At 37.4% G+C, this 72,089-nt stretch overlaps 2 protein-coding genes and 1 pseudogene across 2 annotated transcripts; 1 reads left to right on the plus strand and 2 right to left on the minus strand.

Moving 5' to 3' along the window:
• Positions 1-9,783: 9,783 nt before the first annotated feature.
• Positions 9,784-15,309, minus strand: LOC115967030 (annotated as a pseudogene).
• Positions 15,310-40,637: 25,328 nt separating this feature from the next.
• On the plus strand, positions 40,638-41,798 carry LOC115967031. The gene is made up of 4 exons (XM_031086135.1): positions 40,638-40,721; positions 40,803-40,871; positions 40,983-41,272; positions 41,504-41,798. The coding sequence occupies exons 1-4, from the start codon at positions 40,638-40,640 to the stop codon at positions 41,796-41,798; spliced, it is 738 nt and encodes a 245-aa protein (XP_030941995.1).
• An 18,057-nt stretch (positions 41,799-59,855) lies between these two features.
• LOC115967718 (wall-associated receptor kinase-like 1) lies at positions 59,856-64,656 on the minus strand. The gene is made up of 3 exons (XM_031086851.1): positions 63,749-64,656; positions 62,143-62,298; positions 59,856-61,303 (listed from the first exon to the last, which is right to left on the minus strand). Exons 1-3 carry the CDS (start codon positions 64,635-64,637, stop codon positions 60,102-60,104), a joined length of 2,247 nt encoding a protein of 748 aa, XP_030942711.1. The 5' UTR covers positions 64,638-64,656; the 3' UTR covers positions 59,856-60,101.
• Between the last annotated feature and the right edge of the window lie 7,433 nt (positions 64,657-72,089).

The following is a 72,089-nucleotide window of genomic DNA, read 5'->3' on the forward strand; positions in this document are numbered from 1 at the left end:
ATTCTTATTCCTTCTACCTGGCCCCGATTCTACACCTATGACTGCTTTGACTACCACCTGCGCATCACTCTCCAATTCCACTTACCACAATCCCAGGTCCCGAGCTTTGGGCCCCTCTGGGTTCAAAAGATTTACTTGAATATGGGCAAAACCTCAATCCTTAACCCTTCCACCGTAGTTTATTTTTGAACTTCAAGCTGATTTAGCCGGCATTTCTTAATTTTATGAAGTTCTGTCTTGTTTTTTTTTCATAAAAAAATAGCCCAAACAAAAGTTAGTTTGGCTATAAGTCCAAATGTTCTGTTCCATCTTTCCTGATCCACCTCACGTTCCACCCATAAAAATTTGCCATATGTAAACCTATATAATTTAAATCTAATTTTCAGCCTTTTATTATTTAGTTTCCTAAAATAAAACAAAAAACAAAAAGTTTCCTAACTGTACTGGATAGAGTATAATCTTGAGGCATTGGTGACTCCATATTTAGGACCTTCAAGTGTTAGTGTTACTTCTACCCTTGCAATTGGGGGCTTCCCTGGAATTAGTGTCCCTGCAGAATATGATAGTAAAAGGGTTCCAATTGATATTTGTTTTGGGAGACTAAAAGGTTCAGAGCCAAAGTTGATTGAAATTGCATATGGCTTCGAGCAAGCCACTAAGATTAGGAAGCCTCCTTCATTTGAACCCAGTGATGAAGCCAAAAACGGCCGTTAGTCGATGACCTTGCCTAACCTTGGATGAGGTAATGTTCCCTGCAAAGATGAAAGAAAAAGACACCGGAGTGACGTAAGCCAACGGTTCTCCAATGATTAAGTCAATAGGATTAATATCTCTCAGAGAATCATAATGTAATTCTGTCTATTTGAATTTGTGTACCTTTCTCCTGGTACTTGGTGGCTTATTTATAGCCCTAGTACAACTATTAGGGGGCTTATTATGAGTGTAATTGATAGCAGCCTCTTAATGTCTCTCCTAGCTATTTTGAGTAACATCTGTCTAAGCTTAAATGGAGGCTTAACTGGTTCATGATTGGCCTTTTTGACCATAGGAGCTTGTTGGTTACAAAACTATTTATAATTATGCCATTAATGCTGTGTAGTCATCTTCTCATGGACGGTCCTGTGGAAGGGAAATTATTGTGTACTCCTGGAGTACCATAAATGCGTACTCTCTCCTCTCACATAAATGGTGGGTCATATTAATTAAATTTATAGTGGGACCTACCATTCATGTGTAGGGGCGGCTCTAGGATTTTTGTCTAGGGAGGTCAATAAGAAACTTGAGTAGAAGATAAATCTTGAGTAAGAGATGAATCTTGTAGCCTACGGAGTTTACTTATTACAAATTTGTCCAGAGTTTTAGCAATAGAATAAAAATAAACTATAAGATCATTTGGTATATTTTTTTTTTCTAATGTAATAAACATATTAATTATTGTTGTTAATTGATTTTTTTACAATTTTTTAATTTATAAGTTTACAATTCTTTACATATTTTATATTTTTATTGTCCTTTGGTGCTAATGTATTAACCCACCCACATAGCCAACAACTACTCATAAGTCACAAATTCAGTCAAATAGTCAAAGTGCAAAAGACAAACTCAATTATGACTACACATAGATTCATAGAAACTACAGTAACAATGACTACACAATTAGACACATATATGGCTCAAAACTCAATTAAAAAATACAAAACACTATAACCCATATACACCATATGGCAAGACATCAAACATGTGAGTAAGAGGTGGAGCTTCGAAGAAGACACATGATCAGAGATAAAGACAAAGCAAAAACACACTCACAGTGAGAGAGAGAGATATGGAGGCGGTGATTAAGAACATAGATTGTCAAAACCAGATCCAGGCAGCATATCAAGTGGCAATTAAGTGGCAGTGGCGACAGATCGTGGGGCTAAGTAGTGGCAGATTTTGTGTGTGAAGCATAGACAACCTTTTTCCTTTGGGTTTGGAGAGTGAAGAAGGATAGTGGGAGTTTTTGAGGCTACGCAGCGGCAACTACTAGGTTTTATTTGGCCTTATTTTTATGATTTTTCAAAATTTTATTTATGGGCTTTGTATTTCGGAAATTAAAGACCGAAATTTTCTATTGGACTCTTTATTTTTTTTATTTTTATTTTTCTAGAGTTTAAGCTGGGCTTTAAATAAAAGGGTCAGGTTTGAAGGTGAGGGGGTGCAAATTTGTATTGTCAGGGGTTCAAATTTTTTTTTAATAAAAATATTATATATATATATATATATCTATATATAAATTCGGGTCAGGGGGTTCATTTGAACCTCCTGACTACAACGTAAAGCCACCCTTGTTCATGTGAGAGGGGAGACTACGCATTTATGGTACTCTAAGAATACCTAGAGCATGTTTGATACACTGTAATGATTATTACATGGGAATAGAAATAAGTATTACAAGGAATATATTAAGTTGGAATGTAATAAGTATTACTGTTCATTAGTTTGGTGACCATTTAAGAATAGAATCCTGAATATGCATCCACAATTTAGTAGAGTATAAAAAGAATTTGTCATTAAATCATTTTTAAGTTAAATTTTCTAAAATACACTTATTTTAGGGTGTTCAAAATAGAGCTAATAATTAACAACAAGGAAAATTTATTTTCTTTTCTTTTGAAGATGTGGTAACTAATGGCTTTTTAGGAAATTTTTTTTTAAATGTTATTACATAAGATGAAGGAATAGATATTCAGTACTTTTGATAAAGAATAGCTATTCCTCATTTTGAAGAATAACTATTCATAAGGAATAATTATTCATTGTAATAAAAACATAACCAAACAACTGAATAGCTTTTCCATAAGAATATCTATTACATTACAGTATTTATTACAGTCTACCAAACGTGCCCCTAATAATTTTCCTTGTGGATTGGGTGCTCGTCATCTGTATGGATGTGCATGTAGATTTTTTTTTTTTTTTTTTTGTTTGGGATGAAAGCATGTAGATTTAATATTTGTCTATTGCATTGACAAGCATGTAATTTTAGTATTGTCACCTGGTATAGTTGGTAACTTGTAGACTTGTTTTTGTTTGAGCTGTTTTTTTTTTTTTTTTGGATAGTTTTTAGGTTGGTAACTTGGTTTTTTGTTTGAGCTGTTTCTTGATGACACAGTACAATTAGCCACGCATATTCCTCAAAAAATTATTGATGGTAGACCGAAGCATTATTGCACTCTGCACATTTGTCTAACTCTTTTGCATTTTTTAAACCCGCCAAAAGTTTGTCCCGCTATATAGCTGGAAAGTTTGTCCGGCTCTATAGCTGGAAAATAAAAATAGTGACTTTTTTGGTCATACCATGAGGATGCATGTGAAGAAAAAAAAAAGTGTTTATATTTGGGAAAACAAAAGGAAATATATATTCTAAATTTTTTTTTTTTTGAGAATGAATATATATTGTAATTTGATTTGATTCTGAGATTGAAGAATAAACTGATATCATCAGCATGTCGGATTTGATTTTTGACACCAATAATTATAGCGGAGCACAACTCTTTTGACATCTTGATTCATACTAAAGATATTTAGTAACAAAGTAAAAATATTATCATTCCAATTACAATATGTAATATAAAACTATTGTGTGCTAAACGTTAATTTTTTTTAATACCAATTATTATGCTTCTGCTATCTGACACGTTTCAATCAATATTCTTGGGTCCAGATTCTTGTGCAATGTGTTCATAAAAGTTAAAATAGAGAAAATGTTTCTGATTCTCCAAAAAAATAATATATATAATCTTCCACTATAAAGAGCCGCCCTACCCTCTAACTTTTATTGTGAGTGAAAGAGGAAAAGAGAATGACAAAGCTAGCTCTAGTTCTATTGCTTTTTCTCAATAGGCATTGCCATACCATTGTTGCACAGCACCAAAGAAGTAGATGAATGGATCCAAAAGCTGCATCATGCCAAAGAGAAAGTCTCTAGCCCATATTTTGGATTTTTTTTTTTTTTTTGAGAAACATATTTTGGATTTTTCGAAAACCGTTATTACGAGATACATTTAAAATCATTAGAGATTTTGCAAGGAATTGGATTTTAACTAAAGGGGCTTAGCTGCTTAGGCCTAAAGATTCTTTTTGATAAGCCTTTAAGATTTTTTCTTTGTTGTAAACCAATCAATCCGAATCCTCAAATCTAGAAGATCGCCAATCGTGGGAATCCAAAACACTCAGAATCAAGATATAGATCATTGGGTTCTAATCGTCACAACCAATTTATATAATAAGGAGGTGATGTACAATAGGAGAGATGAACAAGTGAAATCAAAGCTTGGTCAGGCATTTTGATAATGAAAGTAGACTAATTTGAAGCAAGGGGCCCAACTCTTTTTTGTCTTGGGTCTAAACTAATTTTAAGCTATATTATATATGAAAAAAAAAAAAATTATGGAATGCCAGGAGAGCCTGGCCCATATGTGGGTCTGGCTCCCTTTGTTATTGGTTGGTAAATAAAAAAGTAACTGGGTAAACTATGTATTTGGTTTCTATCTTATACTTTATATATCAATTTGATCCATAATTTTTCAATTGTGTCGATTTGGTCCTTAACCTTTCAGTACTGTATTAATTTAGTTTTTACCGTTATCTTTTAGATAAAAATTGATGACATATTTGATGGTCAAAATAAAAAATTAGTTTCTGTTGATGTGACAATAAACTAAAATTTTCTTTTGGCCGTTTACCATATTAGCAATTTTCATCTAAAATATAACGGTATGGACTAAATTGACACGACACTGAAAGGTTAGAGACCAAATTGACACAATATGATGTAAAGAATAGAGAACAAATATGTAGTTTACCCAAAGTAATTTCAATTGTGGGTTCACCTAGGTTTATTGTGAAAATGTTGTCAATGTAGCACTTCCTTTCATTAAAACCCTAGACTAAATTTTACTAGACAAGTCATTAGCCTCAATTTGTCCAAGTTTAATCTATCCTGTTCAGTCCAGTCCAACTTTTAATCTTCGGCCTATATTGTTGGGCTTCCAATTATAATTGCTGTGCTATTTTTCCATTCAATTTGGGCTTTATTTTTAAATTATCATATATATATATATATATAGATAATTTTTTTTAAGGTTTTCTTAAATATAAAAAAAATTATATGTATACAAAATCAGTTCGGTCTGATCCGGTCTGACCAATCATTCCAGTTTAAATGATTTTTTTAACACCCCTGGAGCATACCTTGGCTAATGCTACAACGTTCAGCAAGAGGTTCTCAGATTTGGTTAGTATAATCATTTAAATATATACAATATGTTTAGAGTATAGTGTATTTCACAATTGTATCAAGGTAGCTAGTTATTAATAATAGACGATTTAGTGTTGTCAATGGTAAACCTACAAGAGTATTAAGTATTAATAACACTTTCTTAATGGAAAAAGTTTACCTCTAATCCACTGCATAGCTATTAAAGGAAGAGTAATGCTAATGAATATCTTTAAGGCATTGGTTAACAATCCATTTAAAAAAAGTTTTTATGCGAAAAGAGAAAAAAGTAATTAATATTTTGACAGTTTTTTTTTTTTTTCATTTCTTATAAAAGTGGTGTCAAAACTTTTCTAAAATAGATTGTTAACCAATGCCCTAAGAGCACTCGTTAGAATGACCTTTAAAGAAATTAGGATAATAACACTCATCTCCCTTTAGAATTACACTCCACCCAAACTTGAAGGGAAAAACACTTTCTCCCTTGACATTCAATTGACCAAACTTTGTTAAATTAATATTAAAAATGTTATGTATCAACCTATCCTTTATTTAAGGGCAAGTTTCAAGAATTATCCTCCCTTTCAAAATTAAAATTCATTGTATTAAAATTTTAATTTAAGTGTATCTTAAAATATTAAGTATGAGTTTTTCTTTTCATTATTATTTTTTTTCTTTTTTTAACGGACTATGGAAATATTTGCCGTTGCAAGTGTTTTGGTACTTAATAAATTTTGCGTTTTTATTCTAAATTTATCAGTTATTCTTTTTTAATAACCATGGTTAAATTTGTAAAAGATTCATATAGAAATTTAGAACATTTCATTAGTAATATAAACAAAAGGAGAGGAGTATTAATTTTTTCAAACCTCAAGGGAGGAGAGCGTTTTTTCCATTCAGATTTGGGGTTGAGTGTCATTCCCTCAAATCTCAAGGAAGCTAGGGGAGTGTAATTACCCCAAAAAATTGTTCATGTATATTTTTAGTCATAAGACTTATTTAAATAATATGTGTGGATAGTCTAATAAATTGTCACATAATAAGTTGAAGGAGATTATATTGGGAGGCTTGTTACTTCAACTAGTCTTCATGTTCCTCAGATAGATCTCTTAATTGTTGAGAGGGTTGCCCTAAAGCCATGTGTAAGGCATACCTAATAAAACTTATAAGTAAGCTAGATATAGAGATGGCAACTAGTTGGAGGAAAACCTTGTCCCTTGCCAATATAGCATTACTTAATAAGGAAACACTTAGATATAGATTTTTAGGAATTTTACCTTGGGTTCCTCAATTGAACTCAATTACACGGTTTAACTGACCAATGTTGTAAAGATGGTGCTATCTTTTTCAAAGACAATTAATTTTAACTATGTACTTCATTGGGCAATGCACTTCAATAGGGTAGAACTTAGATATAATTATTAGGTTCTTAAATTGCCCAATTGAATTCAACCGTGTGGATGAATTGACTAAAACAATACAAAAAGTGTTTTTTATTTTTAGCTAAACATATTATCTACAAATCTTAGTGTATGTAGAATTACAACCTACAAATCTTTTATTTAGTTGTAATACATGTAACATTTAAAAATCAAATGAATTTCATGTGTCATATATCCAACTACAATTAAATGTTTCCATATTTACTTTAAAAAAAAAAAGTTATTTGATAATTTTTCGTGCACGCATAGCAAGGTTTTGTGACTATTTATCATGAATTGTGCAATGTGATTTCTTTGGTAATCTTAAATTTCCATATGTGTCATGCAAATAACTAATTAACCTATCACATTTCTTGGAAGGGTATAGTTTTCATCACATAAAGGAAACCAAATGCATGATCTTAAGGGCTGTAGAGAGGAGATTAATATTTGTATATGTTCCATTGCCACCTACTTGTGAAAAAAAAAAAAGGGAAATCCTACAACTAATGCAAGAAATTTTCAATTCCTAGTGTGCTTGAATGATTCTTTTTGTCTCGGCATTTTGTTTCATAAGAGGAATACAAAAAATGAAATGACAATTTAAGATTGTTCAGTCAATGGAAAGTGCAACAATGGAAACTTCCAATTTCAAGAAAATGCAATCATGCGGTGGGTACCCAAACTACAAGAAGAGGCCTTGGACATGTATGGTATATGGGATCGACCATATTATGACTATTGTAACTCTCTTAGGCACATAGCATACTATTGACACCAATAATTTGGAAGGCAAATCATTTAATCCATATAATACTAATGGATTCTTATAATACCTGAATGCTCGAAAATGTGTGAAAACACAAGAGCTTGTTTAGACCCCTAAATTAAAAATTACTCAATAGATTTTACTCTAACTTATACTAAGTGTGGAATAGAGTAAATGATGCGCAATAAACCGATAAAACTACTCTAGTGCATAAGCATGAACAACAAGCATTAAAAGTAAAGCACAAGAGTAAGGGAAGAGAGAATGCAAACACAAGATAACATGCCGATGTGTTATCGAAGAGGAAACTGAAGAACTCGGCGAAAAACCTCTCCACCGTCCTCCAAGTGGTAATCGATCCACTAGACAATCAGTTAGGATACATGGGTTAGCAAAATACCCTCCAAACCTAATCTACCCGATGTACCTAAGCCCTCCAAACTCCTACTCCAACAAGGCTTCTTGGAACTGTGTCTTGTCTAGCTCTCTGGATCCCGCAACAAGCTCTATGTTGCATCCGCCATCCTTGGTATCTTCCAATGCTTTCCAGGAGTATTAAAAACACTCTCTACACTCTAAAAAGGTGTGAGTTGTGTTTGAGTACAAATCTTCTCTCAAGGTATGACAATGGAAGAGGGAAGGAGAAGAGACTACAATGATTTCTCACTAAGGATGAGTAGCTCTCTCTCTAAAAGATGGGTGTGTGTGTTGTAGAAAACCTATCTAGGGTTTTTCTTTCTAAATGACCTCTTTTACATTTGTGAGTAATGAGGGTATATATAACATGGGTGAAGGGTAAGCAAGTCACACTTAAAAAACTTCCAAGCAGAATGTTTCGCGACTATCTTGTGGGAAGACTTTACCTGCGAGACACTCGCGAAAATAACAGCCTGGCATGACTCTTCAGCTTCCAGACATGTGCTCCTCACATGGCTCTTTCACGGGTAATCTTCTCATGAGCTTCTTGCGAAATCCACTGATTCTTCATTTAAGCTTGACTCTTCACCAACTTAATACTAAACCAATACAATAAAATCCCACAAAATATAAGGAACAAAATTAAAACAATTACAACACTTTTTGTCATGGAATAAAGTCAACATAAAACATAATTGTAAATTACAACTTTACAATACCAAAATGCAGACTTTTGCTATATTGTACAACCACAAGAGCGTAAAGTTAATCCACCTTGATAGGCCAAAAACATATTGACCCCTTGTGATAAATTAGCCAAGTTTATTAATTAATAAGATTAATATGCAATATACGTGACAGCACAAACAAATCGCCAATTAAACTCAGTATGCAGCGGAAATTAAATTGACACAGTGATTTGTTTATAATGGGGAAAACCTACACGGTAAAAACCCCACCGGGTGATTTTAAGGTCACCACTCTCGAGAATCCATTATTATCACAACAAGTAGTTACAAGAAAAGGAATCCCAGTACCTTATATTAACCTACAGTTGAACCCTTACCCCAATACTCAATTGGACTTGCTCTGTAGTGACAATCTCTCATTTTGATGCACGGCTCCCAGTACATGACTAACCAATTACGCAGATCCCAGTACGCGACTTCCATCACCAACTAGAGAAGGTTGTTGGCTATAAAGTTTTTCAGTTCATCACACGATGAAGATCAAGAACTTCCTTGGTTACAAAACCCTACAATGCACAAACACAGCAGCTTCTTCACAAAAAAGATGAACTAGGGCAAATTCTATCTCTAGTCACAATTTGCATGAACAAACTTTGCTCAACACTTGTGCAACTTGTGTCATCTTTGACGGCTCTTAAAATAATCCTTATATATGTCTAGGGTTGTGAGAAAAGAAAACCCAAACATATATTCACGGATTGGATGAAGAAAAGTCTTGAAAATTTGAACTTCATAAACCTCAACAGATACCTTATCTGTCGAGCTATTGTCGAGCCACAGGCTGGAACAGCTTCTTCAAGGCTCGATAGATGTTAGTTGTCGAGGTAGTTGTCGAGCTTTAATGAACAACACTTTTCACACTTAAATCTTGGATAGACTTGCATGGCTTTAACACTTGAATTTGAAACCTTGTTTCTTGAAGTATTAAACACATCATAGATCTACCCAATTACAAGTAAAGTTCGTTTTGTCAAAGGATTAGCCAATTACATAAAATAGTGACATACGTTCCTAACATGTGAAACACATATGTCCTAACACACCTTAAAGAACTAATTCCATGAAATGAGTTTTATAATACAAAAAAAAAAAAAAAAAAATGCTGAAGATATAGCATCACAAGATGAAACTAAATAAATACTGCAACGAAAGCTTTTACTTCAGCCTAATTAAAAAGATAAAAGTGGGCAAGAGCCTGAAGATGAAGCTAAACCATTGTCCGCACCTGACATTGTTGATGTAGAAACATCATCCCATTGCTCATACATCTCAGTTCTGACATATTCAACCTCTTCATAGTTTTGTTGAACATTAGGAGTTTTTTTCAATGTTTGGATTGCCTCCAACTGCTTTGCAAATTCTTTCATTATAGGTTGTTCCTTCCTATTTAAGTTCAAGCACATTTTTGCAAGGTTTGCAACTACTATGATTTCTTCCTGTTTAGCATCCTTCATAACTCTAGCATCAATAATATCAGACAAATTGTTCTCCTCCATTAAATGAATGAGATGTGTGGCTAAACTTCTGCATTCTTTTGTCCTTGTAGAAGAAATTGCTTTGTCTCCGGTTAAGAGCTCAACAAGAACAACACCAAAACTATAAATATCACTCTTTTCTATAAACTGACTTGATTGGAAATACTCAAGGTCTAAATATCCAAAAGTGCCCTGTATTGTTGTGGTTAGGTGAGTTTGATCAACAGCAATGGATCTTGAAGTCCCGAAATCTGCTACTTTTGCTCTATACTTATCATCTAAGAGAATGTTTGTAGTCTTAATGTCTTGGTGGTAAATGGGTGTAGAAGTTGCTGAGTGTAAGTAGAAAAGAGCTCCTGCAGCTTCTATAGCAATTCGTAAGCGCATATCCCATGTTGCTGGAAACTCCTCATTTTGGTCATAGAGATATTGAGATAGAGTTCCATAGGAATGAATTCATAAACTAGCAGAGGAACTTCTATCTCCAAACAACAACCAAGTAGTTTAACCACATTCCTATGGCTAATTTGTGAAAGAATGACTACTTCATTAATGAATTATTCGAGTTTTCCTTCATCAATTACCTTGGGCTTTTTTACTGCAACAATTTTCCCATCTATCAACATACCTTTATAAACAGTGCCCTGTCCTCCTTGGCCAAGAATTCTATTCACATTAAAATTGTCAGTGGCTTTTTCCAATTCCTTTGAATTAAACAATTTGGTGGTTTTCTCAACAGCCACTTCACTTGAAGACAGTTGTTGTTGTAATAATAAACCACCATTTCGTTTGAAGAACCTCTCCTTGCGCTTAATATTCTTCCTTTTTTTTACCACTTTGTATGACCACCATCCACCAATACACAGAAATAATAGCCCAAATCCTGTGCTAATACTTGGTTAACACAATGAAATGAGAAAGATCACTCCTAGAAAAGCTTATAATAGTTTTGAATAATATAGGGACATCTTTTTTGAATGCCAAAAGGCTAGACAAACAATCATGTGACAAAGGTACCTTAACTTACATTGACAAGTAGTAATCAAAGAGAATGATACACTAAAAGTGGGTTGTAGAGGAGGATAAAAGATAACAAAAAAGAAGTTTAGCAAAAAAAAAGAAAAAAAAAAAAGAAAGATAATAGAAAAGAACAAGCATTAAGTTCTAAAGGGTCCAATTTACCTCAAGAGCCAAGACCAATTGAAAGCTTAAAATAGTTTTATATAAAATAGAGACAACTTCTTTCAATGCCAAAAGGCTAGACAAACTATTCTGTGACAAAAGTATGTTAACTAACATTGACACATAGTAATCACAGAGAATAATACTCTAAAATTCTTGGAAAATTTGTTGAACATTCGCATAAATTCTTTCAAGTTTGCTTGTGGGTCATCTTCATATATATATATATATATATTGGGAGTAAATAAAAACAACCTATGGGTCATCTTCATAATACCATTTGTTAGTAACCAGCTAGGTCGTGGACAGAATAAATAGAAAATGTTTAAAAATTGACTTGATTTAAGGGAGTCACCCCTAAAGAAGTATTAAAAACATAAAAAGATTAAGAGACAAAATGGAAATAGTAAGCAACAATTAGGTTATTCTTCATTCAACATTATCCCTATGCCTTTACCATTTGGAGTTCTGAACTCACCTTCCTATTTTAGGTAGATCTTTTTTCAATTATTGTAGATCTCAGAGAGGGTAAAATAAAGGACATACCTATTATGATAATTTTGTTGCAAGAATTGTGATCTGAAATTGGATCACAATAGTATCCCCCAAGAACATTTACACAAGGATATCGAAGATTGTAAAAACTACATACTTCAAGATTTGCACATTCATCAATATCTAACATAGTGGCATGTAATAACAAACACAACATTAGAATAGATGTTCAAAATTATCAACAATAAAACACAACAATGCAACATTGACATTCATCCAAAAAGTCATTTCCGCTGTATAATACTACTAGTTAGTAATCACTAAACAGTCTGATGTCCAAAAAATATTCAACAAATATGGTTTTTTTTTTTTTTTTTTTATGTTATTAATTTTATAAATATGAAATTTATTAATTATTAATAGACATGATTGTATTAATATATACAATTATTTATTCTACCATTTTTTAAAAACAAAATATGATGTGACAAGTTCTACCATTTTTATGTTGTTTTTGAAAGCGGGATGAGAAAATCTTGATAAAGACAATAGCACAAACCATACCCACCTATATTATGAACCATTTTAAATTGTTTTAAGCAATGTGTGAGGAAATTAATTCTGCTATGGCAAGGGTCATAGTGTTAGGGTCATATTTTTCAGTAGTTGGTATATTCTTTGACAAAATACACTTTGCTTGTATTTGGGTAATTCTAACTGGATTTTAGAATATCATGGAGTATATCTTACAAACAAAACAATTGATATTATTGAAGACTACATGAAGACTGCACAAAGAAACAAGTTTGAAAAGTTGAAAATAGTGAACCTTGACACAAGCTTGACATAAGCTCGATACAATCTTCCATCAAGACTTAATGAACCTCGACACAAGCTTCATACTAATCAATCTATCAAGCTTTGTAGATCTAGAAATTCTAGATTTGTTTTTTAGCCTATGATGACTTGGACTTCTAGGGTTTTGTTCACTAAACTTCTAGATGATATATAAAAGGATTATTTTTTTAGCCATTATCACACATAGAGACTCACATAGAAAGTTTTTACATTTATTGTGAAGCTACATTCTTATGTGCCTTAGGGTTTTGTGACTAAGCGCTTCCTTCTCTTCAAGTGTATTGAAGAACTTTGCATCCAACAACAAGCTTCAAGTTGCTAGGAGTTAATCACGTACTGAGATTCGTGCAAAGGGAAGAAGCCTCTACAAAATCAAGACTAATTGAGGGTTTTTGTGAGGATTCTACTATAAGTAGATACTTTGGGATAGGCTAGGTTTGGTGTAAGATTCCATATACTTGTAATCTCTTGATTTTGATTAGTGATTCTTAGGAGTGTTGACCTAAAATTTACCCGGTGGAATTTTTGCCTTATGAGAGATTTTCCCCATTAGTCAACAAGTCACTGTATCAAATTTACTTTCTGCTGCACTCTAGATTATTTGTTGATTTGTTTGTGCCTTTACGTTATTGCATGTAATATGAATAATTAATCAACTTGGGTAATTGAATTAATTAACTAGGGTCAATTTATAACCCAAAAAAAATAAAAGCTTAGTAAGCTTCTACTAACACATGCATTCTCATGCATTGTTCTTATACTAATTCTCTCTCTATTGTGTGTGCGCGCGTGTACGTGGTGTGTGTGTGTGTGTGTCTGCCAACTTCAGTTTCTTCCTTATGCCACCCAAGAAATTAGTTCCTTCTAGAATGTAGTTGGCAATTTAGCCAACTTTAAAATTTAATTTACTTGTAATAGCCAAATGCGCATTATTCTCATTTATGAGAGGGTTTCCTTAAGTTGAAAGTTCAAGAGGAAATTGAGAGGGGAAAAAGGCCTATGACTCAAGAGGATATAAGGCATGTTTGTTTACTTATTCCATCAGTCCACTTTCTATAATAATAATAATAATAATAATAATTGAAGATGCTTGATAAGCTTAAGAAAAAGGAAGAGAACAAACAGGAGCAAAGTAGAAGAAATAAACCCTTTTTTAACCCTAAGATTATCAAACATAATCTTCAACAAATGATGGTACCAAAATAATTTTTTTTGGAACACTATATTTTTACAACTTAATAATACGTGCAATTTTGATTAATAAACCATCACTTTCCTATAAATCCATATTTTTTGTCACTTGAAGTCTCAATAGTCACTTACACAATTAAGCTTTTTCTACCTATAGACAGTGAAAGCAGGCAGTGAACAACAGAGGGTTCGGGGGGATACCCCCTGACGACCTACGATGAATAAATGAGTTAAAGGTAGAAACCAATGCTAAACACTTGTGCGTAGACTAGAAAGGGAGTGAAGTGACTTATCAGTATGAGACACGAATGCTCTCACAAGGATAAGCAAAGCTAGAAGTAGGCTAAGACAAAACAAGGGAAAGCAAGCCAATAGAGAGTTAGGAGCTTCACTCCTTCAGCACTTATAGTCACGCATGTCCTAGTTGTGACACAAAAATATATCTATAGACTTTGTGGTACCCAAAATGAAATTTTATGGTTCGCCCAAAATATAAATGAAATTTTGTGACAACATCAAAATTAATCATTTTTATTTGTCTAAGAAAATGAAACACACATTTAATGTATTAATAAATAGATTTAATAGAGTGCGAGAAGTGTACCTTGACATCCATCAACAAGATAGGGATTTCCTTCAAAGCCGGAGTCGCAAGAACATGTAAAAGAACTCATATTACCCAATGACGAAGAACGATTTGCAAACTGACAGGTTGAGTGAGATGAATCACCTCCCATTACACGAGAAGATAAGTTTGCGTTTATCTCCCAATTTAATACCACAGGAACGTGAGAAATTTTTCGGACTTCAAAGTGGTTTGTTAAATTTTCCTCGAACCACTTCTGATCTACTAAGAAGGCATACTTGCAATCTTCGGTTCTTTTAAGAGATGCGATCATTGACAGGATTCTTGTGGTAAACACATCGAGATCTGAGGAGATTGTGGTTTTGCAACTACTGCCGTTTGACTGTATGGCGTCTTTCTCACAAACGGACACGCACCCACAATATATACTTCTTAATGAGCTATTTGAGACATCGCTGGATAGAACGTAAGCCAAGTTGTCACAACCAATGGCAACGAATATGTTTCTCAATTTTGAGAAGACAAAGGGACTTGATGCTAAGCTCACATTTGGTGCGATCTCAGTCCCACTCATAGGACACCACCATGACATAGGATAGTTGACGCGAAGTGTTCCCTCTAATGAAATGTCCAGCACCTCCAGATCTAATCTTCTCAAGAAAGGCTTGGGAGAGCCAAGAGTGTTGTTGCAATCTATCGCAAACGAATCGTCAATGTAGCAACCAGGTTTAATTCCAAAAGGGTAGGGAATTGGAACGTTCCCACAAACGGCTGCTGCTCCACTACATGAACTTTTTCCCAAACCCACTGCTTTTATAAATACATTCATTGACCACAATAAAAACACCATTCCCACCGTCATACCCATATCTCTCTCCCTCGTACCCATATCTCTCTCTCTCTCTCTCTCTCATGATGATGAGCCTCACTGTGAAACAGCAAGGCCAAGCCCTTACTTCTTATGATAAGCCAAAAAAAAAAAAAAAAAAATCTAGATATTTCTATGGAAATTGCATGGAAGACCAAAGTCAACATGGAAGTCACCAAAAATCTAGCAGCCGATGAAGACGAGTATGGCTTTTAATTTGGAAATTGATCCCGTGACCTACAACTGTCGGTAGCTTTTAAGGGTGTTTTTACGATGGATTTCACGGGTTAGTTTTAGTTAATAAATTTATATTTTTTTAAAAAAACCTTAAATTTGATGTGAGATATAAACTAACGAAAAATGAATATATATATATATATATATATATATAGGTGTGTTGACTCAAGTATTAGTGGTTTGGCCACCCAACAAAAAAAATTCTTTTCCAGCGAGGAGGAGATTTGGGAGTGGAGAATCTCTGATATAGTTGTCTGGCAGAATCATCAGTGGGATAAAGAAAGAATTATGGCCATGATCCACCAGTTTGATGCGAAAGCTATACTTCAAGTCCCTTTGAGTAGGCGGGTTGTACAAGACGGGCTGGTATGGTCTTTTTCAAAAAAAGGGTAGATATACAGTCTGGTCTCGGTATTTTGTGGCAAAGCAATTAAGGCAGGAAGAGATAAATGTTGGGGAGTCGTCGAAGCAAAGAGCATATCGGTCACTATGGCCACAACTATGGAAAGCAAATGTTCCAAATAAGATCAAATTTTTTTCCTGGAGAGCTTGTCTTAATATTTTGCCAACACAGGACAATCTCATTTGAAGAAGAGTGGTGGAGACTGTGAAATGTTGTTTCTATCCGAAAGAGGCCGAATCGGTTCTACATGTGCTTTGGAGTTATGGGGCGGCACAAGATGTTTGGGCTGGGAGTTTAGGTAGACTTCAAAAATCTTGTACTGAACAAAATGATTTCTTGCAGCTGGTCACAGGTCTCATGGTGAAGCTTTCATCGGAGGAATGGAACCTGTTCTAGATTATTTGTTGGCAGATATGGCATGAGAGGAACACGGTCATGCATGGAGGTGCATTCCAGCATCCTTCAAGGTCAGCCCAGCGTGCAGTGGATTATTTGAGGGAGTATACGGATGCATAGGACCATCTGAGTGTGCTAGTTCTGATACTTGTCCCAGCGCAGCAGACATGGCAGCCTCCACAGGGATCGTTATTCAAGCTGAACTTCGATGATGCTTGTTTTGGTGATGGAGCTGCATTGGGTTATGGGGTTGTGATTCGGAATGAAAAGGGTGAAGTCATGGCTGCTATAGCTATGAGGGGCGATGCTCTATGAGATAGTGAGGAGGTGGAAGTGTTGGCATGCCGTAAAGTGCTTGAGTTTGCCATTAATGTGGGCTTTATAGAGATAATTCTGGAAGGTGATAATGCTATGGTGATGAAGACGATTTCTCAAGCTCAACCAGACCTCTCGCAACTTGGTTTAATATACGAAGACATCTGGTGCTTGGCTGCAAGTTTCAGCTCCACTTCAACTAATTGTGTTAGGTGTAGTGCTAATAGTGTTGCTCATGCTTTGGCTAGATTTGCTAAATTAATTGATAATGAAATTATTTGGATGGAGGAGGATCCTCCACCAGTGGTGGATGCGTTGTATTTGGATTCTAGTTTTCTAAATTAATGAAAATTGATTGGTTCCGGCTTAAAAAAAAAAAAAAAAAAAAAAAAAAAATTAGTGGTTTGGAGTCATTCCACAGGATTTTTATATTGCTAAAGTTATCAGAGTTGATTGATTGGACTAGCGTTAAGGCAGGTTGCAATGCGGTAAACCTGGGTGAGATATTTCAACATGTTACAACCATATCTTTTGTTGTTGTTTTTACATTTTCTTAATAATTTCTTAATTTATAGTTAGGTTTGAGAGGATTTTTTATCTATAAAGATTCCCTTTAGTCTTCTCATTGGTTTTCTTGATTTTTTCTTATGTTATGTTATCATGCCTTGTCATAGTGACAAAGAACAACCTACCTCTGGTACCAAATTGAGTCCTTTATACTGATAGATTGATTATCGGCTTCAAAATCACATACAACTTGTATCTAAATCACTTGGTATAATATCTGAACTTGGTGTTCTTGGCTCTACTGATGTTCTAGGTGGCATATTATATGCACACTTAGAGCATCTTTATCAGATGTGCTAAATGTGCCAAATGCTAAATATTTGGCACATTTGGCACACCAAACACCAAAAATCCCTTTTATCAGATGTGTCAAATCTCATAAAATTTGCCACATGTGAATAACACCGTTGCAAATTTGCAACGGAACAGACGAACAATGGTATATGGGTTAATAATTTTTTATTCTCTTTTCTCTCTCCTCTCTCTTCACTTTATTCTTTTCTCTTCTCTCTCATCACCTCTGTTCTCTCTCACCGGTTCCCTCTCACCGATTCCCTCTTTTCTCTTCACATTTGGTGAGATTTATTTTCTTCTTTAATTTAAGATCAGTTTGACAGTGGCCATTATCACCGGAGACGCAAGCGGCATGGGCAAGGCTCACGAGTTCGCCGCTCATAGCGTACAAGCCATTGTCATCGCCGATGTCCAAAATGAGAAGGGCTATCGTCATCGTCACGACATCATTGTCATCGCTCTCCAATCTCGCCGATCTCTCTCTCTCTCTTTTGGTGGTTGGTTGTTTTGATTGTTGTTGGTTGGCTGATTTTGGTTGATGGTGGTAGGTTGATTAGGTTGTGGGTGTGAGATTTGGGATGGGTATCAGATTTGGGATGGTCTTAGATCGGGTTGTGGGTTGTGGGAGTGAGATTGGGTTGTGGGTGTGAGATTTGTGGCTGTGTAGTGTTTGTTTGAGAGTTTTTTTTTTTTTTTTTTTTTTTGGTGGTAGCAGTGGCTGATATTGGTGGTCGGTTTTTGATCTGTGGGGGTGGCCGGTGGTTGTGGGCTTTGGCAGTTGATCTGCGGGTGTGGGTTGTTGTTGATGATGGTGATGATAGGGAGGAGATAATATATTATTTTAATGTGTAGTAAATATTATTTGAATGTATAGAATTGAATGATAAAACATCTGAGAAATGAGATGTTGTAAAATGATGTGGTAAAATAATAAAGTAGGTCTTTGGTGTGGCAAAATGGCATAAATTATGCCACAGCTGATAAAGATGCTCTAAGGTTCCTCCTGATTTTATTGCAGTTTGCACATCTTGAAGACACCGACTCGATGGAGCTAACCTATGGAATACACTAACCTATGACTCCTATTTTATGAAGCTTGAGATTCCATCTCCTACCAAACAGACAATCCTAGGAGTGGGGATCCATGCAATGTAATATACTAAAACCATTCTTAAGAAAATTATGTTGTAAAAAGTTGGAAAGTTTTATCTATGAAGCTTTTTTTTTGTCTAATTATATAACTTCTCAAGTCCCGCAAGTCAGATGCATGACTCAGTTGTCAATATCCAACATATCCGTAAGAGTAGTATTAGAGGCACAATTTTTTTTAACGTTTTTATTTTTAGTTTTTACAACTGTTGATGTTGTTTTTGTGATTGGAGAAACATTACTTTCATCTTGTACTAACCCACCTATGTAATACAAAAATTACAACAAATCATGTCAACTATATTGTGAAAGAAGTTGTGATCCTAAACTTATTGATCAATAATTCTCATAAATACTGTACTTGAATTAAAGAATGGATCTCTTCGCTAAGTTGCATAATTTCCAAATTTAATTGCATGCCCTGAATTTCAACCGCGTCAAACATTGTCTTTTCATCTAACAATGACAATTCTTCTGCAGCCACTGCAATACAAGATCAATAGTAATTATCAAACCATATAATTTGGACACATCCCAGAACCCTCTAGCTAGATCAATTAAATTTGCTACCATCACTGGTTGCTAAGCTACCTTATTAGGCCTTGGTTTAAAACCCAAATCAAAGTTATCCAAGGGTCATTCCACACGTATATATTTGTCACATGCCCCACCAAATAGCATAATCCTTAGCATCTTTACTCTTCTTCACCCTGGTGTGGACATAAGGTACAAGCCTCCAATTATATGCATGTATGGAAAGAAGAACAAAAAGAAGACGGCCCATCCTCTGACCTTATGTATGGAGCCTAGTGTGGTTGTCCTGCGTCACACCCCTTCTATATCCAAGATGCTGATTCTCCTTTTAATTATGTGGCCTTGATATCAACAGCCAGCCAAATTTGACCAACAAAGCTGACAAAGTTCTTCACAATATTTTAGAGCAAGGCCTTCGTTGTTTCCATCAGCTTTTGCTCACCCCCAAAACTTGCTTACTATGGCACCCATTTAATGACATACCATACGCATGCTCATTTGAAAAGTTTATTTTTATCAGTTTATTATTAGGTTTAAAAAATAACTTATGCAAATGTACAATTATACCGTAAAATAGTAATTAAAGTTTAAAAAGTTGTACATATACTAAATAAATTAATTAAACTGAAAGTAAGATCTCTCAAGCGAGAAAACATGGTATATTATAGCAATAAGTTTAGGGAAAAAACACTTTTTGCAACTTTGTTTACAATTGCTAACACAATATGTTGTAATTATTGTATGATAAAGGTAGTATTAGTGAAAAAATTATCTTATAAGTCAATCTTATGAGATATTTTTCTAACATGAGTGAGTCATGTATGTTGTGAAAGAAATGTTTCATGAGATAATCTCATAAAACATCTTCTCACGTTAGGGTGTGAAAGCTCGATTATGTGTTAAAACACAAGAGCTATTTAGACCCCCAAATTAAAGATTACAGCTCGGTTGATTTTACTCTAACTTAAACTAAGTGCGGAATAGAGTAAATACGAGTGAACAAAAAATAAAACTACTCTAAGCTATATTCAACAAAACACAGCAGTAGAAAGACAACTAAAAGAGTAGGGAAGAAGAATGAAAACACAAGATAACACGCTGATGTGTTATCGAAGAGGAAACCGAAGTACTCAGCGAAAAACCTTTCCACCACCCTCCAAGTGGTAAATCGATCCACTAGACAATCAGTAGGGATACACGAATAGCAAGAAACCCTCTAAGCCTAATCTACCCAATGCACCTGAGCCCTCCAAGCTCCTACTTCAACAAGGCTTCTCGGAACCGTGTCTTGTCTAGCTCTCTGGATCCCGCAATATGCCCGATTGCATCCGCCAAAGCTTGGCTTCTTCTAATCCTTCCCAACAGCACCAAAACCTCACTTGACACTCAGAATGGGTGTAGTAAGTGTTTGGGCTATCAACCTCTCAAGGATATGGAAATGGAGAGGTAGGAGTTGAGGAAAACCACAATGGATTGTGTAGAGAATTGTGGGTATAACAATCTCTCACTCTCAAAGGTTATGGCTAGGGTTTTTTCTCTGAAAAGCATTCCTCAATATCTGTGGATAATGTGGGTATATATAGTGTGGGTAGGGACAGGGTGTATTAGATATGACAAATTGGCAAAACAGAATATTTCGCGGGTATCTCGCTGGAAGGTCTTACCCGCGAGACACTCACGAAAACTAGCTGTCACCATCTGTCATGACTCTTCGCATTGCAGTCATGTGCTGAGCACATGCTTCACTTTGCAGGAAGGCTTCTCGCGAGCTACCCGCGAAAACTTCTTTGTTCTTCACTTTACCTTGAGTCTTCACACTCTCTCTCATATACAACCCTTACAAAGAAATCCCACATAAAATACAGGGCACATAAGATTGAACAAAATTACAATAAAATTTGGCACGGAATAAAAGCTAACACAAAATAGTTGTAAATCACAACTTTACAAAACTTATTTCATACCGTTTTTTTAAAAAAAAAATTCTTCTACCAAACAAGTCCAATATTATAAAATTTGTTGCGAAAATTATTTTCATAATATTTTTGTTTAGAAAACCGTAAGAACCTAGCATTGCCCTTCTTTTTTAAAGAAACGGAACCTAGCAAGCTAGCATTATTTAGGGAAAGGAAAAGATGTTAAAAGTTAAAACCAAAAAGGAAAAAGAAAAGTCATTTCACCCAAAAAAAATAAAAAATAAAAAATAAGGACTCAAGTTAATTAGATAAAGCCATGTCTTTAAGGGTCCGTTTGGTTGGAGGAGTGGAAAAGTGGGAGGATGGAAAATTAGTGGGAGGATAGAAAATATTTAGTTTTCCCTCGTGTATGTTTGGTTGGAGGGATCGAAAAGTGGGAGGGTGGAAAACTCTTTTGTTTGGTTGAAAAGAAAAGTGGGATAATAGAAAATGTAGTTTATATAAATTGACTATTATACCCTTGTTACATAATAGGTAAGAAATAGATTTATTTGTACTCATTAAATAATATAAAATTTACCACATCATTCATATAAATTTATATTATAATGTAAAAATTACAATCGTACTTGCATTAAAAAACTCATTAAAAATTATAATGTAAAAAAAAAAAAGTGGTTAGCAACGTGGTCAGAACTGTTACGTCCACAACATTTTTCGTAATACTTTCACAAAAAAATTTATATGTAAAGTTGTTACTAGTTCTAATTTGAAGCTATCACTGAAATATTTTTTTACTCACCAATATTAACTAATAACAATCTGTTACTTAAAATTTATTGTAAAAATATTGTGGTAACATTTCTCAATTAGATTTTTTATTCTTTATATTATTTTTCCTTTCTCTCATTTCATTTCATCCATACGTTTTTTTTTTCTTGTTTTTCTCCTCCACACGTTGTCCTATCCCTATCCCCTCCCTTCTTTTATTTTCTTTTTCTCCTTTATTCAAGAACATTCTAGGCTTCCAGCAGCTCTCATTCTCCTTTTTTTTTTTTTTTTTACTTGATTCGAGAACATTCATCCCCAACGCAGTCCAGATAGGTCATCTTCATCCCAAAGCAGTTGGCCCAGCCTAGAGCTGTCACTCATCTTCATCCCCAACGTAGCCCAGATGGATCAAATAGCTTCTGTCTTCTTCTTTTTTTGTTGTTATGATTTGATTAATTTTAAAATTGTTTTTTTGAGTTTGTGTTCTGATAATTTGATAATGCTTGAGTTTAGAGATGTTTAAGAAAAAGATTGTTGTGTTTGTAACTGTTGTGTTTGTAGCTGTGAGAGGAGAAAGAAACGGGGTATTTGTGTAAAAGTGCTTTCACAGCACTTTTCTCTCCACATTTTTCTCCCGATTTGGGAGGAAAAAAAAGTGGGCCTAGGAGGGAAAATTTTCTCCCATGTTTTTTGTCTCTCCTATTTTCCTTCCCCAACCAAATAGTGGAAAACAACATTTTCCACCCTATTTTCTTCTCTCTATTTTCCATCCTCCCTATTTTCACCCTAACCAAACACACCATAAGTTTTAAGATTTGATTTTTCCCATCAAAACTGACACACACCAAAATACTTATCTAGCTTTTTTTCAAATCCCAAAAAACATGAATATTTTATATTTATTTATACCATGTTAATGTACAACATCCGTTAATAGCACCCTACTTTTACATTAGATGGAATGGTGGGCAAGTGCATCTTACTTTTATAGCAAAATCTTAAATTATTAATCATGTAATGGTTTGTCCTCAGAAACTTAAATTGGCCACAAAAATGTCAAAAAGCATTCTTTTAAGGATTAGGATTGATTCATTTTACCACAAGTATATGTTAGGTTCTAAAGATTTAGGTTTAAATGTTTAGAATCATATTTTTGTTTTGTTGGCAAATCAAGAAAGAAACATGTCTAGTCTAAGTGTAAGGCAATGCTTAAAAGTATAGGTTTCAAGTTTCAAGTCCAATTGACTACCAAAAAAAAAAAAAAAAAAAATTCTGCCTTCCTCGACTGATTGAGAATTAGACTCGACCGATCGAAAATTGCAAGTCCAGTATTTTTGCAAAATTTTTGAACAGGCCCAAGCCCGCGGAAACATTTAGGGTTTTATTTAAACTTCTCTACATATAAAAGGGAAACCCTAGCCATGTTTTGAAGACTTTTTGGAAGACTTGTGTGTTACACTTTGTGAGATTTGAAAGGTTTTGTACCTTCTAACTACGCAAGAATTTACAAGAGCAAGAACTACAATCAAGTGTTGGTAGAACATAGTTGCTGCATCAAGATCATTATTGATGGTGATTTGAAACCTTTGAACGGGATCTCAAAGTCACAAGAAAGGCGGCTTGTGTTGGTGTAAATCCAAGAAGAGAAGGAGTCTGTGGATTTGGAGCTTGCATTTGGTCGTGTCAATAAGTTACTACATGAGGTAGCAATAGATTTAGAGTTAAATCTGATTGTAAAAACTTCAATTCTCTTATAGTGGATTTACTTTACCTTGAGGATAGCTAGGTCAAATCCTCCCCAAGTTTTTACCTTGAAATGGTTCATTTCATCGGTTTTCCTTGGTCATCATATCGTGGTATTATTTACTTTTCCCCATTTGTGCATGATATGATATATGCTTGTTTAACCTAGATCTAAATAATAAACCAAATAATCAACTTGGTTAATTAATTAGGTTAAACAATCTAGTTTAAGGGGTCTAAACGAACAAATAAGTGGTATCAAAGTGGGTTAGCTCTTATTTATAAGTTTCTTAACTTAGAGTTGATCCTTGACCTCTGCTGTCATGGAATACAGTCATTCTCTTATGATTCCCTCACACTTTGATGGAAATAATTATGCTTTTTGGAAGGTGATGATGCCAAAAATCGTTAGTGAGTCGCATAGTCCTCACGTGCTTTAGACAGAACTTGCGAAACAGAAACAAAGAGGACCTTACAGAGAGTACCGATGTAGTATCGGTCAAATACCCTCTGAAGGATAAGTTAGAGAGAATTTCTACAACTCTAGAGTGCCAGAGCTGGGAAAATTATGCGTACCTTGATTTGTGAGGGTTTTGGGGTTTTTATAGTAGTGTGGAGCTGACATTCGTTTCTTGGTGGAGAAGGTATTTCCTTGTAGAGAAGATTCTCATTAATGCTCGTGTTTATGGGATTCTTTCCTTGTAGAGATTCCTTTAATTAACGTTCAAGACATTTCCATGTATAGACATTCGTGGAGGTCAAGCTAAGCTAGGCTGGACCTATCGGCTTCTTCACACCCGTCGGCCTCTTCTCCCTTGTTGGCCACTTGCCTCGTCCGAAAGTTCCTCGTCAGCTTATGGAGGTACCCGTCGAGTATCGTGGTGGGGTTGTCGGCTTATGGTGTCGCCGCTTTTGTCCTTCCATATATGCACATGAAGCTAACGGGCCTATAGGAACCATCGGCTTCCTTGTGTGTGATGCATTAAATCATTTACAAGAACACCCTTATCAGCTGCCCCCTATTCCGTCATCCCATCGACTTTGGCTAACGGGCCATGGAGTATATGAACATTTATGACCATTAATATGTTTTATTGGAGCCCATGTCATTAAATGGCATAAGTAGCTCTTGGTTAATATGCGAGGTGACATGTGGTGCTTGCTGGTTGGCCTTGTTTCCAATCATGAGCATCGCTTTGTATACCACACCTCCTCTCTCTATAAATAGTTCTTCCCCCTTTCATCATTCATTTTGCTTTACTTTATTCTTCATCCTTTGAGACCTTCGAGATTAGAATATAAACGCCAACCCGTCTTTCACAAGCACCCGTTACCTGCGCCTCCCTCAGTTTTGTGGATCCCGTCACTTTTACAGAGCCGTCTACTTATTCTGTAAGTCTTCTTCCTCCTTGTTTTGGTTTTCTTTTTCTTCTTCCATTTTCTAGCTAGTCATCGCCTCTATAGAGACCCATCAAAATAGGTTCTTAGAATACCTCTATTGCTTGTAGGTGAATAGATGTCAGGTGATAGAGAAGTGATGAGTGAACAATCGTCGTCAGTCCGTGAGGGTGCGGTCCACGACGAAGTCTACCTGTCAGGTGGTGGGCCCGAGGAGGGCTTAACCTGGTCCCCAGAAAGGGAACCGTCTGCTCATTCTCTTGATGACAAAAAGGAGGAAGATTATGAAGCAGATGGGGGAGAGGATAAAGAGGAAGTAAAGGAAGGAGAGGGAAGGTGAGGAGGAAAAGAGTGATGAAGGGAGTCACGAAAAAGTTGACAAGTCAATTGACTAGACAGACGAAAGAGGCAGTAGGCCTTTCATTCTTCCAAAAATATGAACAGTGAACGACTTCTATCCAACCATGTCCTAAAGGGTCTTTAATACTCTCCGTGACCGTCATCAAATCCCCGATAACATCCCTATCCATCTGTCAAGTGAATTTGAGAGATGTTATTCGGGTAAAATAGCAAATGTAGGGAAGTATGACGCTATGTTTACTATGGGGTTAAGGTTACCATTAATGGAACTACACCATCAACTTGCTAACTACCTTGGCCTATTCGTCAGCCAAATTGCACCAAATGCATGAAGGATTTTTATTGGTGCTGAAGTGATATGGGGTTAGTTGAGTGAAGGGAACCGTCGACTTACGTTTAATGAGTTCTTTTACTACTACAGGCCCTAGTAGATATCCTCATCAAAAGATATCTACCACTTCCTAGCTAGAAAGCAGTCGCTTAAGCTTGTGTCAGACATGCCAGATTCTAACAGAAACTGGAAAAATAGGTACTTTTTCGTCTAGGGGACATAATGGGTGTGTAGACCTGAAGAGTAAGATGGCATGCCTGACGGGTTTGACAATACTTGGGTTGTTGTCAAGGAGTCTGGTGAGTCTTCGGTGTCCTTTTTTGTCGCCCCGTCAGCCTAAATTATGTACCTAACCTTCTACTCTTTTCATTTTTTTTTTTCAGCTCAAGTCCGTCTCGAGATAATTGATGAACAGGAGAATTTCCTCAAGAGAGTTTGGGCGATCCCTTTAGAAGAAAGGAAGTGGAAGGATCTGGTCACTCTCGACACCCTTTACGCCTTTTGAGGTGGTCTAGAGCCAACGCCCACAGCCCGATGGTTGCATGCTTCTTCCCATCACCGTAAGTCCCTTTGTTCGTCTACTTCTGTTTTTACTCCCTTGGTTCGTATAACTCACCTTATTGCTTTTTTAGAGATGGATATAGGCAGGTAAAGTGCTTTGGTGAGGAAGGCAGCTGCTGCTTGTAAACAATAGGAGCAGGCATCAGGATCAACTCCTAACGTGGGCCCTAAAGTCACACTTAAGGGAAAACCCAACACCAAAGATGACCGTCTGTCGAAGAAGGGGACGGGTCCACTGATTGGGGAGCAATAGTAGAAGGCTTTGTCGCCCCCTCCCCCTTGTCATGGAGCTGGGAAAGGTCTAATAACAAGGAAAGGACCCGTTGCTCCTAACCTCGTCCCAAGGCTTGTTACTCACAAAGATTATGCCGTCAAGATGGTCACCTCAATCATCAAGGAGACGGATTTGGATCCGTATGGGAGGCATACTTCGGAGGACTTGGGGGCTTCTAGCCTCTACGACTTGTCAAAGGTATGTTTTTGTCACTTATTTTGCACTTTAATTATTCTCTTGATTTTAATCGTCATGCTTTGTTTCAAGCGTTGGTGTGCATGAAGGCCCTTCAGGATAGGTGCGCGGCCAGTGAGAGGGTGATCCGATGGATTTATAAGAACTAAGAGATTGAAAATAAGGAGCGAGCTCAATACTCGGAGGCCGTCCATACCCTTAACCAGGAGTTGATGGCTAAGACTAAAGTGCTTGCGGAAAAGACCTGTCGGCTCGAGGAAGCAGAGAAAGTGAAGACCAATTTGGCAACGGAATTGGCCGTTCTTTAAGAACAGATGGAGAAGGCTAGAGCTGACGCTGTGGCGGAGTTTCGCATTTCCCAACCCTTCTTCGATGCGTGTGGCTTCTACTATGGCGACGGGTTCAAGGATTGCTTGAAGTAGGTGAGAGCTTCTTATCCTAACCTTGACTTGACCCAGATCGCAATAGACGACACGGTCTCGCCGACGCGTGGAGGAGAGGACATCGTCAATGATAAGACTGTTGACACTGCTTACACGGTTGAGCAAGAGGTAGAGACTGACAACGTGGTCATTGCCCAACCTACTCCTGGTGGTCCTAACGATCTCCCCGCTGAGAACCCTACTACTGTCAACGATCTACCTACAATGAATCCTACCGTTCTTGATGGCCCTCCGTCTTGACTTTTCTTTCTTTTTTTGTATTTAAGTATTCTGTGTAGTCATTTGTAAGACAGTAATTAATGGCCCCTCTTTTTAGGATTTTCATGTAAAGACAATTACTTGTTCGGGCTACATTTCCTGTCTTTTATCCGTTGCCTATACTTTGTTATATATTTTTTTTATTGCAATTGTGTATACCTCTATTGTATTGGTACTGTTGATATTTTATTCTATTAGTCCACCCTGTGGGTAGGACTTATATAATTCGTAAGACTAGGTACCCGTCAATATCCTAGGTTATCCATCCACCTTGCAGGTAGGACTAAGTGAAATTTGTAAGACTAGGTACCCATCGGTATCCTGGATCATCCGTCCATCCTGTAGGTAGGACTTAGAATATTTTAAGAACCAAGGACCCTTCGGTATCCTAGGTTATCTGTCCACCCCGCAAGTAGGACTAAGTAAAATTTGTAAGACTAGGTACCTATCAGTATCCTAGTTCATTCATCCACCCTGTAGGTAGGACTTATAATATTTTGAGGACCAGGGACCCGTCGGTTTTGTAGATTTTAGGGAGTTTTTTTATTTTATTTTTATTTTTTTAAGCCGTCAATTTTAATAAGAATATTCTAAGGTGACCGTGGTCCGTCCACATTTTAAGTTTGATCTTAGTAGACTTTTAAGATACGTGGTCTGTCCACCTCACGGACTGGACTTAGTAGATTTTCAAGGCGTACATGGTCCGTCCACCTAAGGACATGCATATGTTTCAAGATATCCCTTGGGATGTGTCCGTCCACTTAAGGACTTGTATATATTTCAAGGTATCCCTTGGGATTTCCTTGTATCCGTCCACTCAAGGACTTGGTTGTAGATGCATTTTTTGTAGAAATGTATATATGTGCATGATTTATCTGAATAACTCTTCTTATTATGGTAAACAAGTGCATAAGCCAAAAAATTGTTCTGAAAAAATAAAAAGCTGCCACTTTGGGCTAAAAGTACTGTAGACAATAAAAATAACTAGAATGAAATAAACTGGAAATGAGGAGTGGTTGTCTGTATGCCATTGTCTACTTGTAGTATTTCTTTAGGTGCTCAGTGTTCCATGGATGATGCAACTTTTGTCCGTCGAGTGTTACCAAGTGATAGGTTCCTTTTCTCTGCCACAAAGTGATTCTGTAGGGTCCTTCCCAATTGAGTCCTAGCTTTCCTTGGGAAGGATCTCTTGTGGCACCCGTCACCTTCCTTAGGACAAGGTCTCCAACTTGAAAATCCCAATGTCTGACTCTGGAATTGTAGTGCTCGGCCATGAGGTTCTGGTATCATGCTAACTTTTGTTCGGCTGTTGCTTTGACCTTGTCCACTAGGTCCAGCTGTAGGCACATGGTTTCGTCGTTCCTACTTTCATCATGGTTCTCCACTCTGTAGCTTGTGAGTCTGACCTCAGTAGGTATAACGACCTCACTCCCGCATGCTAGTCGGAAGGGTGTTTCTCCTGTAGGTGTTTTGGTTGTCATCTTGTACGCCCACAATACACTTGGTAGCTCGTCTGGCCATATACCTTTTTCCCCTTTGAGCTAAGTCTTGATGATTTTAAGTAAGGATCGATTTGTGACCTCAACTTGTCTGTTGGCCTGAGGGTGGGCGGGTGAGGAGTAATGAGTCTTAATCCCCAATTATGAGCAAAAATCCCTAAATGACTCATTGTCGAATTGCTTTTCGTTGTTCGAGACCAAGACTCTAGGGATCCCATACTTGCAGATGATGTTTCTTCAGACGAAGCATCGTACATTTTTCTCCGTGATGGTTGCCAGGGCTTTAGCTTCCACCCATTTGGTAAAGTAATTTTTACCGACCACTAGGAACTTTAGTTGTCTTACTACTGTTGGGAATGGGCCCATGATGTCTAACCCCCATTGAACAAAAGGCCATGGGGCTGTCATTGGAGTGAGGTCTTTTGTTGGCTGCCTAATGACATTGCTGAACCTTTGACACTTGTCGTAGGTTTTGACATAAGCTTGGGCATCCTTCTATTGGGAATTAGCTTGTGCATCCTACTGTTGGAAATTAGCTTGTGCACTAACGACTGTGATCCTGAATGGTTTCCGTAGATTCTTTCGTGAACTTCCCTTATAACGTAATCTGCTTCCTCGAGGATTAGGCATCTTAGGTACGATCGGGAGAATCCTTTTTTTATATAAGATGTCTTTTATTAGGACGAACCGTGTTGCCTGGACCTTCAACTTCCTTGCGGCCTCTTTACTGTCGGGTAGCATGTTGTCTTTCAAATACGAAACTAACGGTGTGGTCCAATTGTCTTCCGAGCCTATTTCCTGCACATCCACGCCGTCTATCAAGGGCGAAAGCTGAACAAAAGAAAGTACCTTACTAGAGATGAGCATGTGTTCTGCTGATGCGGCCTTGGCAAGACGGTCGGCTTGCTCGTTCTCTTCCCTTGGGATTTGAATAAACTTGGCCTGAAGGTTTCCTACCCGCTTTCTTACTTGCTCCATGTATTTCTTTATCCGTTTACCTTTGCATTCATAGTCACTGTTCACCTGACCTATGACCACCTGAGAATTGCAGTAAACCATACTTGTGGCCCTTGTTGCTTTGGTGAGATCTAGTCCTGCCACTAAAGCTTCGTACTCCACCTCGTTGTTGGTTGTAAGGAAGTCGAGACGGACCATGCACTTGATCTCATCCCCTTTTGGAGAATGGATCACTATACCTACTCTGCCAGCCTGCCTGTTGGACGATCTGTTTGTGTGGATACTCCATCGAGGATGCTCTTCTCCCCCCTAACCTTCCACATTGGTGAATTCCGCGATGAAGTCAACAACCACCTATCCCTTCATGGCAGTGCACAGACGGTATTGTATGTCGAATTCGCTCAACTCGATTGCCCATAGCGCCATCCATCCAACGGCTTTAGGATTACTCATTGCTTTCCGTATGGGCTTGTTTGTCAAGACGACCACTGTGTGGGCTTGGAAGTAAGGTTTGAGTTTTTGAGCCGTGGTAACTAGGGCGAAGGCTAGTTTCTCCATCGGGGGGTACCTTTCCTCTACGCCTCAGAGTGCTCGACTAGTGTAGTACACAGGCTTCTGCACCTTTTCTTCTTCTCTAACTAAGGTTGCATTGAACACAGCTAGGGAGACGGTAGGTAGAGAAATAGCTCCTCCCCAGGTTTGGAAGGACTTAGCAATGGTGGGGAAGAGAGGTATGCTTTTAGATCCTTGAATGCTTGTTGGCATTCAGTTGTCCACTCGAAGGACTTCTTCAATATGTGGAAGAAAGGCAGGCATTTGTCTGTTGCATTTAACACAAACCTGTTCAATGCCACTACCTTGCCATTGAGGTCAGGTACTAGCAAGGGAATGTTACCAGGTAGTCCTGGCCTCAAAGGAGAACCACACATGGATAATTGAAGACAAGGCGCTAGAAATTGTCGAGAAATTGGAAACGGTAGAGTTGGTTGAAAGAGACCCTACAAAAACAACCCAAGTAGGGACGAGCCTAAATCCCCAAACAAAGAAATGCCAGGGATCCCATCAAACGTCATTCAACATCGCCTAAACGTAGACCCTGAAAAGAAACCTATCCAGCAGAGAAAAAGGGTTTTCACCCCTGAACAAAACAAAATAGTCATGGACGAAGTGAACAAGTTGCTCACTACTAATTTTGAAAGTTCAAAAACGTGTAAAAACACCTTTGAACGTTTAGACCCCCAAATTAAAACTTAATCAATTCAAGCAATATGTCAAACAACAAGTGTGTGGAAACTTAACATATGCTATCATATGAAATTGATTAAAAACTATCTAAGCCATAACAGAATAAAATCCACAGCAGATAAATAAAAGGCAAAGATAGAGAGGAAGGAAGATGCAAACACAAAGACAACACGCGATGTGTTATCGAAGAGGAAACCGAAGCCCTCGGCGAAAAACCTCTCCGCCGCCCTCCAAGCGGTAATCAATCCACTAGAAAATATAGTTGGGATACAAGGACAGCAATAGACCCTCCAAGCCTAATCTACCCAGTGCACCTAAGCCCTCCAAGCTTCTTGCTCCAACGAGGTTGCGCCGAACCTTTTTCTTTTCTAAGCTTCCCGGATTCCGCTACTAGACCGTAGCATCAACCAATGAAGATTGGTTCCTTCCTAACTGCTTCCCAGAAATCCAAACAACTGTCTCACAGTGATGATGATGGTGAGAACCAGGTTTGGTATAATGCCTCTCAAGGATTTGACAATGGAGAGGAAGAGAGTTGAGGAATTTGAAGAGATTCTAAGGTAGAGATTGTGGGTGAAACAATCTGGTTTTTCTTTAGGGTTTCTCTCTCAAAATTCTCTCTGGAAGCTCTCTTTCAATCGTGGGTAATAGGGGTATTTATACTGGAGTAGAGAGGAATGTGAAACGTCAGAATTCTACAAAACAGGGGTGGCTCGCGGCTTGACCTCGCGGCTTGACTAAGTCGCGAGATAACCGTATGGCCAGTTGTCCTGTTTTGTCCTGTAGTACTCCAGCTAGCAGACTGTTCACCTTCCAGCATGCTTGGCACGTGAGGTTGCTTCTGGCGGCTTGAAGCCGCGAGTCACCCGCGAGACCCAGCCGCGAGACTCTGTTTTCTTGACACTCTTGAGCAAACTTCACTCTATCTCACTCACTACCCTTACATCAAACCCACCTAAATACAGGGTTACTAAATGCTGAATTACAAGCAAATTTGGCACGGAATAAAGCCAATTAGATGGTTGAATAAATTCAACCTTACAATCTCCCCCTTTGGCTATTCCGTGACAAAACCCTAAAACAGACTCTAGACTTAACATGTGAGTTGGGAACAGTTGAACAAAACTCACTCACACCTAACTCTAGAAGCTGTGAAGCACTTGAATCATATGAACATAATACTCCTGAAACACAACAATACACCATGATCATTGTAAGCAGAAAATTATAAAATGCATATGAAACAGGCAATATGTGATCAAGCAAAGATGGAGTTATGAAACAAACCATGGCTTGATCAACCAAGTGAACACCACAATGTAGTGATCACAGTGCTCATTCATACTTGGAATGAACACAAGGACATACAAGTTGACATGCACAAGGCAAGACACTTGTATGCTCAACACTCAACCAATGCATATCACACAAGGCATATGCATCTAGGAACAATCCTACAAGGGCACAAGAGTGACAGTACATAAACCAAAATGCAGAACATTTAGATTAAAGTACTGATTTCAACATAGCATAAAGGCTGCACTAAGCAAGGTACATACCATAAAGCCTACAAACTATGCAATAAACATAAACCCTAAAAGCTTACATAAGCATATGGGTACAAACACAAACATCCTGAATAACATCATCAAAATATTAAACTTTAAACCAAGAGTATAAGTTAAGAGTTAGAAACAATACACCAAAAACATAGTGTATCAAATCCATAAAACCCATAAAAGTACTTAAAAACATAAATGTATAAACAAAGTTTTAGAGTTTGACATGACTCCCCCTCAACACATTACTCCCCCTTAAGGGCTGCTCTTCTGCTTCTCAGTCGATCATCAACAGAAACATCTCCCCCTTTTTGTCAGGAATGGCCAAATGGTCAGTGTTCAGGCTGAGTGGTGAAGCTGTCAAGTTTTGCAGACAAAACATCAATCTAATCCTGCATAGCTTTCATCCTCTCAGAGTGCTCAGTCTGGACTTCTCTGATCCCATCAAGTCTTTCCAGAATGATTTGGAAAGCATCTGGAGGAGTATCTGAAGAAGTTGATGCTCTGGGTCTTTTGCCACTCCTCCTGGGTGTTGAGGTTGATGGATGCCCTGCTGCCTCTGCTTCAGTCTCCATTGGGACACCTTCTCCTTCATCACCTTCATCTTCTTCTCCTGGAAGTCTAACACTTATCCTTTTGCAGGTAAGCCTGTTAATTGCTGAAGGTGTGGACATGGGACTGATGTCTTGTGGGATAGGAACACCCTTCCTTCTAAAAATCCTCATTAGCAAACTGGGAAAGATCAGTTTTGGCCTAGAGGTTGTTCTTGTCTCATCCACAATGATGTCATATATGTGGGAACTTATGTCTATGAAGTTCTTTTCTTTGAGATCCATCAGAAAGATTGCTCTAGCACAATTGATGGTAGTCAACTTCTTAATGGGATAGAGGTTAAACATCATGATGATTGTTAGACACCTCATGTCCACTGGAAAGGCAGTGGTATTCAAACATTTTCCTTCTCTCTGCCCACCTAACCTTTGTTGAACTGTTTCAATGGATACACTCCTATCCTTGTAGTTGATAAACTCCTCATCATCTAATCCTTCAAGTCCTAGTGCCTCATCTATTACATGAGCATCTAAAATGAATTCTTTCCCTCTAACCCAGCAGCTTAACTCATTCTCCTTAATCACAGCATTTGAGTAAAATTCCCTAATCAGGGGTTCACAAATTACAGGGAAATCACTCAGAAGTTTTTCCCATCCTCTACCTTCAAAACAACTGGGGATAAAGGTTTGTCTTAAATCCTCCAAATCAACAAATCGTTCTTGAATGATTCCTGCACTCAAGAAGTTATCCCTATATCTCTCAAAGTGATGAACTGACCTAAAAAGCTTAGAATCCATTTTCAACCTTTTGTCAGCCTTCTTCGCAGTAGTTTTCTTCTTAGGAGGTGAGGGAGCCATCTGTGAACAATCAAAAAAGGCCACAACAATACAGAGCAATATACGTGTAGAACAAATTAGTCTCATGTAATTATCAAAGAGATATCATCCATACAACTGAACTTGAAGCATTTAAACACAGGCTACTTAGATCAATCATATGGAAAAGCAAGCCTAAGATAGGAAATACACATAACAGCATCAGATATAGAAACTAACTTAAAGGCAGTTATATGTCAATGAGACAAAAACTGGAAAATGATATGACACATAAACAGTATTGTGAAGCACACATATGCTCCCAAAAGATTAACACAAAAGAGCAGGCATATTTAGCACATTAAACTCACAACCCCAACAAAAATTGAAACAACTCAACAGCTCAAAGATCAGTGAAAATCAAAGAAGCACATAGCTAAGCACAGAATGAAGAGTAATAGTGAAACAACTAAGAACAAATCATATCCTAGCAGTAGCATTCGCAATCTAAGCATGAATCAAGGAGCAAAAACCGAAACACAAACCCATTTCTAAATCACAAATATATGCGAAAGATCAAAGGGAAAAGCACAAAATCAAGTAGAAAAGAGTGCAGAACTGAAAACCCATACCTGTGACTTGAAGATTTTGAGCTACACAAATGCAACAATGGAGATTGGAAATGGGAGCACGGAGTGGTTGGGAGGGAGAAGATGAACAGACATAAATATTCGAGGGAAAAACTGAAACAAGTTTTAAAACTGCTCCTATTTCTGCCAAACACGCGAATTTTGCGACTGGATTAAGTCGCCACACAGTCGCCAGCTCAAGCCGCCAAAGCACTCAAGAACAAAATTTTGAAAATTTTTCTAAGTGTTTTTCGCGACTGGAAGGTCTACCCGCGAGTGAGTCGCGAGCTGAGCCGCGAAAATCTCTGAGTGAACCTCGCGACTGGACCTTCCACTCGCGAACAAGTCGCCAAAAATGACCAGCGAAGGTGCGACTGAGGCTCGCGACTTGACATACCCGCGACTGAGCCGCCAAAACAGGGCAAAACTGGCTTTTTGAAATTTTTCAGATTTTTCAAACAAAATACTTTCCAAAAACACCTAAAACACTCAAAAATCTTTTTGCGCTTTAATTAACAAAGATTGAGCATGTGAAAACACATTTCATCAAGTACAATCACACAAATGAATATGGCATTTATTGAACATAAACTTGTGTGTTGTGTGTGGATATCAACAATGAGATAGTCCTTCGTCTAATGTGAAGCTTCAATGATCAATTCAACCAAGGCATACACAATTAGCACTAGATCATGTGACCCATCTCAATTATAGAAATATGTATATATGACCTCCCACATACATTTGATAACATGATTTGGAGCTTTACATTTGACTCCACTTTCAATCAAAACAATTGATCTTTTTGATCTTTTTGAGACAATCACCTCTCATTGTGAGAGTGATATATGATATTTCACTTTAAGGAATAAGCCTTTGGCTTTTTGAATAAACATTCATTTCAATATAAGGTCGCTTACCCTTTTTCCTAGTCAAATACTAGAATGTGCGACAGGCTTTTGCAGCTCAATATCTCTTTTCATTTGGAGATTTACATTTGGTGAGCTCTTTTTAACAAAACAAAAATAAAGAGTGGGAAGATATATAGACACAAGTCTATGCAAGTCTCAAGATCAACAAAACCATTCACTAATCATTCATGACAAGTTTGAAGATCTATTTACAACAATCACAAAGATATCAAGATTTTTCCCACAGAGATATACGTGCATGAAAACAAGTAATGTTCGAAAATGCACAAAGCCATTAGCACAAAGGTACAAGGCAAAACAAGTTTTGAGACAAAAGCTCAACAAAGTCAATCAAGCTTTTTGATTTTCTAATTTTTATGTGGTTTTTGGATTTTTGACACAATAAACAAAAAGATTGATACGACAAACTTAAATATATTCACAAGAAGACAAGCAAACAATCAAACAGCAAAAATAGCAAGCAACACAAACAAACATAGTCACAAAGCATAGGAAGTATTAATGCATGGACATGTTATAATGCTTATGCATGAGTACCCTTATTCACCCTCACGTCACTTGCGTTTGGGGTGATTTCCTTATAGGATTGGGTACGGGAGTTAGGGCTTTCAAACCTTCGTGAGATGCTTTCCAAGCAGTTGGTGAATGCACCAATCATCTTCATCACGTTCATCATTCCGGGATCACCATTCTGATCTCTAGATTGATATCCAGGCCAAATTCTCCTATCATTTCTAGGTCCTCCTGACCTTTGAGGAGTTGCACTATTCTTTGCTCTCAACTTTTGGCAATTCGGTCGAGTATGCCCTTGAAGTCCGCAATAGTGGCACACATAGGTTCCTCTAGGACCTCTTTGTGGTCGAGGACGTGACTTGGCACGAGATTCAGATCTGCCTGCAAACTGGTTGCGAGGATTTAACATCCGTTGGTTCACCAAATTCTTCTTCTCCTCCACCTCGAGCTTCTCACCAGTAAGGTTAGCTACAACTGGAGCTTCAGCCTTTACAAACTTCACTCCTTTACTAACATTTCCAGACGAACTACCTCCTCCGGTATATCCCAATCCGGATTTGTCTGAGAAGCTCTTTTAAGATGAGATTACATCATCTAGCTTCTTGGTGGTGACCCTCTCGACTCTAGCATTTGCTTGCACAACCTCACTCTCAAGAAATCTTACTTTGGTGTAAGCTTCGGACAGCTCTCCATTCAGAGTTTCTATCTCACATTTGGCCTCCTTATATCGGATTAGGAGACTTTTGTAGTCCTCCTCAGCCTTCTTCATTTTTCTCACAGCAGCCTTGGCCACCCTTGTGTATTCCCCGGACTTCTCCAAGAGTGAGTTATACTTCTCCTGAAGATTCGCTGTGCTTCCATCTTCTTCAGCATCCGATTCTTCAATAAGTCCTAGTGATTCATCATCACTATGTTCTCCAAGGTCTCGCACAAGCAGATTCAGCTCATCTGAAGACTCAACATGAGTTATAGTCATAAAAGCCGAATAGTTCCCCTCTCCATCACAGCTCTCTTCAGACTCTGAGTCAGATGAATCCGAGTCACTCAAGGTTGTGGCATACACTTTACCTTTCGATTTCAAATAATTCGGACATTCCTTCTTGAAGTGTCCATGCCCGTTACATTTGAAACAAGTGACACCTTGTGTAGGTTGGGATTCTTTTCCATCTTTCCTTTTGAATTCCCTTTTCTCCCTTCCAGAACTTTGGAATTTTCTTCTATCATCAAATTTGCCATTATTTTTGAATTTCAAAAACTTTTTGAAATTTTTGACAAGGTATGCAACATCTTTGTCAATCACATCTTCTCCCGATGAGTCTTGATCTTCCACCTTCTCATTAATGGTCTTTAGAGCAAGAGATTTACTCTTCCGTTGATTGGGCAGTGACATCTCATAAGTCTGCAGAGAACCAACCAGCTCTTGCACTTTGATGTCATCGAGGTCCTTGCTCTCTTCAATTGCTGTCACTTTAGCTCGAAAGCTTTCCGGCAATGATCAAAGGATCTTCCTTACAATCTTCAAGTCCTCCGTTTTCTCCCCCAAGTTGAACTTGCTGACAACCACTTCATTTAACTTCCCATAGAAAGAGTCAAAAGACTCATCCTCACTCATTTTGAGCTCCTCAAACCGAGTGGTCAGCATTTGTAACTTGGTGTCTTTCACTTTCTTCGTGCCTTCATAGGTAGTTTCCAAAATCTCCCATGCTTCTTTGGCCACGGTAATATGAGAAATCCTGTGAAATTCAACTGGAGACACACCACAGAAAATAGCATTGAGTGCTTTACTGTTAGCATTAGATGCAGCAAGTGCTGCCTTATCCCATGTGGATTTTGCTGCCTCTGGTTTGGTCCAACCAATCTCAACAGCATCCCAAACGGATTCATCAATAGAACACAGAAAAGCTCTCATTCGAACCTTCCAAAATGCATAATTACTACCATCAAAATATGGAGGTGCATTTAGGGATTGAGACCTATCCATCTCAAAAGGGAGTCAAGGATCACACAATGGTAATGAAACCAATATCAGTGTACCCGCTCTGATACCAATTGAAAGTTCAAAAACGTGTAAAAACACCTTTGAACGTTTAGACCCCCAAATTACAACTTAATCAATTCAAGCAATATGTCAAACAACTAGTGTGCGGAAACTTAACATATGCTATCATACGAAATTGATTAAATACTATCTAAGCCATAACAGATTAAAATCCACAGCAGATAAATAAAAAGGCAAAGATAGAGAGGAAGGAAGATGCAAACACAAAGACAACACGCGATGTGTTATCGAAGAGGAAACCGAAGCCCTCGGCGAAAAACCTCTCCGCCGCCCTCCAAGCGGTAATCAATCCACTAGAAAATATAGTTGGGATACAAGGACAGCAATAGACCCTCCAAGCCTAATCTACCCAGTGCACCTAAGCCCTCCAAGCTTCTTGCTCCAACGAGGTTGCGCCGAACCTTTTTCTTTTCTAGCTTTCCGGATTCCGCTACTAGACCATAGCATCAACCAATGAAGATTGGTTCCTTCCTAACTGCTTCCTAGAAATCCAAACAGCAGACTCACAATGATGATAATGGTGAGAACCTGGTTTGGTATAATGCCTCTCAAGGATTTAACAATGGAGAGGAAGAGAGTTGAGGAATTTGAAGAGATTCTAAGGTAGAGATTGTGGGTGAAACAATCTGGTTTTTCTTTAGGGTTTCTCTCTCAAAATTCTCTCTGGAAGCTCTCTTTCAATCGTGGGTAATAGGGGTATTTATACTGGAGTGGAGAGGAATGTGAAACGTCAGAATTCTACAAAACAGGGGTGGCTTGCGGCTTGACCTCGCGGCTTGACTAAGTCGCGAGATCCAGTCGCGAGATAACCGTATGGCCAGTTGTCCTGTTTTGTCCTGTAGTGCTCCAGCTAGCAGACTGTTCACCTTCCAGCATGCTTGGCACGTGAGGTTGCTTCTGGCGGCTTGAAGCCGCGAGTCACCCGCGAGACCCAGCCGCGAGACTCTGTTTTCTTGACACTCTTGAGCAAACTTCACTCTATCTCACTCACTACCCTTACATCAAACCCACCTAAATACAGGGTTACTAAATGCTGAATTACAAGCAAATTTGGCACGGAATAAAGCCAATTAGATGGTTGAATAAATTCAACCTTACAAATTTCATCAAGGAAGTCTATTATCCAGAGTGATTGGCTAATGTCGTCATGGTTAAAAAGGCGAACGGGAAATGGAGAATGTGTGTTGACTTCACTGATCTAAACAACGCCTGCCCGAAGGACAGTTTTCCCCTAACTAGAATCGACCAGTTGGTGGATTTGACAGCCAGGCACAAGCTTCTTTCCTTCATGGATGCATTTTCTGGGTATAACCAGATACAAATGGCCGAGGAAAATCAGGAAAAAATGGCCTTCATCACCAACTAGGGGCTTTATTGTTACAGGGTCATGCCCTTTGATTTGAAGAACGCGGGGGCCACATACCAAAGATTGGTAAACCAGATGTTTAGCAAACAGATTGGGAGAAACATGGAGGTGTACAATGACGATATGCTCGTCAAGAGCATAGAAGAAGAAGAAGACCACCTGAACGATCTCAATGAGATGTTTAACACACTTAAACAGTATAGCATGAAGTTAAACCCGTCCAAATGTGCCTTCAGGGTTTCCTCCGGGAAATTCCTCGGGTTCATGGTGTCGCAAAGGGGAATAGAAGAAAATCCCAAAAAAGTGAGAGCTATCCTCGAGATGTCCTCTCCAAAGACGGTCAAGGAAGTGCAATCACTCATAGGAAGCGTAGCAGCCCTCAATAGGTTCGTCTCGAAGGCAACAGACAAATGCCTTCCTTTCTTTAAGACCTTGAAGCGAGCTTTTGTCTAGACGGAGGAATGCGAGGCAGCATTTCAGGAATTAAAGCGATACTTAAGCAACCCCCCACTCCTGAGCCCGTCTAAAGAAGATGAAGACTTATTCCTCTACTTGGTGGTATCCGTAACTACAGTCAGTGCGGCCTTAATCAGGGAAGAAAACAAGATACAACTTCTTGTGTACTACACCAGCCAGGCCTTTCAGGGAGCTGAAGTTCAATACCCGCGGATAGAAAAGATCACCTTCGCCCTAATAGTGGCCCCAAGTAAACTTCGTCCATACTTTCAGGCTAACCCGATCGTAGTGATGATGGACCAACCCATCAAGAAAGCAATGAACAAATCGGAGGCCGTTGGACAAATGGTACAATGGGCCATTGAGCTCAGTCAGTTTGATATAGAGCATTGCCCATGAACGGCCATAAAAGCTCAGGCATTGGCAGACTTCATAGCGGAATTCACCGCCCCCAAGCATGAAGAAAGCTAGGAAAGACTTTGGACGATCTATACAAACGGATCGTCTACCTAGAAAGGAGGTGGAGCAGGTGTCGTAATCACTTCCCCTGAGGGGGATGTTCTAAAGTATGGAGTCCAGCTCAAATTCCCCGTAACCAATAATGAAGCAGAGTATGAGGCTATGTTGACGGGACTAGCAATGGCTCGGGCACTTGGAGCTGGAAACATTTTGCTAAAGAGCGATTCACAACTAGTCATAGGGCAACTTAAGGGAGATTTTGAAGTAAGGGAGACAAGGATGCAAAAATACCTCAAGTTAACGAATCAGTTAGCGAGTAACTTTTATCATGCTGAATTTGTTTAGATCCCACGAGACCAAAATGCTGAAGCCGATGAAGTGGCCCGAAGCACAACAGCAGATGATAAAGGAAAGGCAATCGATTGGAGACTGGAAGAATAGAACTCTCCTAGTATCGAAGAATTCCAAACCTTCCCTATACATACCCGCACTGGATAGACAAGCCTTATTCTATCCTACCTTAAGGACGGACAGTTACCACTAAATCCTGAGGAAGCGAAGAAGATCCAGAAACAGGTTGCCCATTTCACGATACTGAATGACGAGTTTTACAAAAGAGGTTTCTCACAGCCTTACTTGAGGTGTGTTGAAGAGGAAAAGGCCAAGTATGTCCTGGAAGAGGTGCATGGAGGAGTTTGTGGCGACCACCTGGGAGCAAAATTCCTCATCCGAAAAATCATGAGGACAGGTTATTTTTGGCCCTCAATGCAGCAAGACGCACTAGAGTTCGTCAAGTGGTGCAACTATTGCCAAAGGTATGGAAATTTCCAACAAGTCCCAGGAGAGAAAATGACGACCATTTTGGTACCTTGGCCATATGCACAATGGGGGATCGACATTGTGGGCCCCCTACCACAAGGGAAGAGGCAGGTGAGGTTCTTGCTCGTCGCAATCGACTACTTCACGAAGTGGGTAGAAGTGGAGGCTCTGACAACAATCACAGAAGTGAAGGTACAAAATTTTGTATGGAAAAACATTGTGTGCAGGTTCGGGATTCCAAGGATGATCATTTCAAACAATGGTCGTCAATTTGACAGTCAAGGATTCAAGTCGTTCTGCTCAAGTTTGGGCATCAAGAACAAGTACTCATCCCCCGGACAACCTCAGGCCAATGGACAGACGGAAGTAACAAACGAAACCTTGCTCAAGATCATCAAGGCTCAGTTAGTAAGGGCAAAGGGAGCATGGCCCAAAGAGTTACCAGGCGTCCTAGGGGCCTACAGGACGACAATATGGACCCCAACAGGAGAAACACCTTTCAACCTAACTTATGGCACATAAGTAGTCATCCCAGTCAAAGTAGGTGTAACCAGCCTTATGAGGGAGTTCTTTGATGAACAAAACAACGACGAGCAGCTAAGACTAAATCTGGATTGCTTAGACAAAGCCAGAGACCAAGCCTCCCAGAGAATGACCAAGTACCAACAGAAGATGGCCGAATACTAAAATTAGAGGGTAAAGCTGAAAAGGTTCAACATTGGAAATCTCGTCCTTCGAAAAGTGACTCCTACAACAAAGGACCTAGCATAAGGCAAGCTAGGACCAACCTAGGAAGGACCCTACAAGGTCGTCCACTATTCTCGCTAAGGAAGTTACCACTCGGAGGATCTAGACGGAAACAAGCTACCCCGTCCGTGGAACGTCGAGCATTTAAAGAGGTATTACGAAAAGGAGCCATAGCCTAATTGTAAGCAGCCAACATGATTTTACACTTTTTAATATAAGTCAAATAAACATACTATACAACAAATTATGTATTCAAATGAAAGTATCATTCAACAATTCATGTGTTCTAGTTATCTCTCTCTTAAAACCAAAATCACCATCTAGAACCAAGAACATCGTCCAAGTTTAAAGACGATAAGATTCCTTAAATGGATGTACATCGTCCAAGTTTAAAAAGGTGGTAAAATTCCTTAAATGGATGTACATCGTCCAAGTTTAAAAAGACAATAAGATTCCTTAAATGGATGTACATCGTCCAAGTTCAAAAAGACAATAAGATTCCTTAAACGAATAAGCATCGTCCAAGAATACTTCAATAAAAAATTCTCTAAGTCCCTAGATGGATGAAGAGAACACTTCAATAAAAAAATTCTCTAAGTCCCTAGACGGACAAAGAGAACACTTCAATAAAAAAGTCTCTAGGTCCCTAGATGGATGAAGAGAACCCTTCAATAAAAATTCTCTAAGTCCTTAAAATGGACGAGGAAAACACTTCAATATAAATTCCCTAAGTCCCAAGATAGACGAAGAGAATACTCCAATAAAAATTCTTCAAATTCATAGATAAACGAGGAGAATATCTCAACCAAAAAAAAAAAATTCTTCTTTTCCTAAGTCCGCAAAGGGACAAAAGGATACATCCAAACAAACTACCAACAAGAGGATGAATGTGAAGGTAAAATGAGTAGATATATCATAGATGCAAATTGTTCAAAAGCCCCAAAACATACAGGGCACAAAAAGATTGTTCATCCAAAAGCCCCAAGACAGACAGGGCATTAAAAAAAAAAAAAAAAAAAAAAAACATATCATAAGAAGGAGCAACAGGGTCAGGCTGAAGGAGCATCGTCCTTATCTGCTTCAGGAGGAACCTCGCCAGTAGTCACAGCAACCTGGGTAGCCTAGGCCACCTCGTCTGCCAAGATCTGTTTGTCCACGACTTTAAAGTCTAGGTCTTCTAGATCGACGCCTGGACCGTGCTTTACCAAGTACCTTCTCAGTAATTCGAAGCCTTTGAAGTACCATTGGAATAGAATAGTGTTGTACTCGTCAATTGATTGGAAGGCATGGACGGCTTTAGCCACAACTGCTTTCATCCTTTAGCTAGTTGATGCGAGAAGTTCATCTTTCTATTTCACCAGCAACTTCTTGGCATCTAGCTGCTCAGTCAAAGCCTTGACTTGCTCTTTGGAGGTATTGTGGGCGTCCATGGTAGCAATCAAATCTTTCTGTAGTCCCAAAGCCTTAGCCTCCAACACCTTCACTTTTGAAGTAGCCACAACAGCCTTCTCCTCGTTCACCAGATATTGAGAAGTGATGTGCACCGCTTCTCCCAACACCTAGCAGTGAAAAGTGTCGTCAAAATCTAAATCAACAAAAGCAGCCAGAACACTTAATGATGGGGTAAAAAGAACAAGGCAAGAAAAGATTACCTGCATAAGCTTATGAACGTGTTGGTTCACCATTTCATGGGAGGGCATGTTGGAAATCTCCTTCATCTCCTCAGGAGTCAGAAGCTCATTTGCCTGAACCATGGCTGCCTCAGCATCACCCCAGATACTAGAACCCATCTTCTCTTTTCCCTTGTCTCCCGTCTTCCACCTTTTTGGGGGAGGGATGACCTCCTCGAGAGAAAGGGCTGGAGAAGCAATCCATCCTTCATCCAGGGTAGGGGTGGATGAACCCCTCTCAGCCGTCTCACTCTCTTTTTCCTTTTCTTTATCTACTATCTTTAATTTTCTCTGGCCAATGCTAGAAAGGGGCTCATTCTTCTTCCCCTTGATCTTCGCGTACATATCCTTATTAAACTTGGTCATCATCTTTGCACCAAAAAGGGAAGCAAAATTAAAGAGTTAAAATCAGGAAAAAGAAAAGGAAGATCAGGAAGATCAAGGCAACTCACGTTTCCTCTCCTCCCAATCAATTGTTCAAAGAAAGTAAAGCGAAGGCTCTGGCCCCAAACAGTGACGAGCTAGTGTGCGCGGGTCGACCAGCTTGTCAAAATCCTCGATTGTGCTTGCGTACTTAATTGCTTCCTGAACTCTCCCTTCAAACCGGCTCTCAAGTTCGGGATGCTTTTTCACTATAGAACGAAAAATACACAAGGATAGAAGGACGACTAAATCAAATAAAAAAGATGAAGAAGAAGAATATCTCGCAGAAGGCAACGCACCAGGTTGAGGGGTCTCCCACCGGCGCAGCAACCTAGGGACGTCCTCCCAAAAGTCATCAGATAGAGTCTCCCAACCATCGCCCGACACAAAGAAATGCCTCGACTTCCAATAACGAAAGGATGGCGAAAGATTGACAACGAGGTGAGACCTCCTATCCCAAGGTATGAGTTCATAATACCTAATTTCCTTAGACGCTTTTAGGCAATAGAGATGGACAAACTCATTAAGTGTGATCATGTCCTTATCAGCTATGGTCGTCCAAATCACCATACAGCTTATGACGATTCTCCAAGAATTCAGCATAAGCTACCCTGGAGCGATGTTCAAATGATGAAGGAGCTCCATGATAAACGGATGGACGGGAACCTATCCCTAAACTTATTAAAGACATCTACCTTCAGAGTACACTTTTCCTTAAGAGCATGGAAAGAAGGGGACAGAGTAGAAGTAGAGGGAAGAGAGGGCGAAGGAGCAGAGGAAGGTGCGGAGGTAGCTGTGTCTGCTCCCTCCCTAGCCATGCCTATATCGGGAGACAAATCCCTCTCCTCATCACCCAACCTCACCTCAGACCCCATTTCTTCCCTCCTTAAAACCCCTTGCACAGATTTGGACCAAACTAAAGACTGGTGCAACAGAGGATATAGGTCACCCAATGCTAAACTCAAGCCATTATCGCCTACAACAAAATCCCCAATTTGTAGTATGGATAGCTAGAGCAATGTGGTAGTACACCTAAAGGGCTACTAGAAGAATCTAACAGCACACCTAAGCGAGCGAAAAGGAAGGCGATGAAGGGAGAAATGTGCCTAATTTCAAAGTAATCCGCCATTAAGGGAAACTAGGAAAGTAGAGAGCAAAAGGTGCGGAGAAGTCAGAAAAGTCGAACACCAAAATCAAACGCCAAGACAAAGTAAAGAAAGGGGAGTTGAAAGGAAATGAGTTAAAAAGGTTTGCCTTGGAAAGTGCGGGAAAACTGAAAAGGTTTCACTAGAAACGAGACCCACCAGCCAAACAAAACAGGATACGTGGCCACGATGCATGCCACGCCACCACGGAGCAATTAATACGAAGAACAAAACCCCAAGCGTTTCAACCCAAAAAAAAAAAAAAAAAATCCTCATATTTCTAAGACCGTCCAAAATATGGACGAAAATCGGAATAAGGGGGCAACTAATAGTCACTGCCATACCTTTGTCTAGAGAGAAAGCAATGGACGAAGATCACTCCGAGCTTCCCCCAACCTCGGGCAACCAACTGGCAAGGGCGAGGCCATCATCCCATAATCAATGAAGAAACATTACGAAGACCTTAATGAACCACCATACCGTTGGAGGGATATCTCCCCATTAACGTCCCTTAGGGACGTTACATATTTGGGAATAATATAACCATTAATACAGCACCAATGGCTAGAAGGAAGAAGGGAGCACCTATATATATCCATCCATGAGACCTGACCAGGGGTACAAAAAATTTCTAGCACACACACTTTGCTATCTGAATACTTCCTCTTTTTACTTCTAGCTATCCTAACTTTAGCATTGGAGGCTCTGTGGCAGGCACCACACCGGTGACTACACTCCTTGTTATTCATTCACTTGTCTTAGGATCTGAATTAGCTGTGGACGACTCCATTCTGGATCATCATTTAAACTGACGATCCGAGCATCATCACTCATAATTCATGAAATTATTAACAATCAGGAAGCAAGCACCAAGAATTTATAAAATATATAGTATAAACAAAAAAGAGAAGGGTAGCCAACTACCCATCTTTGTAGCTTAGAGGATAAATCACAACAACACAACCAAGCACAGGAAAGAAGCAATGAGAGAGAGAGAGAGAGAGAGTGATAAAATATAGTGAGAAATGATTGGGTTTCTGTTTTACACTACCGTCTAAAAAAATTAAAGTTTCCTTTTTCCATTGGTACTTACTACTTACCATGTTTTGGACTTAAACCCTCACTTAGGCCTATGAAAAACCACCTTTTTAGTTTTATTAGGCATGTTCATGAATCTGAGGAAAGCCCAGAAATCTATCAAAGACTTAAAATCTGCTTGTGCTATTTTATTATGATTTGATATATGATTTCAGAACTTTGGTTTCAAGTTATAGGAATATGTTTAGCAATTTAGGTATGAGCTCTAGTAGAGCAGATCATTGGAGGACAGAGACAAGGCAACACGTCTAGGGGTAGCTGTGTTTGTTGAAGTGGTCAGCCATTGCTTTTATAACAAAATGATAAAAATATCAAAGGTTTTTTTTTTTTTTTTTGGTTAACAGGAGCTGGGCAGCACTTATGAATGAGCCAATTGTTGGGCTCCACTTGCACAGGAAATGGTAAAAGTTAACTTTACAAATAATATTTATTTATTTGGTTAAAAAATAGTATTTATTTCAAACGTGAAGTTTAGTTTTTTTGATAATTATATGATAAAAATGCCCTTATAACAAGTTTTCCTTTATTTCACTTTTTATTTCTCACCCAATTTTGCTTTATCAATATTTTACTCTTTATTTCCTTTCACTTTACAAATATCAGACATATTTTCTTTCACTTTACCATTATGAAATTATCAAACCCCCTTCAAAAGAAAGAAGAGAGGAAGAAAACTTCAAATGTTCAACGAAAAGATTAAACAATTATTTTACAAGGTACAATAATTTTATTTTATTAAATTCATAACAAGAGTTCAGTAGCAGTACCTGTTAATGAGCTAGCTGCTTGGCCTTACTTGCATAGGAAAATGGTAAAAGTTAACTTTTTAATAGTATTTATTTTAGCATGAAGTTTGGTTTCTTTGATAATTATATGACAAAAATGTCTTTCTTACACATTTTCACTTTACCATTATCAACCTAGTTCAAAGAAAAGAAGGGATGAAGAAAAGTTCAAATTTTCAATCAAAGATTAAACAATTATTTTTACAATGTACACTAATTTTATTTTCTTAAATTCATAACAAGAGCTGGGTAGCACTTGTTAATGAGCCAAATACTGGGCCCACTTGTATAGGAAAATGGTAAAGTTAACTTTTCAGATGATATTTTCTTTAGACGTGAAGTTTGGTTTTTTGATAATTATATATTACAAAAATTCTTTTTTAACACATTTCTCTCTATTTTTTCTTTTTTATTTCCCATCCAATTTCACTTTACCATTATCAAACCCACTTCAAAGAAAAGCAAAGATGAAGAAAAGTTCAAATGTTCAATGAAAGATTAAGAAATTATTTTACAAGGTACAATAATTTTATTCTATTAAATTCATATTTATCTTTTTAATATATTTGAATATGAGGTTAATCTTTATGTTTAATACATGTATATTATAGCATCAATGGATAAGAATTTAGTTGTATGTGAGACTCATCAAATTGATAAAAAGAATTGTTTTAACTTAAATGAATTACTTCAAGAATGTACCATTGACGAGTAGCACTTGAATGGTCGTCTGTAACTTGTGAACCGTCCATAACAATGACAAGTAAGCGTGTGGATGAGTGTAAGTGCATTAAGTCCAAACAGCATTCAATGATTGAGTGATAAGTGAGCACGGAACCGTTATCTCCGTCCAATAATGTGCAGTTAAAGGTCGGTTACAAATAGGAAACATTGAAATTAAATGGCCATCATTGAGCATTAAATCCTCCAGCTACAGTGTAACGTTAGATTGAGCATTAGCTTGGCATAAGACTATATAAAGCCAAGAAAGACATGTAAAAGGGACAAGATTTTTACACTATAGAATTGAGATTTGTAAATAGTTTAAGCTAACTTAAGCATCGGAGGGTCCTTAGCAGGCCCCAAATCGGTGCCATTATCTATTTGGTGTTTTCTCTTACACAAGGTCTCAGGTCGTCCATCGTATTGACAAGGAACATACTGACGAGGTGAAATCATGCTTCATCAGTTTGGCGCTGTCTGTGGGAATTGACCATAAGTCGTTGAACTCCCTGTTGACTAAGTTCCGTAGAACTGATGGACTCAAACACTATTGCACCACCGGATCCGATGGTAATGGCTCAACAAATTCAAGCACTGATAGCTAATGTGTAAGAATTGATGAAACAGAATGAGGACTTGAAGTGGAAGGCACCTTTTGAGGGCATGAGTCTGTCGTAGTCTCGGCATAACGGTAATGACAATGATGATGAAGCCCACAGCCTAGGAAATAGCAGAAGAGAAACTTCAGAATACACCGCATAGTCAACTCATGGCAGTGACCAAATGATGAAGAACATGAGGAAAAAGCTAGACAAATTCAAAAATGCCATGAAGGGTAAGATAGCAGTAAACCTTGATGGCATGATCAAAAGGACAGATTCACCCTTCACTACCAGCATTTTGGAGTGCCCTTTGCCTCCCAAATTTCGTCTCCCTTAGCTGGAAGTTTACGATGGCATGAAGAACCGCTTGGATAACATAGGGGCATTCAAGACAATTCTAAGCCTCTAGCAGACCCCAGATGAAGTTATTTGCAACAAATTCTCGGCCACCCTTAGGGGAGCAGGAAGGGTATGGTTTAGTAAGCTGCCCATGGCGTCTATGGAAAATTTTGATTAGTAGAGTGACCCCTTTGTCCATCATTTCATTGGGGGTCAACGCCATAAGACACCCACCTCTTATCTGTTAATTGTGAAACAACAGGACAGGGAAACCTTGAGAGAGTATGTAAAATGTTTCAACAAAGAAGTGTTAAAAATTGACGAAGTAGATGATCAAGTGATAATGACGACCTTCCAAGTAGGGTTGAACAATCTTGACCTTGTTTTCTCTCTAGGGAAGACTCCTCCAACTTCAATGACGAACTTGTTGTTCAAAGCGAAAAAATACATGAATGGGGAAGATGCACTAACTGCAAAGGGATTGATAGGTAAGCGAAAGAAGAAAGAAACTGCTGAGTACCAGGGCAAGAAGAGAGATCACAAGGATAATCTCACAGATACCAAGACCAGCAAAGGTGGTCTAGAGACATTGTCAAAAAAGAAGTTGAATTTCACTCCTTTGCTGATGCCCGTAGACAAAATCCTTGTGCAAATAAAGGATGACCCAGCGCTGAAATGGCCCAAACCTTTGAGCTTGTCCTCAAAGCGGAGAGATACAAAGAAATACTGCCGCTTCTGCAAAGACCATGGTCATTATACTGATGAGTGTCGAGATTTGAAAGAGCAGATTGAGGAGTTGATCCAGAGAGGAAAGCTTCAAAAGTTTGTGAAGAAAGATTACAAGGCCTGCTAGCAAACAGAAGAGAAGTTTACTGACGACCATAAGGAAGAAGATCGGGACAATTCCAAGCAGATTGTGGAAGAAATAAGGACGATCACTAGAGGACTGGTTGTTGGAGGATCATACAAATCCCTAAGAAAGGTGGTCCAAAGGCAAGCAAATAGTGTTCATGCTAAATACCTAATAGCAAAACATCATTGTACCAAGAATGACGACATTGTTTTCTTCAAGTGAGATGTGAAGGGGATCAAGTAGCCACACGATGACCCACTTGTCATCATGCTAACAATTGAAGGATACAGCACCCGAAGAGTGTTGGTGGATAACGAAAGCTCGGTAGATGTGATGTACATGACGACATTCTAGCAGATGAAGTTGGATTCAAAACGCCTCAAACTTTTTGGAACCCCGTTGGTCAGTTTCAGTGGAGATCGTGTTTATCCAAAAGGCATCATTTCATTGCAGATTACAGCAGGGGCATACCTTGCTTAGGTGACAAGGATGGTAGACTTACTGATCGTCGATTGCCCTTAATCTTATAACGTGATTCTTGGACGACTAACCCTTAACTGCCTTAAGGCTGCAACTTCCACATATTGCCTGAAAGTAAAATTCCTAACCCCCTAGGGGATTGGAGAAATATGTGGAGACCAGATTTTAGCCAAGGAATTTTACCCCAGTCTTGGCATCCAGAGAGAATCACACCTAGATGTTAGAGGAAGAACCACCCAAGCCCGTGGAAGAAGTAGAAAGCATAGAACTGGTGGAAGGAGATCCATCCAAAACTACTAAGGCAGGAAATGAGCTCCAACGGTCCTTAAATGACGAGCTAGTGAAGTTCTTCAAGCAGAACCTGGACGTCTTTGCATGGAGCCATAAAGATATGCCAGGGATTGACAAACAAGTAATAGAGCACAGTCTTAATGTTGACCCAATGAAGAAACCCGTCCAACAGAAAAGATGAGTATTTGCCCTAGAACAGAACAAAGCAGTTATGGAAGAGGTGGAAAAGCTCTTAACCACTGGATTTATTCGAGAAGTTTACTACCCCAAGTTGCTTACCAATGTTGTCATGGTAAAAAAGTCCAATGGGAAGTGGAGAATGTGTGTGGACGTCACAGACTTGAATAATGCATGCCCTAAATATAGTTTCCCCCTTCTTAGAATTAACTAGCTCGTTGATTTAACAGCTGGTCATGAATTGCTAACCTTTATGGATGCTTTTTCAGATTTTAACTAGATCCTAATGAAGAAGGAAGATCAGAAGAAAACTGCGTTCCTCAATAGCTAGGGCCTATATTGCTATAAAGTCATGCCATTCGGATTAAAGAATGCAAGTGCCACGTACCAGAGATTGGTAAACCAGATGTTCAATAAGTAAATAGGCAGAAATATGGAGGTCTATATGGATGACATGCTCGTGAAAAGTAAGGAAGACAAAACCCTCCTAGAAGACCTCTTGGAGACGTTCGATACTTTGGGAAGGTATAGAATGAAGCTCAACCTGGCAAAGTGTGTCTTCGGGGTCTCGTCAAGGAAATTCCTAGGCTTCATGGTATCACAGCGAGGAATTGAGGCATATCCAAAGAAGGTCAAAGCCATACTTGACATGACTTCCCCAAAGACAGTCAAGGAAGTGCAAAGGCTGATGGGATGAGCGGCAGCATTAAACAAGTTTGTCTTGAAGGCCATTGATAAGTGTCTTCCGTTCTTTAAAACTCTTAAATAGGCCTTCCATTGGATGGATGAGTGTAAGGCAACCTTTCAAAGCCTCAAGGAGTATATGGCCAAGCCTTTATTGTTGAGCCTATCAGTTAAAGGAGAAGAGTTGTTTTTATATCTTGCTGCGTCACAAACAACCGTCAGCTCAGCATTGATCCATGAAGAATCCAAAATATAGCGACTAGTGTACCTCACAAGTCAAGTTTTTCAGGGAGCCGAGGCAAAATAGCCACGAATAGAGAAGATGGCTTTCTCGCTAATCGTGGCTTCAAGGAAGCTTCGTCCATACTTCCAAGCTCATACCATCATGGCAATGACGGACCAGCCAATCTGGAAAGCAATGAGTAAGCCAGATGCTGTAGGGCATATTATCCAATGGGCCGTCGAGCTAAGCCAGTTTGATATTGAGTACAGATCGAGAACAACAATCAAAGCTCAAGCTTTGGCAGATTTTATTACAAAATATACTCTTCCCGACTCAAATTAGGAAGTAGAATACTAGACGATTTGCACAAATAGCTTGTCTGTTACAGGTCTCGGAGGTGTCGGTATCATTGTGACATCACTTGAGAAAGACACCCTTAAGTATGGAGTTCAACTCCAATTTCCAGCAACGAACAATGAAGCAGTCCTCACTAGCCTAAGAATTGCAAAGGCCTTGGGGGTCAAGAGTTTGAAATTAAAGACTGATTCGAAGCTGGTTGTTGGCCAAATGACCAACAAATATCAAGTGAAGGAAGAGAGAATGAAGAATTACCTTAAGCTAACAACTCAGCTTATTAACAAATTCAATGATGTCAAGGTCAAACAAATCCCACGAGAGGACAACTTAGCTGCTGACGAGATAGCTAGACTAGCTCTAACTAAAAATGCCTCAATGGCGATAGAGTTGCTTATGGAAGTCTAGACAAGCCCTAGTATTGACGGGCTACACACCCTTTCAGTCTAACAACTTGGTACTTGGATGGATCAAATCCTTTCTTATATCAAACATGGTTAACTCCCATCTGACCCGTCGAAAGCAAAGAAGGTTAGAGTCAGGGCAACTAGATTCATTGTCATGAATGGTGAACTTTACAAAAGAGGATTTTCACTGCCATACTTGAAATGCCTGACTCCTATGGAAGCAACGTATGTGTTGCAAGAAATCCATGAAGGCGTATGTGGAAACCATTCAGGACCTCGTTCCTTGGTGGAAAAGACGATTAGGGCAGGTTACTTTTGGCCGACTATGCAAAAAGATACGATTGAGCTTGTCAAAAAATGTGATAAGTGTCAATGGTTCAGAAATGTGCAGCATATACCTGGGGAATTACTGACAAGCATCTCCTCACCTTGGCCGTTCTCCATATAGGGGATCGATATCGTTGGCCCACTCCCTCGGGGGAAGAAGCAGGTGAAGTTCCTACTCGTTGTCATTGATTACTTCACCAAATGTGTCGAAGTAGAACCACTAGCAATAATCACAAAAGGAAAAATATAGAGCTTCGTCTAGAAGAACATTGTCTGCAGGTTTCGAATCCTAAGGACGATCATCTTTGATAATGATCGACAGTTTGACAATCGAAAATTTGGGAATTTTGTGCAAAGATGGGGATACAAAAGTACTATTCATCACCTGGGCACCCTTAGGCCAATGGACAGACAAAGGTAACGAATCGTACTTTGCTTAAACTCATCAAAGCACAACTTAAAGGGGTAAAAGGTGCATGGTCAGAAGTGTTACCCGGGGTGTTATGGGCCTACCGGACGACTACAAGAACACCAGCAGTAGAAACTCCATTTAAGTTGGCCTTCGGTACTGAAGCAGTCATTCTCATTGAAGTAGGAGTATCTAGTCTTAGGCGAGCTCATTATGACAAAGGTACAAACAATGACGAGCTGAGAGGAGGCAGCCCTAAAAATGGCTTAGTATCAACAGATAATGGTAAAGTACCACAATCAGAGGGTTAAGCTTAGAAGGTTCAACCCCGATGACATGGTACTGCAAAAAGTCTCACAAGCTACTAAGGACCCGGCTCAGGGGAAGTTAGGCCTTACTTGGGAGGGTCCATATAAAGTCATCTGTTACTCCAGAAGAGGAAGCTATTACCTGAAGGACCTTGACGGCAACCCATTGACATGTCCCTAGAACGTGGAACATCTCAAGAAATACCGTCAATGAGAAGTACTTGATTCAATAAGCTCATTTTGTAAGAGCACTTCGCCTGACGATGCATCAGATAAGCGAGATTTCATTTTTTTTTCCTTTAAGTATTTTTTCCTTCAAGTACTTTAATCAAGTTATTTTCAGTAATTTCCTTGTAATCCCCTCTTAAATGAGGACGCATGAAATGATAGGGCTCTATAAGCCATTCCCTTTTCAATAAATTTGACAAAGCTTCCAACTTAAGTTAAGATCAAACACGAGAAGAAAATATACACGACAAAATGACAAGTTTAAATCATAAGCGTGGTAATAACTCGAATGATGAGTAAAAATCACAAAATATGGTAAAAACTCAAATGACATGTTTAAATCATAAGCGTGGTAATAACTTGAGTGACGAGTAAAAATCACAAAATATGGTAAAAACTCAAATGACGAGTTTAAATCATAAGCATGGTAATAACTCGAGTGACGAGTATAAATCACAAAACATGGTAAAAACTCAAATAATGAGTTTAAATCATAAGCATGATAAAAACTCTAACAACGAGTATAAATCATAAGTACGAGAACTTCAAGTTCAAATCATGTATTTCCAAAGGAATACTATATAATGGTCAAAAATCTCAAGACGAGAACTTCGAGGTTTAAACCATAATAAAATTTCTTGAGCAAAGGTTGAATAAGTAAATAAAGCCTAAACGAGTGCATTGTTTATAAAAGCAAAAGCCTCAAAATAGGAGGCACCCATTGTCTTTAAGTTAAAGCCTCAAAATAGGAGGCATCCATTTTCTTTAAGTTAAAGCCTCAAAACACGAGGCAGCCAAAAAAAAAAAAGAGTTATTTAAAAACTTTTTTCAAGGAGCATTGACGATCTCCTCAATATGGCCATCATCCATATGAGTTTCATCCGCAGCTCCACCTACAATAGTACCATCTCCTTCAGTAGCATTACCAGCATTGACAACAATTTCATCTTCCTTCTCTTTGGTCTCGTTGGCAAAGATCTTGGTATCAATAACTTCGAAATCTAGGTTTGCTAAGTTTGCTACTGGGTTGTGATGCTTCATCATCCACCTACAAAGAAGCTCAAAGCCCTTAAAGTATTGCATGAATTGAAGATCAAAAAAGCGATCAGATTCAAGAAATGTGGTGATCACCTTCTCATGTTCCTCATCTGTCTTCAGGAGGGCAGCTTGAACTTTTTTGTCCTTTTGAATGACAAGCTTCTTCTCCACCTTCAGTGCGTCCTTAAGTTCCTTCACCTTTTCCTTGGCCTTCGTCGCTTGGTCCATTGCCTCGATTAGATCCTTCCTCAACTTTGAGCTCTCGGCCTTAATCAAGTCAACCTTGGAATTCGCCACCACTACCTTCTCCTCACTGCTTAGGTAATCTGTCGTCAAGCGCAAAGACTCGCCCAAAACCTGGAAAGTGAAAGAAGGGTCAAAACTCTTAATAGGTGTAAATACTCAATGAGCAACGAAAAGTGGCTAAGTAAAATACCTACACCAGCTTATGAATATGGCAGCTGACCAACTCATGAGAAGGGATTGATGAGAGGCCTCTAAGCTCGTTGTCAATAATGATGTTGTGAGCTCGTCCAAGGGCTGTGGCAGGATCTTCCCAAACACTCTTACCAACCTTACCCTTCCCTTTAGAAAGAGTGGTTGGGGGAGTGAAGGCCATCATCTCAAGGGAAGGCATAGGAGAAGATGGGGTATCGAAGAAAGATAAATGGGTAGGGGTTTCATCTTTACCCTTATCCAACTTGAGCTTTTTCGATCCAGGAGTAAGCAGGGACAAAGGCTCGTTCTTCAAACTCTTCACATGAGCGTACTTATCCTTGCTATACCTAGTAGCCATTTCTACAAAATAGAAGGTTAGAAAACTTAGCTCTTACAAAGAAAGAGGAAATAAGAAAGAAGTTTAAGTCAAACCTACTTTTCTCTTCACGAGCAATCTTCTTTAAGACAAATGCGGAAGGTTCAGGTCCAAGGCAACACTCATATAAATGAAGAGGATCTACCAGATCGTCGAAATCATCAATAGTAAGGACAAACTTGGGAGAAGCTTGACCTCGTCCTTGATAACGCTCTTCCAATGTAGGACGATTAGAAACTACAAGACCAGTCAACTAGGAAAGATTAGAGAATGATAAGTTAAAATAGTTGGTTTAATGAAAAGGTAGAGAGACACACCAAGAGAGGGAATTTCCCATTTCCTTAGCAACCACAGGACCTCACCCCACAGGCCGTCAGTCATGGTTTCCCATCTGGGTCTAGAAACGTAAAAGCATCGTGACTTCCAGTCACAAAAGGAAGTAGGAGAGCTATGGACAATTCTAGACTCCCTATTCCAAGGCAAGAGTTCAAAATACCCATAGTGGGTAGAAGGTTTCAAATGATATAAGTGAAGAAATTCGTTTAAGGTAATCATGGACAGATACCCAAATTGACACACAACCAATAATCATCCTCCATGCATTAGGGATGAGCTGGCTAGGTGCAACATTAAGAGCAGAGAGAAGTTGCATAATGAAATGATGAACAAGAAAATGAAGGCCACATGAGAAAGTAGCTTCGTAAAAACTCACCTCACCATGGGCAAAGGAATAGGCTTTTTCGTTGGGACGAGGTAGCCTTGTAACGACCCCTCCAGGGAACTGGAACCTTTTTTGTATAGATTTCAGGTGCCTCTGTTCCAAAAGCAAGACTCAGAAAAAGCATGAAAAGGGATTGAAGACAAAGAAGAAAAGGGTTTTGAAGAAGAAGAGGGTTTTGAAGACGACGAAGGTTTTGACGTCACAATTTCAAAATCTTTATCAAAAGACTCACCACTCAACGATAGACCAGTCTTTAGTTCGCTAGACCAAACATCAATATCCCTATACTCTGTAGCAGTCATCTCTAGGTGATAAGCAATTAGAGGCGAATCAAGGGAAAAAGGCTAGTCAAAACGAGTCTAAAAGCTCCACAATCTCAAGATAAAAACAAACCAACTTGAGGACGATGCCCACCAGAAAACTCAAGAAATACCCCTAGTCTAGCAAAGAAGAATGATATAGAGGGAGTTGCTTGCCTAATGAAAGCAAAACCAACCATTAATGGAACCTAGAGGAAAAGGAGTCCTATCGTACGGAGGGTGCAGAAGCTTTCTTTTGGTTTCAGACTTCAAGTGTAGCGTATAATGAAGAAGAAGAAGGATATGAGGAGTTTCTTTGCTAAGAAAGGAAACAAAATCAATGCATGGGAAAACACAAGGATAGAACACACGCGTGGCCAACACGAGATAGAAACGTGGCAATCATTTGACGAAAAAGTCACCCCATAATAGATGTGATGGGACGAGAATCTCGAGGCATGAATAAACTGACCCGCCCAAGAAGGACTTTCCATATTCCCTTGCTCATCCAAACAAAGGACGACAAAGGAATAAAGGGGGCAACTAACGAGTAGCACCTGAATGGTCATTTGTAACTCGCAAAACGTCTATAACAATGACAAGTAAGAGTGTGGATGAGCGTAAGTGCATTAAGTACAGACAGCATTCAATGATTGAGTGATAAATGAGCACAAAACCGTTATCTCCATCCAATAATATGTAGTTAAAGGTCGGTTACAAACAGGAAACGTTGGGATTAAATGGCCACTATTGAGCATTAAATCCTCCAACTACAGTTTAACGTTAGACTGAGCATTAACTCGGCATAAGGCTATATAAAGCTAGGAAAGACAAATAAAAGGGACAAGATTTTTACACTACAGAATTGAGATTCCTAAATAGTTTAAGCTAACTTAAGTATCGGAGGGTCCTTGGCAAGCCCCAGACCGATGCCATTATCTATTTGGTGTTTTCTCTTACACAGGGTCTCATGTCGTCCATCTTATTGACGAGGTGAAATTGTGCTTCATCAACTATTATTTTATTTTATTTGTATCATAATTTTTTCTTCTATACTAAAGTGTTTTCTAAACAAAAAAAGTCATTTCTCAAAAAATAAATAAATAAGAACAAAAAGTTAGGACTCAAGTTAAGATAAAGCCAAGCTCTTTAATGACTTGATTTTTCCCATCAAAATTGACGCACGCCTAAATTACTTATCTAGCTTTTTCCAAATTCCCAAAAAACATGAATATTTTATACTTATTTATACCACATTAACGGGTGCTGTGCTGTACAGCACCCGTTAATAGCACCCTACTTTTACATTAGAAAGAGTGGTGTGCTGTACGCATGTGCAAGAGCATCTTACTTTTACAGCAAAATACTGTCTCAAAAGCTGACCACAAAAACCATTCTTTTGAGGATTTTTTTTTTCTTGAATAAAAAAAAAGTGGTCTTCAGTGTAAGTTCATCAATTCTACGTCATGTGATGGTAATGGATAATATCACATGTGCCACACGGCCTTAGTAGGACTATCGTTCAAACCGCTCATCTCTAATTACTAAAATAAGGACTCCTACCCACACCGCATATGGTCATTCTTTTGAGAATTAGGATTGATTAATTTTACCGTAAATATATAAAGTCTTAAAAGTCTTTTCAAAAAGAAGATTTAGGCCTAAGCTTCTTTAGTTTTAAACCTATTTTTTGGCAGAATCTCTATCAATTTTATATGTATTCCACTAACAGTTCACAAAACCCACAATATCCATCAATGCAAAACATTAAAAGATTCTAACAAATTAATAAAGTCCCAATAAAGTAGACGAATTTGTTATTGGAATGAACAAGCACTGTGGTCCTTTGAAAGAGAATATAGACTCCTTTATTATAGCTCAATAATTTATAGCCACAATATGGTACTTCACAAAAGAATCCCCAGAGTTAAGATTGAAAAAATGTGTCTTTGCTTGCACGAATCCACATGCCAACCGGAAAGCACCAGTCTCACCTATAATTGGCATCTCAAGGATTGGATGAAACACTGCATTCTTGCCCAAAATAGTGAGAGTGCTACCATTGAATTACCCAACTGTGGAAACAAGGTTCCTGGCCAAAAGTAGGCCTACTTCTTGTTGGCCAGCTGACCCATATAGAGCTTGAGCTCGACCCACAAGCTTGGAGGTGGGTTCAGGCCCTTCTGTTAATGGGTCATCAAAAATATTGACTAGTCCAAAGAAGGTGGGTGATTTCTTAGTCTTTGATGCTTCAGCTACTTCCACTGCACCAGGGTTTTTTCCTGATAGTGTGTCAAGGAAGTAAAAGTGGAGCCTAGGGCCCTAGAGACTTTCTCTTTGGCATGAGTTTCAACATTCTTCTCCCATAACGTTATAACTATTTCAAATGTTTTTAGCTTTCTCTGATCTGTATACATTTATACATAAATCAATCCTAAAATATCAAAATCAAGTTGAGCTATTTACGCATAGTTCACACCCAGAAAAAATATGCACTATAACAAAAAAAGAATAGGCGCAATTGAAATTTTAAATGCTATTGTATATATGGCTCAAATCGACTTAAGATGACCGACATTTGGTCCAAGTGGTACCTCGAAAGGTACTAAATACCTAGGGGTTGAAGGGGGGTTCAAGTTTAGGAGGTCAAAGGGTCATATATATATATATATATATATATATATATAGGACGAAGTTTAACTACAAAATTGGTTGTAACTTAAGGCTACAACTTTACCTAATAAAATAAATATTATTACATATTTTTTGAAAATCTTATAGTTAAATTGTATGCTCTTTGTGTTCTTGATACACATGTCAAATGTTGTATCAATTGGATATTATTTACCATATGATCTACAAGTTTATATTTTATGCATAATTTGAAACTATAAAAACTTGCAATTTAAACAATTTATTGATGAGATAGCTATTAATCTTTAATTTTCTAAAAATTTTGCAAGCATGAAAGATATAAGATGAAAATGTAATCCAATGGTAGATTTGTCAAAATTCACCTCTAATAAAAAGATATTGAGTAAACTTGTAGCCTTAGGTTATAACTAATTTTGTAGAAAATGAGTTGAAACATCTAATGTATTCAGCATAAGTTATTGACTTATTTCAATTTAAGAAAAAAGAAAAAGAAAAAGAAGGGAAATCTCACAACTAATGCAAGAAATTTTCAATTCCTAGTGTGCTTGAATTTCTTTTTCTTTCAGCATTTTGTTTCACAAGAAGAACTACCAAAAAATATGCAATTTAAGCCCATTCAATCAATGGAAAGTGCAACAATGGAAACTTCCAATTTCAAGAAAATGCAATCATGCGGTGGGTGCTCGAATTACAAGAAGAGGCCTTGGACATGTATAATATATGGGATCGACCATATTATGATTATTGTACTCTCTTAAGCACATAGGACACTATTGACACCAATAATTTGAATGGCAAATCATTTGATCCATATAATACTAATGGATTCTTAAAATACCAAAATGCAGACTTTTGCTATATTGTACGACCACAAGAGCATAAGGTTAATTCAACTTAAGAACTAATTCCATGAAATGAGTTTTATAATACCAAAAAAAAAAGAAAAAAAGAAGAAGAAGCTAAAGATATAGTATTACAAAATGAAAGAAATCAATACTGTAACAAAAGTTTTTACTTCAGCCTAATTAAAAAGATAACAGTGGGAGGGAGCTTGAAGATGATGCTACACCACTGTCCGCACCTGACATTGTTGATGTAGAAACTGCATCCCATTGCTCATACATTTCAGTTCTGGCATATTCAACCTCTTCGTGATTTTGTTGAACATTAGGAGTTTTTTGCAATGTTTTGACTGCCTCCAATTGCATTGCAACTTCTTTCATTGTAGGTCGTTTCTTCCCTTTCATATTCAAGCACATTTTTGCAAGGTTTGCAACTGCTATGATTTCTTCTTGTTTAGCTTCCTTCATAACTTGAGCATCGATAATATCAAACAAATTGTTCTCCTCCATTGAATGAATGAAATATGTGGCTAAACTTCTGCATTCTTTTGTCCTTGTAGAAGAAATCGCTTTTTCTCCAGTTAAGAGCTCAACAAGGACAACACCAAAACTATAAACGTCACTCTTTTCTGTAAATTGACTTGATTGGAAATACTCGGGGTCTAAATATCCAAAAGTGCCTTGTACTACTGTGGTTAGGTGAGTTTGATCAACAGCAATGGATCTTGAAGTCCCAAAATCTGCTACTTTTGCTCTGTACTTATCATCTAGGAGAATGTTTGTAGTCTTAATGTCTCGGTGGTAAATGGGTGTAGAAGCTGCTGAGTGTAAGTAGAAAAGAGCTCCTGCAACTTCTGTAGCAATTCGTAAACGCATATCCCATGTTGCTGGAAACTCCTCATTTTGTTCATTGAGATATTGGGATAGAGTTCCATTAGGAATGAATTCATAAACTAGCAAAGGAACTTCTGTCTCCAAACAACAACCAAGTAGTTTAACCACATTCCTATGATTAATTTGTGAAAGAATGACAACTTCATTAACAAATTCTTCAAGTTTTCCTTCATCAATTACCTTGGACTTTTTTATTGCAACAATTTTCCCATCTATTAACATACCTTTATAAACAGTGCCCTGTCCTCCTTGGCCAAGAATTCTATTCACATTAAAATTGTCAGTGGCCTTTTCCAAATCCTTTGAATTAAACAATTTAGTGTTTTTCTCAACAGTCACTTCACTTGAAGACAATTGTTGTTGTAATAATAAACCACCATTTCGTTTGAAGAACTTCTCCTTGCGCTTAATATTCTTCCTTTTTTTTACCACTTTGTATGACCACCATCCACCAATAAATAGAAATAATAGCCCAATGCCTGTGCTAATACCTGGTTAACACAATGAAATGAGAAAGATTACTCCTGGTAGATCTTATAATATTTTTGAATAAAATAGAGACAACTTCTTCGAATGCCTAAAGGCTAGACAAAAAATCTCGGGACAAAAGTATGTTAACTTACATCAACAAGTTTTAATCAAAGAGAATGATACACTAAAAGTGGGTCGTAGATGGAGGATAAAAGATAACAGAAAAGAAGTTTAGCCAAAAAAAAAAAAATATGAAAATAGAAAAGAACAAGCATTAAGTTCTAAAGGCTCTAGCATATCTCAAGAGCCAAGACCAATCGAAAGCTTATAATAGTTTTGAATAAAATAGAGACAACTTCTTTGAACGCCAAAAGGCTAGACAAACTATTTTGTGACAAAAGTATGTTTACTTACATTGACAAGTAGTAATCAAAGAGAATGATACTCTAAAATTCTTGGAAAATTTGTCAAACATTCGCATAAATTCTTTTGAGTTTGCTTTTGTGTCATCTTCTTCTTTTCTTTTCTTTTTTTTTTTCTTTTTTTCTAGAGTAAATAAAAACAACTTGTGGTCATCTTCATAATAATACCATTTGTTAGTGACCAACTGGTTTGTGGACGAAATGAATAGGAAATGTTTAAAATTTGACTTGATTCAAGGGAGTCACCCTAAAGAAGTATTAAAGATGTAAAAAGATTAGGAGACAAAAGGGAAACAGTAACCAATAATTGGGTTATTATTCTTCATTCAATATTATCCCTATGCCTTTACCATTTGGAGTTCTGAAATCACTTTAATTCATGTTTCAGATAAATCTTTTTTCAATTATTGTAGATCTCAGAGGGTAAAAGGACATACCTATTATGATAATTTTGTTGCGAGACTTGCGTTCATAAATTGAAGATGAAACAAAAATACAGTAGTATTCCCCAGGAACATTTACACAGCGATATCCATATCCATATCGAAGATATGAAAATCCACATGATTTGGGATCTGCACATTCGTCAATATCTGAAATAGTGGCATGTAATAACAAACACAACATTAGAATAGATGTTCAAAATTATCAACAATAAAACACGACAATACAACATTGACATTCATCAGAAAAGTCATTGCTGCTGTATAATACAACTAGTCAATAGTCACTAAACAGTCTAACGTCCAAAAAATATTCAACAAAATATGTTTTTTTTTTTATCTTTTTCTTTTTATGTTATTATTTTTATAAATATGAAATTTATTAATTATTAGTAAACATTTATTATATATGATTGTATTAATATATACAATTATTTATTCTACCATTTAAAAAAAATGATGTGACAAGTTCTAATAGGGAGTTTAAATATAGGAGACTTGATAGGGAATTTACACTTTAATTTAATGAGCTATGTATGACACAAAAGTAATTAATTAGAAAAAATAAAAAATAAAATAAAATAAATTAGTCAACTATATAAATGTATTACATGTTTTTAGTAAAAATCTAGGAGGGGCATTATTTAAATTTATGTCCAATTATTTATTTATTTATTTATTTTACCAAGAATACAAGAGGGTAGGAGGATTTTTGAAAAGTCAAACTAGCCCCCCGGCCCAATCCCTCCCTCCGCCCCTGTTGCCAACAATGAGGGGATTTCAAAGGTAGAAATCTTGGAGGCCTAAAGGATAGGATAGTAAGGAAAGTACAAGGTTGGAAAGAATTATTGTTTTTGAAACCCGAATGAATGAAAGCCGGATGAAAAATCTTGATAAAGAAAGTAGCAAAAGTCATACCCACCCATATTATGAACTATTTTAAATTATTTTAAGCAACATGTGATGAAATTAATTCTGCTATGGCAATGATCATAGTATACACTTGCTAAAGCTATATGGACTATGTTAGGATAAGAAAGAGAGAGGCATAGTATGCCTCGAATCTAGTAATGTTTGCCAAGCTAGATGGAGGGTCATTAAGGACATCCACATACTAATGTACCAACTATATATATATAGCACAATACTTCTTATCACGCTCGTATAAGCCTTAAATTAATCCTTCCTATATTTGATGAATATCTGACTTTCTATGAAAAATAGTGCTGCAAACTTTAATACTAGCCTTGATCAACGATATTACTTTGTTGTCCTCTACTGGTTTGCTGATTGATGTTGTAAGGTTTGGTGCTAGACTTTTTACTCAATTATGTTGCTGTCATGTTAAGAAAGAAGGTAATAATTTTTAACAAATGATGTACCAAAATAAAATTTTTTTGGAACACAATATTTGTCACACGTGTCCTAGTTGTGACTCTTGTGACACAAAAATATATCTACAGACTTTGTTATACCCAAAATGAAATTCTGTGACAACATCAAAATTAATTAATTTAATCATTTTTATTGGTCTATGAAAATGAAACACACATTAAATTTTTTATTAATAAATAGAATTAATAGAGTGCGAGAAGTTTACCTTGACATCCATCAACAAGATAGGGATTTCCTTCAAAGCCGGAGTCGCAAGTACATTTAAAAGTTGAACTGCTCATATTACCCAATAACGAAGAACCATTTGCAAACCGACAGGTTGAGTGAGATGAATTACTTCCCATTATAAGAGAAGATAAGTTTGCATTTATTTCCCAATTTAATACCACCGGAACATGAGACATGTTTCGGACTTCAAAGTGGTTTGTTACATTTTCCTCGAACCACATCTGATCTACTACGGAGGCATAATTGCAGTCTTTGGCCCATTGAAATTCTACGGTCTTCAACGAAATAGATGCCTTAAACACATTGAGATCTGAAGGGATTGTGGTTTTGCAACAGTCGATGCCATTGCAACTACTGCCGTTTGACTGTATGGGGTCCCCGTCCTTCTCACAAACGGACATGCACCCACCATATATATTGAATGAGCTACTTGAGTAAGAACTAGTGGATAAAAGATAAGCCACGTTGCCACAACCCATGGCAACGAATATGTTTTTCAATTTTGAGAAGACAAAGGGACTTGATGCTAAGCTCACATTTGGTAAACTCTTAGTCGCATTCTTAGTCCCACTCTTAGGACACCACCATGACATAGGATAGTTAACGCGAAGTTTGCCCTTAAATGAAATGTCCAGCACCTCCAGATCTAATCTTCTCAAGAAAGGCTTGGGAGAGCCAATAAGAGTAGTGTTTTTGCAATCTATCGCAAACGAATCGTCAATGTAGCAACCAGGTTCAATTCCAAAAGGGTATGGAATTGTAACGCGCCCACAAGCTCCACTACATGAACTGTTTCCCAAATCCACTGCTTTTATAAATACATTCATTGACCACAATAGAAACATCATTCCCACCGCCATACCCATATCTCTGTGTGTGATGATGATAAAGAGTCTCAGTGTGAATTAAACAGCAAGGCCAAGCCCTAACTTCTTATAATAAGCCCAAAATAAAAAATAAAAACTAGATATTTCTGTGGAAATTGCATAGAAGACCAGAGTCAACATCGAAGTCAGCGAAAATCTAGCAGCCCATATTGACGCGTGGCTTTTAATTTGGTCACTTTAGTATAAAATTCATAACAAGAGCTGGGCAACACGTGTTAATGAGCCAATTGCTGGCCCCCTTGAAAAGTAAAAGTTAACTTTTCAAATGGTATTTATTTCAGTCGTAAAGTTTGGTTTTTTTATAATTATACGACAAAAATGTCCATTTAACACATTTTTCTTTATCTTACTTTTTTATTTTCTGTTCAGTTTCATTTTATCAATATTTTATTCTTTATCTCCTTTCACTTTATCAAGATGAAACTCATTTTTTTTCACTTTACCATTATCAAACTCGCTTCAGAAGAGATGAAAATAAGTTAGACGGTTCAATGAAAGATTATAAAGTTATTTTATAATGTACAATAATTTTATTTTATTAAATTCATAACAAGAGCCAGGCAGCACATGTTAACAAGCTAGCTGGTGGGACTCAGAGCATTAGCATTAGAAAATTCCAATGCTATTCTATTTTACCATTCTAAAACAATACTTTATCAATATACCATACCATTTTACAATTTCTCCACATCCCAAAACTCTATTTTTATTAAAATATTATTTTTTAACCCATTCTTTATTATTTCTTCCCAACCGTTCAGCTCATTTTCCTGGGCTTTTCAACAGCCATTTTTATTTCGCTCTCCCAGCACCGATTCAACACACAACACACACCCATTATACAAAGATCAACCTATCCAAACCCATCACCACACCCACACACACACACAAACACAAACATCAAACCAGCAACAAAGCCACGCACAAACAGAACCCAGCAACAAAGCCACGCACAAACAAAACCCAGCAACAAAGCCACACACAAACAGCAACAAAGCCACGCACAAACAGAACCCAGCAACAAAGCCACGCACAAACACAACCCAGCAACAAAGCCAAGCCACACACACAAACACAAACCCATTCAAAAACCGGGCCACCGATCAAAAACCCAGGCCAAGCCACCAATCCACGCCGCCGATCAACCAATCCACACTGCCGATTTGAAACCCAGGCCACCGATCAAGAACCGGAGCAAACCCATTCAAAAAAACATCATCACCGGAGCCACCAGAGCAAACCCATCCAATAAAATCATCACCGAAGCCATCGGAGCAAATCCATTCAAAAAAATGAGAGAGATGAGAGAGCAGAGACGAGAGAGAAGATGGAGAGCAGAGACGAGAAAGCAAATCCATTCAAAAAACATCATCATCGGAGCCACCGAAGCAAACCCATTCAAAAAAAACATCACTGGAGCCATCGGACCAAATCCATTCAAAAAAATGAGAGAGATGAGAGAGCAGATCAAGAGCAGAAACGAGAGAGAAGACGGAGAGCAGAGACAAGAGAGAGAGAAGGGCACAGACAAAATGAGAGAGATGAGAGACAGAGGAAAGAGAGTAGAGATAAATTTTTTTTTTTTTTTATACAATACTGCTACAGTGCAATTCTATCTTTAGAATTGCACTGTAGCAAGTATTGCAAAAAATTTACAATACTTGCCTTTGCCATTTTCTGATGTAGATGATTTTAAGGTTACAAATGCTAAATTTTCCTTAGATATAGCATTAGCATTTTCCAATGCTAATGCTCTATAGAAATATGGTAAAAGTTAACTTTTGAGATGGTATTTACTTTTTTTTTTTAGAAACAAGATGGTATTTACTTTAAGTGTGAAGTATTAATGCTTTTTTTTCTTTAATATTTACTTTTTCCCTACATATATTTTTAATGGCATAATTGTAAATAACTTAAAAACAGTAAACCTCACTAATTTGTCCAGACTTGTTTATCTCTTAAATTAAGGAAATTATCTTCATAAAAAAAAAAAAAAATGATCACGCTTCAAATTTTAGCATTATAAAATATATATATATATATATATATATATATAAAAAGGTATATGAGCTCTATTCTTTTATCATTAAAAAAATAAAAAATAAAAATCTTAAAAACACCATTCCCACGGTCATTCCCATCTGTGTGTGTGTGTGTGTGTGTGTGTGTGTGACGATGATGATGATTGATGAGTCTCTGTGTAAAACAGCAAGGCCAAGCCCTGACTTCTTATGATAAGCCAAAAAAAAATCTGGATATTTCTATGGAAATTGCATGGAAGAACAAAGTTAACATGGAAGTCAGCAAAAATCTAGCAGCCGATATAGACTAGTGGTGGCTTTTAATTTGGAAATTGATCCCATGACCTACAACTGTCGATAGCTTTTAGTTTGGACTTTCTCTACCATGTATGTTGTGGTTAAGGGTGTCTGTAGGCTGGATTTGGCAGGTTCGTTTTAGTTAATAATTTTTTTTGTTAGACACCTGAATTTGATATGAAATAAAGACTAATGAAAAATGAAAAGTCAGCAAAAATCTAACAGCTGATATAGACAGAGAAAAGTATTTCATGTTTCGGTAATATCAACTCAGCATCTTTTTTGGATATTTTCTACTCAATAAATGAGTGACACCTGTTTCAAAAAACCATATCAGACTACTCCAAAAAATGATTAATTTATCTTCTCGATATTATAGAAGATTGCGATTAATTTATTGGAGTAGTCTGATATAGCTTTTTGAAATAGGTATCACTCATTTATTGGGTAGAAAATATCAAAACAGATATTAAGTTGATGTTGCCGAAACATGATATACTTTCTCGATATAGACAAGTGTGACTTTTAATTTGGAAATTAAAAGCCATTCCCACCATCATTCCCATATCTTTTTCTCTCTCTGATATGATGATGAGTCACTGTGTGAAACAGCAAGGCCAAGCCCTGACTTCTTATGATAAGCCCTAAAAAAAAACTCCCATATTTCTATGGAAATTGCATGGAAGATGCTGAGTCAACTCAGTCTGAGTTGACTAAGTCAACTCCAAGAAGAAAAAAATTCTTTTCTTTTTATTTCCTTTTCTTTTTCACTCTTTAAAAAAAAAAAAATCAATCAATCACATCATGAAAAGAGAAAAATCAAATTTTCAAAAAAAAAAAGGAGAGGAAAAATCTTTTGGAACCGATTAAGGATAAAATTTCAAGTTTTTTTTCAAGTCCCAAAATCCCAAATTTTCAATTCAAAAATTTTCATTCCCAAGTTTAAAATTCCACATTTTAAATACCCAATTCTTGAATTCAAAATCTCCAGATTTCAAGTTGCGAATTTTCAAATCTTTAGTTTCCAAAATTTCAAGTTGCAAAAATTTTAGGGTCTGTTTGGTGAGTGAGTTTAAACTCATATTTTCACATTTTAAACAACATTACACACATTTCTACACACTTTTTCACCCACACATATTTCAAAAAACTCCAAACAACAATTATCAAACTACTTTACCAAACACCCCTTTAAACTTCAAATTTCATGTTCAAATTTTCAAATCACAAATTTTCAAAATTCCAAGTTTCAAAATTACGCGTTTGGTTGTGATTAATACAATTGGAATTTTTTAAATATGTAATATTCATAAGAATATTTACATTTAGCAAGGGGTCCTAAAGTTTGAGTAATTTGTTTTACATATAAAGGTCATGGATTTAGAACACTCGTTACAATTCAATTTACAGGAGTCCCATTGGTAATAAATGGAAGCAAAATTAATTGTTAATGAGTAATAATTTACATATATAGCAAATGGAACAAAGTGAAATGGATACAATAGGATCGAATGGACCGAATATGGTTGACTAAGTCAGATATACACGAGTATGGCTTTTTGGGTGTGTTTGTTTGGATGTAAAATATGCTAGATGAAAAACTTTAGAGAGAAAATAAAAAAGAAAAAAATTTTGTAATGTGTTTAATTGAGTGGAAAGGAAAGAAAATAATTGATGTGGCCCAAGTGTTTTTTTCCTGGACCCACCAAAAATTTTTTTTTCCTAAAATAGAGAGAAAACTTAGTAGAGAAATATAATGGCTGAACGTTGCTATTTATTTATTTATTTTTTTTAATAGCCTTTGGCTGCTTAAGGTTCTATTGTTTAAAAAACAGCCTTTTGCTTTTTTGGGCGTTTGCCACTTCCTCTTTTTATTTCCCCCTTTTTTTTTCTTTTGATTTTCTTGAGCTGTGGCATGAAGTTTTCTTTTTTTTTTTTTTTTTTTTTTTTGCTTAACTAGACATGATTTTTACTTTTTAATAAATTTTGGTGATTGCTTTTTTTTTTTTTTGGATTGCTTGTTACTTTTTTATTTTAATTGTGCATCATTTTTAATATGAGTATATGAGTAAATTTATACAAGCTCACTTTTTCCATCCCTCCACTTTTTCACTCCCAACCAAACAAAAATGAGGGAAGTTAACATTTTTTTTATCCTCCCACCATTTTCTATCCTTCCATTTTTCCACTCCTCCAATTAAACAGATGATTAATTTGGAAATTGATCCCATGACCTACAATTGTCGGTAGTTTTTAATTTGGACTTTCTCTACTACGTATGTTGTGGTTAAGGGTGTCTGTATGCTAGATTTCGCAAGTTAGTTTTAGTTAATAAAAAATAATTAAAAAATTAAAAAAAAAAAAACTTAAATTTGATATGAGATATAAACTAACAAAAAATGAATATATATATATATAAAAGAGTGTTGACTCAAGTATAAGCAGTTTTGAAAAACTCAACCCGCCATCCAACCCGACTCGTCACTTTAATATTTGAATCCATCCACTTGAAATTAATATCATATCCATGCGGGGTTGTTGCAGAGTGAAGTGGTTGAGTAGTTTAATTTGGGTGAATTAAGTGGGTTGTTGCCACCCTAATTGTGGCTGATATTATTGGAGATTACAAACTTTTTAGTTATCTTTCAAATTTGAGGTGATTTTGATTTTGTCTTTTAAAGTTTAATTTTTTTTATATAATCCCTCAATATTGTCTTTAGTTTTGATTAGGGGTTCTTCCATCCATGCTTGAGTTGATGTGTTAGTTAAATGACATCTATGCCTATCACATATGTTTAGTCCCACAAAGAAAAAGGACCAAAAAGAAGACATTGGAGAATGGAGAATAAGTTTGTTGAAGAATATTCCATACTGGCTGAACTAAAATGCTTAATAAATTAGTAGAGTTGCCCAAAGCAATATATAGAAATCCGTAGGTACTTAGGATTTACTATATGATTGGTTTTTCAATTTGAATGTTTATTTCAGACTACTCATAAGTCATGAAATTATTAAAAATCAGGAAGCACCAAGAATTTATAGAATATATAGTATAAACAAAAAAGAGAAGTGTACCCAATTACCCATGCCTGTAGCTTAAGAATAAGGAGAGATACAGAGATTGAACATGAAAGTGAGAGAGAGAGACTGAGAGAGTGATAAAATAGTGAGAAATCACTGGATTTAGTATTACACGGTACTTGATTTCTTAGATGTCAGAAAGAGAGCCCATTGGCTATGAAAAACTACCTTTTTTTAGTTTTATTAGCCATGTTCATGAATCTGAGGAAAGCCCAGAAATCCATTAAAGACTTATAATCTGTTTGTGTTATTTTATTATGATTTGATGATTTCTGAACTTTGGTTACAAGTTATAGGAATATGTTTATGAATGAGCTCTAGTAGAGCAGATCATTAGAGGACAGAGACAAGGCAACACTTCTGGTGGTAGCTGTGTTTGTTGAAGAGGTCAATCACTGCTTTTACAACAAAATGATAAAAATATCAATTCTATTTTTACATTAGAAAGAGTAGTGTGAAAGAGCATCTTATGTTTTCAGCAAAATAGTGAAAGTATCAATCATGTAATGGTTTGTCCTCAAAACTGGCCACAAAATACATTCTTTTGAGGATTAGGATTGATTGAATTTACCATAAATATATGGTCTTAAAAGGCTTTTCAAAAAGAAGCTTTAGGCCTAAGCTCCTTTAGTTTTAAACCTATTCTTTGCAAAAGTAGACGAATTAAAAGCTAGTCACGTACCTTTCCTTGGCCACATCTGTCACTCCAACCATTGGGTACATAGAACGACCTGAATTGAGACCACTCGCTTAAGCTAGCCTTTCTTATGAATTATGATGATAAGTGATAATCCCAGCTGGATGTCATGTACACCTGCTTCTTTGATTGAGAACCCATGGCCTGTGACTAGACATGGCAAAACGGGTCAGAATTTTCTGACCCGACCCGAAAAATACCTGACCTAAACCCGATTTTTTTTACCCGAAGCAAAAACGGGTTGACCCGTGACCCAACCTGTGTTTTTTGTGGATCAACCCAACCCGACCCACGACTCGACCCGAACCCGAACCATTTTTTCAAAACTTTTTTTTTGTGGTAAAAAAAATAGTAAAATTAAGGCAATATTGGTTTAATTGTTTGTTATAAGCTTTAAGAAAACAATTGATGCATTTACATAACTATATGCAAATTAATTGAAAGATAAATAGTTGAGCATTCTATAATGAGTAAAGAATTTTAAATATCAAATAGTAAAGTACATGCCAAAATAATCTAATTACAGTAGAGTTAAAAATATAGATTTAAAATTGTAGACATGTGTGAGAAATATTCAAAAGTGTGAAAATAGTGAAGCCAAAATATCAAATTAGCATAAATTATGAATGCTTAGACCTATTTTTTTTAACAATTTATGTCCAAAATAAATGTCTTTTCAAAATAAATTATGATATTTCCTAGTGTGTATGTTGCTTAACAATGATATGGTATTCATAAAAGAGACCATGTATAAATAAATAAGCAATCAAACTTTAATGTATATCTCAATTGAAATAGAGTGCCAACTACAATTGATAATAGATTATAAAATTAATTTTCAAGATTGTAAATTTCTTATTTGTTTTTATTCTTTATCAAATGGGTTATCTAATAAGTCATTTGTAATTTTGTTTTATATTTTGGAATGTTGATGTTGTATAGAAATAAAACTTGTGTATTTGTTTTACTTATCTTTGTATTATTTTGTTTTAGATAGCAATGTTAGGATTTGTATAATTTTAAAATTATTGAATAAGTATTAATAAGTTTAACTGAGGTCATTCTTAATATAAGTGGTGAATTCAAAATAATGCATTTTACATCAAGTAATTTGTTGCATAACTTTCCAAATGACAAATACATGTTGTTTTCTTTATAAAAATAAAAAATAAAAAAATTCATGTGAAAAATACGGGTCAACCCGACTCGACCCATAACCCAATTGACCCGAACCCGTTTTTAACCCGCTTAAAATGATCCGTTTTTCACCCGTGACCCGTTTGACCCGCAACCCGATTGACCCAACCCGAACCCAACCTGACTCGCCCGTTTTAC

The sequence above is a fragment of the Quercus lobata genome, chromosome 11, assembly GCF_001633185.2.
Source record: "Quercus lobata isolate SW786 chromosome 11, ValleyOak3.0 Primary Assembly, whole genome shotgun sequence".
Classification (NCBI taxonomy): domain Eukaryota; kingdom Viridiplantae; phylum Streptophyta; class Magnoliopsida; order Fagales; family Fagaceae; genus Quercus; species Quercus lobata.

Coding starts and splice junctions, on each gene's coding strand:
- LOC115967031 (XM_031086135.1), top strand. CDS start 40,638: ATGGCTCGGGCACTTGGAGCTGGAAACATTTTGCTAAAGAGCGATTCA. Junction 40,722..40,802: donor AACTTAAGGGAGATTTTGAA/GTAAGGGAGACA, acceptor GAATTTGTTTAG/ATCCCACGAGACCAAAATGC. Junction 40,872..40,982: donor CAGCAGATGATAAAGGAAAG/GCAATCGATTGG, acceptor TCCTACCTTAAG/GACGGACAGTTACCACTAAA.
- LOC115967718 (XM_031086851.1), bottom strand. CDS start 64,637: ATGGGTATGGCGGTGGGAATGATGTTTCTATTGTGGTCAATGAATGTA. Junction 62,299..63,748: donor TCTTGTTGATGGATGTCAAG/GTAAACTTCTCG, acceptor CCACTATTTCAG/ATATTGACGAATGTGCAGAT. Junction 61,304..62,142: donor CAACAAAATTATCATAATAG/GTATGTCCTTTT, acceptor TGTGTTAACCAG/GTATTAGCACAGGCATTGGG.